This window comes from Triticum dicoccoides, chromosome 6B, assembly GCF_002162155.2.
Source record: "Triticum dicoccoides isolate Atlit2015 ecotype Zavitan chromosome 6B, WEW_v2.0, whole genome shotgun sequence".
Lineage (NCBI taxonomy): Eukaryota > Viridiplantae > Streptophyta > Magnoliopsida > Poales > Poaceae > Triticum > Triticum dicoccoides.
The window spans coordinates 130,719,687-130,791,638 of NC_041391.1; the positions used below are offsets into that span (position 1 = coordinate 130,719,687).

Below are 71,952 nucleotides of genomic sequence, written 5' to 3' on the forward strand. Positions count from 1 at the left end.
GAGGATGCAGGGGTCACTCCGGTTACTAGGAGCTGGCCCCTCAGGTGCAGAACTTGGTTCTATGCGCATGGGGGGCATTGGACCCGAAGACAGGCCTGGTTTCGAAGAAGGCAAGTCTAAAAGGAGCCGAACAAAAGATACTTGACGCAATAGAAGATGCTCGAAAGGGGGTGTTCATGCCGAACAGAGACAACGACGAACTTACATGCTCCCTGAGAAATCCTGAACACCCGGGAAGAACACAAGGCAAGGGCGTTATTCCCTGGTATGAGGGCTTTTCGGAATGGAATGACGACTATAGGACCCGTGCAAGAAAGAAGATGGAGGAGGAGAAGAAGAGGAAGCAGGACACAGAACGCCTTCAAGGCCTAGAAGCAAGGCACGCGGACTTGGCACTCAAATTCCAGCAGCAGCAGCAGATCGACTCACTTAGCCAGGAAAGGGGATCTCAGCAGCGGCAGCAGCAAGCGGATGATCATCCAGCATTGGATAGCACCGTCCCATCCATGCCGAGAAGCAGCGTTGGTTCTGCCCCGGGCGACACACTGTTGGATACATACCCTGTGGATGACATCATAGAGAACACTAACTGTGAGCTACACTCCAAAATGAGAGGGTGGCGGACGTCGTTGCTTTTATAATTACCCCTGAAGCAACCTTCCATTGCACCCCGATTCCAGAGGGCTATGCTCGTGTCTTGGTTGATGAAGTGGTGGACCCATATTCGAGGCTAGCGCTTGACATTCCTGGAGGTGAAGACGAGCGCACATTGGGAGAGGCCATCTTTCAAAGGATTGCATCATCTTTCGAAGTCCAACGACACCGCGTCTGCCGACTCCTCCTCGAAGTCCGCCACCGAGTCAGCAGACTCCCGCTCCTCCAAGTCCACGAACGCATGAGCCGACTCCTCCTTGAAGTCCGCCACCTCAGGCCACTCCTCCTGTTTCAAGTACGACACCGTGTCAGGCCACACCTCCTGCTTCAAGTCCGGCACAGCGTCAGGCCACTCCTCCTGCTCCAACTCAGCCACGTCAGCCGTCTCTGCCGTCTCAGCAATCGCAGAAGAGACATGCCGCACCTATGGTGCGTAGAGGTACAAGTCGAGGTAGTATGGGAAGTACAGGCGGAGACAAGCGATATAAATATGGTCCAAGCCTCGCTCCTCTTCCTTAGAGGCCTTACGACATGACCGAGGAGCAAAACGCAACCATAGTGCGGGCCCAAGTGGACGCCCATTTTGGACCGAAACTGGCACCGCTGCCAAGGGAGAATTGCATGAGAAAGTTATTGACCACTTTATTCATATGGCAAGAAAACCAGCTCCCAAACCTGTTGACTCAGACTATGAGCGCCAAATCAGGAAGCTACATCGAGCACGGCTACAGAAGGAATCGAGCTCGAGCTCGAGCCAACAAGTAGCTATCAAAAAATGTGGGAAAACCGTTAACTAGCTGGGAGAACAGGCGGCGCAATCGATCCCCCCGCTTGTTGTGCCAACAACACATGAGAGTACGTGCGCCCAATATTATTGTGGGCAAACCATTAACGTTCCCCAGCTGGGCGATGTGGTACTAACCGAGGAGCATATAATGCAGGCTGAAATGCTCAAGATCATTGTTGGACAACTCCTTGAAATTGAGCCCATGTCTCCGCTTAGAGAGGAGGAAATAAAACGGAAATATGTCTGGGGCCAACCTTTGGTCGATCCAGGCAAGGTCAAGAACCTCCCAACAAGAATGTATGAATTGCATCAATGGTACATGAACATTACCAAAATTTCCAATCGAGTGTCCCTCATGGTGAATGTCAAGGAGGAGCATTACTTCCATGAGAAAGCTCTGTCCGTTGAGTATTCAGAACTATTTCAGTTATACAATCAAGACGCACTTGACAAATCTATCATCAGTTGCTATTGTCTGTAAGTGATTTCTTTCTGTAATTTAAGTCTCAAGCTTGTTGTAGTGATCATTTTCATCAATCATTACATGTAATTATCCTCACTATATTCTTTTATGTGGTATTATATGCAGGATGAAGATGTATGAAATGAAAAAATCTGGATGCTGTGGCATTGGGTTCATTGACCCAAATACCATTAATGAGTACACATGGAATCTTCCAACTTGTCTAGCAAGTTTAGCGGAAAGCATGATAGATTTCTTCAAGCGCCTCAATACCAATGAAGATATACTACTTCCTTACAACTTCCTGTGAGTCACACTGTCTTGTACTACAAATTCTATTTTTGCTTACTAGCTAGCTAGATGTTACTAATTAAGTGTATAGGGTTTACGGTAGTTGATTAGTGTTATGCACATACCCGCTTAATTAAGACATGCAAACGTGTGCGCATGCAGTTTCCACTGGATCTTGTTAGACATTAAAGTTGAGGAAGGAAAAGTTGAAGTACAGGACTCACTACTTAAAGAAGAAAGTGACTACACCATCTTGAAGGGGATAGTCAACAGGTAATTTCAATCATTATTAACTATATCTCGGCCTATTTAGTTCGTCATTTCCTGATATGAACTATTTAATAACCCCTTTATTAATTTTCTTTGCCGGCGGGCAGGGCTCGGGCAAAGTTCATCAAGGTGACTCCAGGCAAATGGGCAAAAAAGTTGTTTTAGTATCGACCAAAGGTAAGTAATTAAGTAGTACTAGCTACCTAGCTAGCTACCATCTCTTTAATTCTTGTTTCAATACCATTAATTAATTATCATGCTTGATTAATCATTATCTGATTCAATTACATTCTCGTAAAGGCCCTGAAGCAGGCGCCGGGAAATGATCTGTGTGCATACTACGTTTGCGAGAACATTCGCATGATGGCGTCCAAAAGGAGCAGATCTCAAAGACAGGACTGGGTATGTTTGTCAGAACACTATTCACACCATTATCGATATCTAGTCACACAACTAATACACATGCATATTGATCTCCTTCTTAACAGTTCAGAGAGGTGCGGGAGCAGCTCCTACCAATGGACCGCATACTAGCACTTCAAGAGGAAATAGCGGGATTTTTGCTCGACCAGGCCATAGATCCCAAAGGAGAATACTATTACCCGCTGCCGCCCCCATGAACCACTTGTCATCGTGCTCCGAAGGCACCAAGGCAACATGTAGGAGAAATTGTATATATATACATGTGTATGTGTGAAAAATTAATGGTGTTGGTTGGAAGACATTCGATGATATATATTTATATATATATATATATGCGGTTCTACGAGAAAATCTATTTATATATATGCACAACGTGTACAATATGTAGTATCGTAAAATACCAGCAAACAAAAAAGAATTAAATGGAAAACACAAAATTAATGGAAAATAAGAAATAAAACCAAACCACCCCCCCAAACATTTAGTACCAGTTGGTGTTACCAACCGGTACTAATGGTCTACCAGCACCCGGGCTTGGCTCATGCCACGTGGTGGCACTTTAGCGCCGGTTCATGCCGAACCGGTAGTAAAGGGGGGGGGCTTTAGTCTCCACTCTTTAGTGCCGGTTTTGGAACCGGCACTAAAGGCCCTTACGAACTGGCGCTAAAGCCCAGTTCTGCACTAGTGAGTTACCGGTGCAGGGCTTCGCCTAAGCACTACGACGATATGACCGAGGTGTGTAACTGTGGAGGGGGGCACCGTACACGGCTAAACAATGTCAACTTGTGTCTTCTAGGGTGCCTGATGTCTACTATGCAACCTTCTTCTTGTAGATGTTGTTGGCACTCCAAGTGCAGAGGTTTGTAGTACAGTAGAAAATTTCCCTCAAGTGGATGACCTAAGATTTATCAATCTGTGGGAGGCGTAGGATAAAGATGGTCTCTCTCAAACAACCCTGCAACCAAATAACAAAGAGTCTCTTGTGTCCCCGACACACCCAATACAATGGTAAATTGTATAGGTGCACTAGTTCGGCGAAGAGATGGTGATACAAGTGCAATATGGATGGTAGATATAGGTTTTTGTAATCTGAAATTATAAACACAGCAAGGTAACTAATGATAAAAGTGAGCACAAACGGTATTGCAATGCTAGGAAACAATGCCTAAGGTTCATACTTTCACTAGTGCAAGTTCTCTCAACAATAATAACATAACTGGATCATATAACTATCCCTCAACATGCAACAAAGAGTCACTCCAAAGCCACTAATAGCGGAGAACAAACGAAGAGATTATGGTAGGGTACGAAACCACCTCAAAGTTATCCTTTCTGATCTATCTATTCAAGAGTCTATAGTAAAATAACACGAAGCTATTCTTTCCGTTCGATCTATCATAGAGTTCGTACTAGAATAACACCTTAAGACGCAAATCAACCAAAACCCTAATGTCACCTAGATACTCCAATGTCACCTCAAGTATCCGTGGGCATGATTATACGATATGCATCACACAATCTCAGATTCATCTATTCAACCAACACAAAGTACTTCAAAGAGTGCCCCAAAGTTTCTACCGGAGAGTCAAGATGAAAACGTGTGCCAACCCCTATGCATAAGTTCATAGAACCCGCAAGTTGATCACCAAAACATACATCAAGTAGATCACGTGAATATCCCATTGTCACCACAGATAAGCACGGCAAGACATACATCAAGTATTCTCAAATCCTTAAAGACTCAGTGCGATAAGATAACTTCAAAGGGAAAACTCAATCCATTACAAGAGAGTAGAGGGGGAGAAACATCATAAGATCCAACTATAATAGAAAAGCTTGCGATACATCAAGATCGTGCCAAATCAAGAACACGAGAGAGAGAGAGAGAGAGATCAAACACATAGCTACTGGTACATACCCTCAGCCCCGAGGGTGAACTACTCCCTCCTTGTCATGGAGAGCGCCAGGATGATGAAGATGGCCACCGGTGAGGGATCCCCCCTCCGGTAGGGTGCCGGAACAGGGTCCCGATTGGTTTTTGGTGGCTACAGAGGCTTGCGACGGCGGAACTCCTGATCTATTGTGCCCCTTGATGTTTCGGGGTATATGAGTATATGTAGGTGAAAGAAGTCAGTCAGGGGAGCCACGAGGGGCCCACGAGGGTGGGGGGCACGCCCTGGACCCTCGTGGCCACCTCATTGCTTCCCTGACGTCCACTCCAAGTCTCCTGGATTGCGTTTGTTCCAAAAACGATTCTCCTGAAGGTTTCATTCCGTTTGGACTCTGTTTGATATTCCTTTTCTGCGAAACACTGAAATAGGCAAAAAAAACAACTTGGACTGGGCCTCCGGTTAATAGGTTAGTCCCAAAAATAATATAAAAGTGTATAATAAAGCCCATTAAACATCCAAAACGTATAATATAATAGCATGAATACTTCATAAATTATAGATACGTTGGAGACGTATCAGCATCCCCAAGCTTAATTCTTGCTCGTCCTCGAGTAGGTAAATGATAAAATAAAGAATTTATGAAGTGTGAATGTTAGGAGGTGCACAAGTTTGATCAATGATAATTTCAGACACCTTTTCTAGCATCATTATATGTCATAACAGTAGCTCATCTCATAAAACTTTTCATGATCAAGTAACAAACTATTCACATGTTAAAGTATAGATCATAAACTTTCTTGAAAACTAGCAAACTACATTCTCAGTCATCAAACAATTGCAATTCATCTTATTTTCAGGAAGGGTCTATGTCAGAGCTTTGATTTAGCAAACTCCACATACTCAACTATCATTTAATCTTTCACAATTGCTAACACTCACGTGATATTTATGGGTTCAAAGTTTTAATCGAACACAGAGAAAGGTAGGGGCTTATAGTTTCGCTTCCAACCTTTTACCTCAAGGGTAATGTCAACAATAATAATTTATGAACGCCTACATCCAAGTGGATATATATATATCCGGATCACCCCAACACAAAGTTCTTGTCAAAGGAAAAAGTGTAAAAAGGAAAGGTGATGATCACCATGACTCTTGTACAAGGGTAGAAGATAATAGTAAAAGATAGGCCCTTCGCAGAGGGAAGCAGAGGTTTTCATGCGCTTTTATGGTTGGATGCGTAAAATCTTAATGCAAAAGAACGTCACTTTATATTGCTGCTTGTGATAAAGACCTTTATTATGCAGTCTGTCACTTTTATTTCTTTCCTATCACAAGTTCGTATAAAGCTTATTTTCTTCGCACTAATAGATCATACATATTTAGGGAGCAATTTTTATTGCATTCACCGATGACAACTTACTTGAAGGATCTTACTCAATCCATAGGTAGGTATGCTGGACTCTCATGGCAAAACTGGTTTAAAGGATGTTTGGAAGCACAAGTAGTATTTCTACTCGGTGCAAAGAATTTGGCTAGCATGAGAGGGAAAGGCAAGCTCAACATGTTGGATAATCCAAGACAATATAACTTTTAAGATATAGGAAAACATAACCCATTATATCGTCTTCCTTGTCCAACGTCAACCTTTTAGCATGTAATATTTTAATGAGAGCTCACAATTACAAAAGATGTCCATTATAGTATATTTATATGTGAAATCTCTCTTCCTTCAATATTCTTTCATGAGTTGTTCAAGTGACAAATACAATGTTTGCTAACCTTCAATAAATTTACCACCTCTACTTCTTATATGTGAAGTCATTACTCCCCATGGCATAAGCATATGTAACATATATAATTTCAGATTTATGATATTCAACTCATTCAACCATTTACTCAGAGGATATAAGTGAAGCACACGAGTAAATGACAAACTACTTCCAAAAAGATATAAGTGAAGATCAATGAGTAGTTAAATAATTATGTAGCTATGTGAAGACTCTCCCTCATTTAAGAATTTCATATCTTGGGATATTATTCAAACAGCAATCAAAACAAAACAAAATGACATTTCAAGGATAGCACACATCATGTGAAGAAGCAAAACCTTAGGTTCAACCGATACTAACCGATAATTGTCGAAGAAGAAAGGCGGGATGTCTATCGGGGCATCCTCAAGCTTAGGTGCTTGAGACTTCTTAGAATATTATCTTGGGGTGCCTTGGGCATCCCCAAGCTTGAGCTTTTGTGTCTCCTTAATTCCTCTTATATCACGGTTTCCCTAAATCTCAAAAACTTCATTCACACCAAACTCAACAAGAACTCATGAGATAAGTTAGTATAAACCAATGCAAAAAACCTTATCATTTTCTACTGTAACAAATCACTAAAATTATTATTCAACATTGACTACTAAATGTCTCTGCATATTTAATACTCATATCCTCAAATAGAATCATTAAACAAGCAAACATATGCAAACAATGCAAACATAACAGCAATCTGCCAAAACAGTATAGTCTGTAAAGAATGCAAGATTCATCGTACTTCCCTAACTCCAAAAATTATAAGAAAAATACTACACTATAGAATATTTATCAGAGCTCAATATTCAAAAAGTTTCAATATTATATCATTCTCTGACTTTTCTAGGGATTTTTTGCAACAGCGGTAAACTTTCTGTTTTGAAACAGCAACATGTATACTTGCAAAATAAGCATGATAAAGGCTGTATTTGACATTTTTATTGAAAATATAGATACAAAACATTATTCTAAATAACAGCAAGCAAATTCTAACAAAAGAAAATGACGCTCCAAGCAAAACACATATCATGTGGTGAATAAAAATATAGCTCCAAGTAAAGTTACCGATGAACGAAGACGAAAAAGGGGATGCCTTCTGAGGCATCCCCAAGCTTAGGATCTTGGTTGTCCTTGGATATTATTACCTTGGGGTGCCTTGGGAATCCCAAGCTTAGGCTCTTTCCACTCCTTATTCCATAGTCCATCGAATCTTTACCCAAAACTTGAAAACTTCATAACACAAAACTCAACAGAAAATCTCATGAGCTCCGTTAGTACAAGAAAATAAACCACCACTTTAAGGTACTGTAATGAACTCATTATTTATTCATATCGGTGTAATATATACTGTATTCCAACTTCTCTATGGTTCATACCCTCCGATACTACTCATAGATTCATCAAAATAAGCAAACAACACATAGAAAACAGAATCTGTCAAAAACAGAATAGTCTGTAGTAATCTGTATCATTCGAATACTTATGTAACTCCACAAATTACGAAATAAATTGGTGGACGTGAGGAATTTGTCTATTAATCATCTTCAAAAAGAATCAACCTAAAATCACACTCCAGTAAAAAAATGTCAACTAATCTCGTGAGCGCTAAAGTTTCTGTTTTTTACAGCAAGATCACAAAGACTTCACCCAAGTCTTCCCAAAGGTTCTACTTGGCACAAACACTAATTAAAACATAAAACCACATCTAACCAGAGGCTAGATGAATTATTTATTACTAAACAGGAGCAAAAAGTAAAGAACAAAAATAAAGTTGGGTTGCCTCCCAACAAGCGCTATCATTTAACGCCCCTAGCTAGGCATGATGATTTCAATGATGCTCACATAAAAGATAAGAATTGAAACATAAAGAGAGCATCTTGAATAATATGACTAGCACATTTAAGTCTAACCCACTTCCTATGCATAGGGATTTTGTGAGCAAACAACTTATGGGAACAATAATCAACTAGCATAGGAAGGCAAAACAAGCATAACTTCAAAACTTTAAGCACATAGAGAGGAAACTTGATATTATTGCAATTCCTACAAGCATATGTTCCTCCCTCATAATAATTTTCAGTAGCACCATGAATGAATTCAACAATATAACCATCACATAAAGCATTATTTTCATGATCTACAAGCATAGAATTTTTATTACTCTCCTCATAAGCAAATTTCTTCTCATGAATAATTGAGGGGCAAACTCAACGAAATAACTATCATGTGAGGCATAATCCAATTGAACACTAAAATCATGATGACAAATTTCATGGTTATTTTTATTATTTATAACATACGTGTCATCACAATAATCATCATAAATAGGAGGCATGCTTTCAACATAATAAATTTGCTCATCAAAACTTGGGGGACAAAAAATATCATATTCATCAAACATATAGCATCCCCAAGCTTGTGGCGTTGCATATCATTAGCATCATGGGTATCCAAGGAATTCATACTAACAACATTGCAATCATGCTCTTCATTCAAAGATTTAGTGTCAAACATTTTATAGATTTCTTCTTCTAGCACTTGAGCACAATTTTCCATTCCATCATTTTCACGAAAGACATTAAAAAGATGAAGCGTATGAGACAAACTCAATTCCATTTTTTTGTAGTTTTATTTTATAAATTAAACTAGTGATAAAACAAGAAACAAAAATATTCAATTGCAAAATCTAAAGATATACCTTCAAGCACTCACCTCCCCGGCAACGGCGCCAGAAAAGAGCTTGATGTCTACTATGCAACCTTCTTCTTGTAGACGTTGTTGGGCCTCCAAGTGCAGAGGTTTGTAGGACAGTAGAAAATTTCCCTCAAGTGGATGACCTAAGGTTTATGAATCCGTGGGAGGCGTAGGATGAAGATGGTCTCTCTCAAACAACCCTGCAACCAAATAACAAAGAGTCTCTTGTGTCCCCAACACACCCAATACAATGGTAAATTGTATATGTGCACTAGTTTGGCGAAGAGATGGTGATACAAGTGCAATATGGATGGTAGATATAGGTTTTTGTAATCTGAAATTATAAAAACAGCAAGGTAACTAATGATAAAAGTGAGCACAAACGATATTGCAATGCTAGGAAACAAGGCCTAAGGTTCATACTTTCACTAGTGCAAGTTATCTCAACAATAATAACATAACTGGATGATATAACTATCCCTCAACATGCAACAAAGAGTCACTCCAAAGCCACTAATAGCGGAGAACAAACGAAGAGATTATGGTAGGGTAGAAACCACCTCAAAGTTATCCTTTCTGATCTATCTATTCAAGAGTCCGTAGTAAAATAACACGAAGCTATTCTTTCCGTTCGATCTATCATAGAGTTCGTACTAGAATAACACCTTAAGACACAAATCAACCAAAACACTAATGTCACCTAGATACTCCAATGTCACCTCAAGTATCCGTGGGCATGATTATATGATATGCATCACACAATCTCAAATTCATCTATTCAACCAACACAAAGTACTTCAAAGAATGCCCCAAAGTTTCTACCGGAGAGTCAAGACGAAAACATGTGCCAACCCCTATGCATAAGTTCATAGAACCCACAAGTTGATCACCAAAACATACATCAAGTAGATAACGTGAATATCCCATTGTCACCACAGATAAGCACGGCAAGACATACATCAAGTATTCTCAAATCCTTAAAGACTCAATCCGATAAGATAACTTCAAAGGGAAAACTCAATCCATTACAAGAGAGTAGAGGGGGAGAAACATCATAAGATCCAACTATAATAGCAAAGCTCGTGACACATCAAGATCGTGCCAAATCAAGAACACGAGAGAGAGAGAGAGATCAAACACATAGCTACTGGTACATACCCTAAGCCCCGAGGGTGAACTACTCCCTCCTCGTCATGGAGAGCGCCGGGATGATGAAGATGGCCACCGGTGAGGGATCCCCCCTCTGGCAGGGTGCCGATTGGTTGCCTGCATTGGCCCTAGTGGCACATGAACACGGCGTTTGGTTGCATACGGCGTACATGTTGTGCTTACCTTGTACCCTAGTTGGCGAGCTTACCCACAATGATCACACCTAGCACACCAATGCCACAACACAGCAATGGCGATGAACTGGGCGAAGATGATGAAGTTCTTCAGCTTCAGCCCAAACTGACGATCCACCTTAGCACCTTCCACTTTGACACCTCCAACCTTGTCACTGTCAACATTGCTGCCTCCATGCTTTCGCACCTAGGCGGAGTAAGCTTGTTCTGCTGCCTGCCTAGTCTTGAACCCTCTATAGTTGCTGTTGCTATACGATGTCACTTGTGCATTGGATTCTTCCTATGAACTATAAACCCCTGGAGCCTCACCGATGAACACGGCATACCACTTGCCCTAACAATGCACAAGATCAAGAGTTGAAGTAGCAAATCAACGGAGCACACAAGTAGCAAGCAAGTAGCACACAAACAACAATGGAGCAGAAGAGAAGTAAAGCATGCATGATCATACTGCATAGCAAGTTCAACCTAGCACTACCTTGGTGTTAACCTACCACCACATCCAAAAGAGGGTGTCGTCCTACCACCACAAGTTCACCATCATCGTGAGGGGTTAGTATATACCACCTCACCAAAATATACAGACCATCAAATTGTTTTTCAGCCCTAGCTACACAAAATGTACATCGTCATCGTCATCGTCGTCGTTGTCGCCACCACCATCGCCGTCGGGGATCATGCACGCTCACAAGCAGCACTAATCTAGTATTAGTGCTTGCCCAGCCAGCTCCTGTGCCACAGCACCCTGTGAGCATCTGCCATGGCAACGAACCCAACACTCCGGGGCCTTGTTGTCAAGCAGGTGGCTGAGAGCTGCCATGACAGCCTCGTCGCTGAAGCCACCCTGGGTCATGACAGCGCCATATAGGTCAGGGTGGACGTCGAGGGGCTTGCACTCCCTGATGGCTGTTGCAACCTCCTTCACCGCCTCAGTCATGTTGCAAAAGACATTGATCTCCTCCTCCATCAGGCCTCCTCTCTTTCTCTTTCTATCATGGATGGGGTCAAATGGCTTGTCGAAGAGCTTCGCAACTGGCTTGTCAAGGCCATCAAGGACCTCGATGTTCGGGGTCCCAGGGAAGTCTGGCACGGGAGAACCAAGAGGCTCCCCCGAGCCCATGGCATGCTTCCCAGTTGCCAGCCCAAAGGAGAAGATGTGCTGCATCTGGTTGTAGTTCTGTATGGGTGTGTTGAGGAACTCAGTGTCCCTTGTGTGGTCCTAAGAATGAAACACAAGTGTTGTTAGTTGCGATTAGGAGTAGGCAATGGTGGACAATATGAAAAGGAAGAAGGTTGTGACCTAACCGCGACATAGCCGGTGTAGTGCTCTGCCTCCAGAACTATGGAGCAAGTGTTCTCATCCCATGAGGCGCCGCTAAGGTCTCTCAGCTTGGACACTTGGATCCATCGATCTCTCCACTTCCTCAGGTTATTATACACCTGGGTGGCAGACACCTCCTACCCACAGAACTCGAACACCTTCTTCGCAACGGTGTTCACGTCCACCTCCTTGAAGCCCTTGTCAGTCCTAACTCCACTAAAGATGAGCTCACACATCTTGTTCAGCACGAACATGGACATGAACGGCTTCCACTTCATGTTGTTCGACCTACCATCCTTCTTTGCCTTTGGTGGTGCTACCTTGAGTGCAGCGGCAGCAACAACAGCAGGAGTTGGTTCAACGATCACTACTGGCACATAGAGGGAATCAGACGCGAACACCTCTAAATCACGTGGCATCTCGGACATAGGCTGCGAATCCTCGACAAACGATGGAGCAAACTGGCTGTCAGACATGACAAGGGCCTGACGAAGATCTTGCGTCCGCGTGGTCATGTCCTACAATCGTAGCATCCATTGACGGTAAGCATAGCACACAACATACCGGACAATCCATGAAATCAGCAGCATACATGTACATGGTTCATGACTATCATACTAAGCACATATAGTTCATTACTATCATAGTAAGCACCGGACAACCTATGAGCACGAACATACATCTACAACAAACAACATGCTACAAATGGACCACCAATAGGTACAAATCACAGATCTAAGACGAATCAACACAAGCACAAGGTTCAACTTCAAACTCTACTACTAATCTAGCCTACCACATGCTTGAACATCTAGCCCTACCACAAATTGCAATCGCAACATAGCAATCAACCATATCAGCTCACAGATCAGACAACTAATCAACCATGCATCTAGATCAAACCCTAGCCACAGCTCAGATCTAGCTAGAAGGAACGGAGAGAAAGGGGGATTGTGCTCACAGAGGCCATGGCTGCAGCTTGAGGACGAGGGGGACGGTCATGGAAGATCAACGCTGGCCGGTGAAGGAGAGCCGACGCCGTGGACCACCGGCCGATGAAGATGTGCCGCTTACCTACTCGGTGCCGATGCGCGTCGGCGGGAAAGCTCGAACGGAGGAAGAATGGTGGCGGGAGTTGGGCGGTGAGGGAGGGGCTAAATAGGGGTGGACTCAGCGGGAGGTGAGCCGAAATCCTCCCGTCGATTTTTCGGCGACGCGGGCGAGCTCGCGCCATCTCCCCTGCTCGCACGAGGGGAGAAGCGCGTCGCCCTCCCCTGCCTTGCCCGAGCCAGGCTCGCGAGCTACTGCCGATTCGGGCCTTTCCCCTGGGCCTGGTCTAGACATCCTTTAAGTTTCGCACGCTGCGGGCCGCACAGTAAACACAGAAAACCAAACGGGGCACTTTCTTCCCGCGCGGGCCAGGCTGGGCCTAATGCGGGCAACCAAACACGCCCCAAGGTATTGGAGGAAACTACATTGTGAAGGTGATTCTAGAAACTTCTAGTGTTTTTACATCTTGTAGTTTCTTATTTAAATCTCGAGCTTCTAATTTTGAAGCTCATGACATAGCTAGGTATGCTATTTCTCTTCCTCAAAGGAGGCATTTGTGATTGGGCAGTCCTCATGACCCAGGCATCATTCCTGTAAACACTGTGGTATCTTTACCTAATAATAAAGCAAATTGGATTTCTTTTGTCCGTCATGACATTTTTTCAGAAAAGTCCCTCTATTTCAGAGAATTTAACCCGCAGTCCTATTTTAAGTTAAAACGAAGCGTTATTTTCGTATTTTACACAAAAGTCCCTATCTTTTCTTGAAATCAACCCGCCGTCCGGATTTAAGTCACACCCGAACCGTTATTTTACATTTTTCGAACCCCCCCTGATGTTTTAGGTAATTCATCCGTGGATCATATGTAAGTCAAACAAATGCTTTTTAAAATCATCCATATCTTTTAAATCATAACTCCGATTTGAACATGTTATATATGAAATTTGATTAGAAAAATATGTAGATTATGAATATGAGATTATTTTTACCTGTTAAGTATTTTTAAATATTATTTTGAAATATATTTGAGTCAAACCAAATGATTTTCTAAATTATCTGTATCGTTTAGACCGTAAATTTGATTTTAACATATTATATATGAAATGTTATTAGAAAAATGTGTGGAATCTAAATATGATGTTAATTTTACCTGTTAAATATTTTTAAAATATTGTTATGAAAGCAAACTTATAATTTATAGCGCAAAATCCTTTTTTTCATACCGGCGGCGATCCGGATCGCAAATAAATACCCCACTATAACCATATACGGAAAAGAAAACATCGATAACTACACGTGCATATCTCTGAAAAATGTCGCAAGGGAAAACAACAGATTTCTCATCGCGAGAGTGAGAGAAAGCGAGAGAGAGAGGGAGAGAGAGAGAGGGGGGGAGATGGAGGAGAGAGGGAGAGAGAGAGAGGGGGAGATGGAGGAGAGAGGGAGAGAGAGACGCCTTAGAATTAACCATATTCAGCACACGTTTTTTGTTGTTTTGTGTGAACACCGAGGCCATCGCCGGCGAGGGTGAGAAGGAGGATAAGCGGCAACACAAATATGATGCCTCGAAAAATAAAGGAGATGGACCTATTGTGGTCTTGAGTGATGGTTGTTGAGTTAAGAGTGTGTGTTATATTTTCTCTCCCGTTGCAACGCACGGACTTTTTTGCTAGTATCAATAAAGAACCTATCTTTGTTGGTTAAAAAAAAGCAGTCATAGTTCTAAAAAAACTATAGCGGTGGTTTGGCTGTAGCAAACCATTCTTTTGTTTCTATTCTTTTAATTATTATTTTCTTCTGAATTTGGGTTTTTCTCTTTTGTCACCCACGGGCTCAACCTCGCTTTCGTGTGGGACGGCTGTGTGAGTCCGATGTGATAAACTTCCTTCAGATTTGCGAGAATTCGGCACAAAGATCAGTAGGTCATATAAAATGGAGCCGGACATAAGGAAAAAAGCGAGCCTATTAGAGGAGAAAATTACAGGTCATATAAAAAGAGAAAAGATGCGTCTGCCGGGAGTCGAACCCGGGTCTATTGCTTGGAAGGCAATTATCCTAACCGTTGGACTACAAACGCTGAGTGATTTCTCTGTTCCAAACTATCTATATAGATCAACAATTAGAGTGTACTCTATATGGTAACAAATGCACCATACCGTTTCCGTATGAACGCACACTTCTTTCGCGCGTCCGCGCCGCCGTGTCTCGCCATTTCCGCCGCCGCCGCCGCCGAGGTCGAGAGAGGAGGACGCCGCGAAGGCTCAACAGCAGCCAGCGCAGCAGTTGGCGCGTCCCCGCGCGGCCAGCTCCACGGCATGCCCACCACCTGTTCGACGCTCGCTCTTCCACCTCCGCCGCGCGCCCATGGCCGGTTCCTTCGCGCTCGCCCAGGAACCCCGTCGCCGCGAAGGGAGACCGAGCACCGCGCGCGCATGGGGGGCTCGGGCGATGTTCGCGACGGGATGGTTCTGTTCAGCAACCTGGTGCTGCTGAGTGCTGACCCAAGCCGCTTCTCGTTCGCCATGGCAATTTCCGGCCCGTGGGCTGCCAGAATGCCGCTGGGATCACACAGAGCGCTTTGTCCACCGCGCCGCACGCCGGACAGCCCGGGTGAAGAACAGCTAATGGCGGCGGTCAGCTGGTTAACGTGTTCCGGGCGCTGTTTGTCGCCCCCACGGCACGCCCACCACCTGCTCGACGCAAGTCCTCCTCCGCTGACTGCAGTGGAATGCCCATGTCCTCTCTCCTAATTCCTAACTCACTGAGGGTCTCCACCTTGTACGGGCACGGAGCGTCACGCGAGAAGGATAGATCCTGCAGTATGCACAAGTTGTTTCTTACAAAGGACGGGGTCACAGGGGACATATGGTGGGGCATTACAAAGAGGACAGGCTCAATGCAATTGGGATGTTCATCATGCGAAGATCTTCACCATCGCATCACATCAGGTTTGCCCATAAGTCCATAACTGTTTTCAATCTCCACAGCCTTAATTTTGCTCGTACCATCGGCTGGGTTAAACAACACAAGTACATCCTTCTTGTCCTTTTTTATTTATTCTGGGAATAGACCCTTCTTTCGACGAACCTGGAGTCATGCTTCCATAATTTCTTGTACCTGTTTTAGTCATTATGTTTGACTTATAGTTACCACAGCATGTACGATCCATTTACGGATTACATAATTCAAGTTTTCTACCATCTTTTAGCATGGCCTAATACTCTGGTTAGCATTGCATGTTCCTTCTAGTAATTCCTTTCAATTATTCTAAGCTCACACTGATCAGAACCAGAGCAAAACACAAAGTAACCTCACATAGTTGTAGCAGGGAAGACAAAGCATGTTGCGTGGTGATCATGAAAAGCAAACATATGTTAGTGAAAAAGGAAACAAGCAACCTGACTTTCTCATATTGCACTCAGTTATGCCTCAAACTCAAACAATTACCAAACCTTGATTTACACACTATCTATATTTACAAATCGTTCTTCAATCACACAACATTTCAATGCAATGGCCATAGCGAAACCTTGATGTTTACTAGTACCATCACGCTATACTACACCTCAAGTAAATAGCATACAAATGTACAAATAGCAACAAAAATATACAAACACTAAGGTGAATCCATTCTCAAACTTTTGGTGATTCAGATTTTGTGTGCCCAGGCTTGCCAATGATAGCTTTCTTCACTTTTGCTAGTTGGTGCTTTACCTTTGATCCGACACCAGATAAGATATTATGCTTTTTAGGTGATGCCTTCTGCCCTGCCTCTCGTTCTTCAATTTTCATTGGTGCGTCATCAGTGAAATTCTTAGCTTCCTCGTCACCATTTGTCTTCTTGTCATAACTCTTCTCTTCTGCCATGTTTGATACATCTTTCTTTGGACTTTCTTCTTCATCTGTGCTGAACTCTGGCTCTTTTATATCCACAACATTTTCTTCACTCCCAGGAGCTTCTGTTGGTGAAACCACATCGAGATCACGTTTCTGATTGTGTGACGCCTTCTGTACTACTCCTTGTTCTTCAACTTTGGTTTTCGCTTCATCAGTGAGACTCTTAGCTTCCTGTGCACCCTTTGTCTTCTCATCATAAGTTTTCTCTCCTGCCATATTTGATTCATCTTTCTTTGGACTTTGTTCTTCATCTCTGCTGAATTCTGGCTTTGACTCCACAATTTTTTCTTCAGCCTCAGGAGCCTCTTCTGGTGAAGCCACATCCAGATCACGCTCCTGAACCTGTGAATTAAATGTTTCTTGCTCTTCCTGTGATTGTGTGTCCACTGTTTGCACATGGCTATCAACAGTTTTGTTTTCATTCACTTCTTTGATCACAGGCTCTCTTATGGGCAATGAATTCTGATCACCTTCATCAGATTCTTCAGGAGATTCTTGTGCAACTTCCGTTTCCTGCACCTTCTGCAAATCAGATTCTCCTGGCTTGTCTAGCAGGTTGTTCTTCTCCATCACAATTTGGTCGCCCGCAGATTCATCTTGCTTATCTTGGTCTATATGCAAGCTGGAACCATCTAACTGGATTTCTGAAGCTTTCTCAGAGTTGTCTAGTTCACTGTTTGAGAACTTAGAGCTTTGCTTTTCGTCCTTGCATTCTGAGTCTGCAGAAATCCCCTTTTCATGAACCAAATTTATCTCATTGCCCATAACTGGTTCAGTAATTTCACCCTTCTGCTCATCTGATATTGCTTCTGTGCCTTTCTGCGAGATATCATGCTCATTTTCTATCTGTTCTTCTGTAGCTCCACCTGTCGTGGTTGTCTGCTGATTCTTTTCTTTCTTGTCTACTCCATTCTCCAGTTCTGCCTCTACAGTACTTTCGGCCTCAGTGATGGAAGATTCATTGGACTCTTCTCTTTTTGTGCTCAGAGGACTTTGAAGATCATCAGTGTCATTAGGCAAATTCTTTTCATCACCCATATTTGGTTCTGTCAACAAGAGTGTTTGCCCGGACTCTGCATCAGAACTTCTTTTTTCAGGTAAAGGCTCGTGCTGAAGGTCTGTTCTTCCTTCCTCTAATGTGTCCTCTTGAGAAACCTTTGGGCTTGTTATGTCATGAAGGTTGCTCTTCAAGCTTCCTTCTTCAATCTGTGTTGTCGCTTCCATATGTTCCTGACAAACAGAATTGGTTGCCTTTTCACCCAGCTTGATGTCTCTAGTTTCCATTTCTGTAGTCAGGCCAGATCCACCAGGTACCATTTCACTAGAAGTTTCACCCTGGACATTGTTTTGGCATACTGGTGCTTCCAAATCATGAGTGTTCCTATTGAGCTCTTCATCCTTTTCCAGCTTGATATCATGTGTTTCTTCAGAGCCTTCTAGATTATGTTTTCCTTGTTCAAAGATGTGTTCATTGTCCACCTTATTTTCTGTTGGAATTGGCACCAAGCTTTCTTCCTGTTGAGAGGTGATCAAAGAACTGCCATCTTTTGTGGTTTCTTCTTGCTTCTTTTCAGCCTTAAATTCCGAATTTCTATCTGGCTCATTGCTCTCTTTTCCCATTATCAGGTTCATCAGAAAATGGGAGACAGGCAAATCACTCTGTTCAGCTTCTTTTTCTTTCTCTGTGTCATCAGTTTCTTGCTCTTGTACGTTCTCTCCATCTTGTTCTGTGGTTATTTGACTCTCTTCTTGCTCTTCTGATTCCGTGGGGAGTGGCTTCTCTGGAAACAACTCTCTTTCTGTCACCTCTAAGCCAGATGCCTGTTCAGTTTCATTTCCATCCACGGCGGAGTGTGCAGGAAGAGCAGGCTTATGATGTTCATTGTCTTCCTTCATACTTTCTACTGATGCTGTAACGGCAGGTGAAGCCTCAAGATTCCTTCTGTTGTCCTCAATGGTCTCGAGATTTTCATCAGATAGTGCCACATCAGCTCCACCAGCCTAGATTGAAAAAATGAAATTAGCTTTAAAATAATAAACTTAAATCTTCATTAATAGCTAAGGAATTTGTCCACTGACCTTATCGTAGATAGCTTCACCGAGTTTGACTGATTCAGTGACTGCTGTATAGCCAGTCGCCATTTCCTCATTCGAGTCAGTTTCAACTTCTGCACCATTCTGCTCTGTTGCCAACTTATCATCTACAACCTGAATGACAGATTTCCCCCCACTTATTTCTCTTACTATAAAGTAACAGCCTTAATAATTTATCAAAAGAAGATTTGACCAGAAAATTTGGTCGCACAAACTTTTAAGGAGTATCAATACTGACCTTTGGATGAAAACTCAAGTCCTGCAGTCCAGACGCCTCTCCATCGACAAGTTTGGTCTCAATTTCTTCATGATTAACATTCGTGTCTTCATTTTGTATTTCTTCCTTTTCCACTTCATCAACGATCTCTTCTTCTGATGCTTGAATGGCCTGCATACCATCATTGGCCTTGTTTATGCATTCTTTCTCTTCTGAGTGCACTCTGGATTCAACGTTCTGAGGAACCACTGTAGGATCCTGCACATCAATTAATTTCTCATTTTGCTGATCATTATTTTATCATCAAATATTAGATGGAGAGTGACTGGTATCTTTGTTTCTTGAACGGCAGGTGAAGAAACAAGCTACTCTCTACCACTGAAATTACAGACGCAGATACTGTATAGACGAATTTTTTCTACTGGCTGCAAAGCTCAAGCTCATGTCTCTTCATTTTATTGACATTCTGTATTGCCTGTAAAATTTGTTTTGTTATTGCAATCTTACTTTTGATTTTCTTTAATTTTAATCTCATCTTCTGTTAAAAAAGGGGGATTATCTTTAAAGGAGTTCAGATGTTTCATCTTTGATATAGTTACTTGAAACTGGAAAAGGATTATTATTATTTTCAAAGTATATGAAATCATGAGCAGTAATCACGTCAATAATTCTTACATTCTCTAGCATTTCTTCATTTGAAGAAGCTAGGTCAGATGTTTTCTGAAGATCCTTCTCGACAGGTAATCCCAAATCATTTTCAACCTACATGATGAGTAAAAAACATAGTTTTTTTTAGCATTACTGTTGAGAAGTCCACCAGTTCGGACTTTTGGTTGTGTTGGCTAGTGCATGAAGCTTAACAGTTTCCACCAATCACGAGTACTGTGTTTTTTAGCTCTGTACTGTAAAATCTTAACATATGTTGGTGTATGCCATTGTGGACTCCGTATGAGTCATTCTGATATATTTACTTCAATTTTAATGATGCTTTTGCTAAATAGTGAGCCATTTAATTATGAAGTGTACTGGGATGGAGATGATAATATATCACAAGATGGAGGTGATAATTCTTGAAAAAAATGCTTGCTAATCAATGTTTTACATTACACTCAGGGTGATATCAGTTACGTGTATCAGGAAAATCTCGCCCTTTAAAATTTAACAGTTTTCTATATACTAACATGGAAAATTGGTGTTTCTTAGAACAGTACGGGAGAGACCTAAAAGTTTTAACTTTGAACATATGTGGTCCAGCATAGAAGTTTTTAATTAAACAAGATCAGGCCTAAATTTCTCATATTGTGTTAATCAAAATTTTGGACTGACCTCTTCATTTATAGTTTCATCAGTTGTTCCATCCTGTTTGTCAGTAGAAGTTTTTGCTACTGCTGCATCTATTTCTGTATTCTCCTTCTCATCTTCATTATATTTTTCAGCATCAGCATCAGTATATAAAGTGCCGGTGTTGTTGGGTGCATCTTCTTGTTCAGTTGTTTCTTCTATTTCCGTGGAGTTCTCAACCTTCGCATCCGTAACGCTTGGAATGGATTCTTGGGCTATATGTGGGGTTTGTTCATTCTTGAGCATTTCAGTAGTCACTGCCTCTGTTTGTTCAGCCTGGACAATCATTAAATAGGAGGTGCATGAGAAAAAATTGAAGATAAATTACAACATGCATCGAGTTTTAGAAATCTTCACCTCAAACACATCGGCATCGTCTTTCCTATTAGTTGTGTCAATTTCGTTGCTCTGGGGCTCCAATATTGTCTCTGTGGTGAAATCAGCCCTACTGTCATCATGTTTCTGCTCATCTGTCTGTATTTCTTCCGTTTGCTTTTCAATCGCCTCATCTTGTTTCTGCTGCTGATCCAAGCTAACCTTTTGTATGTGATCATCTGGCTGCTCAGTGGTTAAAACATCCACTGACCGTTCACACACTTGCATTTGAAGCTCCACATTGTGAAGTTGCTCGTCATCTTGATCATTGGTATGGCCACCACTTGTTATCGCATTATGTTCAATTACAGATTTTGGCAGTTCTTTGATTTGCTCAATATTGTTTGAAGTCCCTACTGCATCTTCACCAGAAATTTGTACAATATCTTCCTCAGTAGCGCTCTCGTCCTTCTGAGTTGTGAAAGCAGTTTTTTCACCCAAGTCAGATGATTCGTCCTGTATCAAATGCATCAGTGAACATGCTCAAATTCAGACGAGTAGTGGTAATATTTTGCTGCTGTTATATTGAAATGGAATGCTTTTAAAGTACAAATCTTCAATCTAGTTTGCACTTTACAACTTCAGGCAGAAATCAGTTTTACATCACTTGGCTAAATCTTTGTAATTTTTTGTATACACCATCATTGTCAGACAATGATAGTAGTGAGCCTAGAAGTCGATAATTACAGAGTTATGATGAGCTTCTATGTGTCTCTTGCTAGATACAATGTTGCAGCGGAATTAGATGTACCGAGGTTATTTATTCAGTTCAACCAGAACGACCTACTAAAAAAAATTAAAATCATCCAAATATCAGTTTCAATATATTTCGGAGTTCTGAACAAATTTAGCAGTACCTACATCTTTTAATATCTAACATATATGCAAGTGAAATAAGTGCTAAACGTCTCAAATAGATGAAAGAAACTATCGGTTAAGGGCACATACCTTTTGTTCTGTTGGCTCTTGTACTTCCTCTTTGATGTTTTCATCTGCCAAGATTGCATTGCTGATTTCATTTCCCAAGTTCTCTTCATCTAACTCAACAGGATTGTGTTCTGGCGCCGTTTCATTATCTGTTGGAGATGGATCCTCCAAAGTAGCAACATCTGTTTTTTGAGAGGAAATTTCTTCCCCGTTGATGGGTTCAGTGGCCGCCATTTCTTCTGCTTCATCCATGTCATTTACTTGCTGAATATCAGAAGTTGGCTCAACTGTTGTTGTATCACGTTCTGAAACTGGCTCCTCTAAACCAGGATCTTGGCTTAAATGGGAGGCCTCTTCACCTTCAGTAGCATCAATACATTTGTTTTGTTCCATTGATTCTACTCCATGCTCTTGTTTAGAATCAGCAAGCGGGCTGATTTCATTCGCAGCATTGTCTTCTGCAGTTGGTTCTTCAAGGGTGGCACCATTACTTTGGCCTGTTTCTTCTGCCTTTACAAATTGACCCTTGCTGTCTTCAGCCAATTCTGATTGATGTGCTGATTGGACAAGCAAATTTGGGTCACTTCCCGGTCCACTGCTGGCATCCTGTACATGTGTATCTTGAGTATGCTCTACTACTGCTGTTTCTTCTTCTGTTGGAGTAAGCTCAGCAGAAGTAGAAACAATGCTTTGTTGAGGTTCCCCTTGGTTTTCTGTGGTGTCAGTGCATGCCTTATCTTCGACTGCTTGTTGAATATCAGGAAGTTCTGCACTTGCTATCAAACTATCATCTGTATTCTCATGAGGGATTTCTCGAGTCTCCATGGCTTCAGTGTCATTTATCTCTTCTGCTGGGACATTATCCGCTGTTATACCATCTTCTGCTTCAACAGGTTCAATATTCTTCATCTCTTCTAGTGCTGGCTCCTTTGCTGGTGGTACATTGATTTGTACGTCAGCAGCTGCCTCCTCCGCAAGAGTAACATCTTCAGTGAGCTCACTGATGTTTGTATCAGCGTTCTTGTTGACTGCTTCAGTTTCCATGGTTTCAATGTCCTTCACCTCTTCAGCTGGCAGGTCAGTTGCTGATTTGTTTTCTTCCACCTCAACAGGTTCAGTATTCTCGAACTCTTTTAGTTCTGGCACTTGTGCTTGTGGTATATCATCTGTTGCCTCAGCTGCTATTACATGTTCTTCAGGAGCTGCCTCATCTGCATGAGCAATATTGCCTTTTACATCCTCAGTGAGCTCACTGATGTTTGCATCAGTGCTCTCATTGATTGCTTCAGTTTCCTTGGTTTCAGTCTCCTTCACCTCTTCTGTCGGCAGGTCACTCGCTGATATGAATTCTTCCACTTCAACTGGTTCAGTATTCTTCATTGCTTCTGGGTCTGGCTCTTGTGCTCGTGGAATATCAACTGTCGCCTTGGTTGCTATTACATGCTCTTCAGGAGCTGCCTCGTCTGCAGGAGCAACATTGCTTGTCACATCCTCAGTGAGCTTGCTGATGTTTGCATCAGGGCTCTCATTGATTGCTTCAGTTTCCTTCACCTCTTCTGCTTGCAGGTCACTTGCTGATCTATTCTCTTCCACCTCAACAGGTTCAGTATTTTTTATCTCTTCTAGTTCCGGCTCCTGTGCTTGTGGCATGTCAACTGTTCTCTCAGCTACTGTTACCTGCTCTGCATGAGGTTCCTCGTCTGCAAGTGCAACATTGCTTTTCACATCCTCATTGAGCTCGCGGATGTTTGCATCAGTCCTTTCGCTGATTGCTTCAGTTTCCTTGGGTTCAGTGTCCTTCACCTCTTCTGCCGGCATGTCACTAGCTGATGCATTTTCTTCCACCTCAACAGGTTCAACATTCTTGATCTCTTCTAGTTCTGGCTCTTGTGCTCGTGGAATATCAACTGTTGCCTCAGTTGCTGTTACATGCTCTTCAGGAGCTGCCTCGTCTGCAGGAGTAACATTGCTTGTCACATCCCCGGTGAGCTCGCTGATGTTTGCATCAGTGCTCTCGTTAATTGCTTCAGTTTCCTTGGCTTCAATTTCCTTCACCTCTTCCGCTGGCAGGTCACCTGCTGATCTGTTTTCTTCCACCTCGTCAGGTTCGACATTCTCGAGCTCTTGTAGTTTTGACACTTGTGCTTGTGGTATATCAACTGCTGCCTCAGCTGCTACTACATGCTCTTCTGGAGTAACATTACTTTTCACATCCTCAGTGAGTTCATTGATGTTTGCATCAGTGCTCTCGGTTATTGCTTCTGTTTCTTTGGCTTCAGCGTCCTTCACCTCTTCTGCCGGCAGGTCACTTGCTGATATGTTTTCTTCCACTTCAACAGGTTCAGTATTCTTGATTTCTTCTAGTTCTGGATCTTGTGCTTGTGGTATGTCAACTGTTGCCTCAGTTGCTATCACATGCTCTTCAGGATCTGCCTCGTCAACATTAGTTTTGACATCCTCAGTGAGCTCACTGATGTTCTCATCAGTGCTCTCATTGATTGCTTCAGAGTTCTTCACCTCTTCTGTCTGCATGTCACTTGCTGACATGTTTTCTTCCACCTCAACAGGTTCAGTATTCTTGATCTCTTCTAGTTCCAGCTCCTGTGCTTGTGGTATGTTAACTGTTGCCTCAGTTGCTATTACATGTTCTTCAGGAGCTGCCTCGTCTGCAAGCGCAACATTAGTTTTGACATCCTCACTGAGCTCACTGATGTTCGCATCAGTGCTCTCGTTGATTGCTTCAGTGTCCTTCACCTCTTCTGCCTGCATGTCACTTGCTGACATCTTTTCTTCCACTTCAACAGGTTCAGTATTCTTTATCTCTTCTACTTCTGGCTCTTGTACTTGTGGCATATCAACTGTATCATCAGCTACTGTTATATGTTCTTCAGGAGCTGCCTCATCTGCAAGAGCAACATTGTTTTTCACATCTTCAGTGAGCTCAGTGTTGTTTGCATCAGTGTTCTCATTGATTGCTTCAGTCTCTATGGCTTCAGTATCCTTCACCTCTTCTGCTGGCAGATAATTTGCTGATATGTTTTCTTCCACTTCAGCAGGCTCAGTACTCTTGGTCTCTTCTAGTTCTGGCCCTTGTGCTTCTGGTATGTCAACTGTTGCCTCAGTTGCTATTACATGCTCTTCAGGAGCTGCCTCGTCTGCAGGAACAACATTGCTTGTCACATCCTCAGGTAGCTCACTGGTGTTTGCAACAGTTCTCTCGTTGATTGCTTCAGTTTCCTTCACCTCTTCTGCTTGCAGGTCACTTGCTGATCTATTTTCTTCCACCTCAACAGGTTCAGTATTCTCGATCTCTTCTAGTTCCGGCTCCTGTGCTTGTGGTATGTCAACTGTTCTCTCAGTTACTGTTACCTGCTCTGCATGAGGTTCCTCGTCTGCAAGTGCAACATTGCTTTTCACATCCTCATTGAGCTCGCTGATGTTTGCATCAGTCCTTTCGCTGATTGCTTCAGTTTCCTTGGGTTCAATTTCCTTGACCTCTTCTGCTGACAGGTCACCTGCTTCAGTATTCTTGATCTTTTCTAGCTCCGGCTCTTGTGCTTGTGGTATATCGGCTGTTGTCTCGGCTACTGTTACATGTTCTTCATGAGCTGCCTCATCTATAAGAGCAACGTTGCTTTTCATATCTTCAGTAAGCTCACTGATGTTTGCATCACTGCTCTCGTTGATTGCATCAGTTTCCTTGGCTTCAGTGTCCTTCACCTCTTCTGCCAGCATGTCATTAGCTGATGCGTTTTCTTCCACCTCAACAGGTTCAACATTCTCAATCTCTTCTAGGTCTGGCTCTTGTGCTCGTGGAATATCAACTGTTGCCTCAGTTGCTGTTACATGCTCTTCAGGAGCTGCCTCGTCTGCAGGAGTAACATTGCTTGTCACATTCCCGGTGAGCTCGCTGATGTTTGCATCAGTGCTCTCGTTAATTGCTTCAGTTTCATTGGCTTCAATTTCCTTCACCTCTTCTGCTGGCAGGTCACCTGCTGATCTGTTTTCTTCCACCTCGTCAGGTTCAACATTCTCGAGCTCTTGTAGTTCTGACACTTGTGCTTGTGGTATATCAACTGCTGCCTCAGCTGCTGTTACATGCTCTTCTGGAGCTGCCTCATCTGCACGAGTAACAGTACTTTTCACATCCTCAGTGAGTTCACTGATGTTTGCATCATTGCTCTCAGTTATTGCTTCTGTTTCTTTGGCTTCAGCGTCCTTCACCTCTTCTGCCGGCAGGTCACTTGCTGATATGTTTTCTTCCACTTCAACAGTTTCAGTATTCTTGATTTCTTCTAGTTCTGGATCTTGTGCTTGCGGTATGTCAACTGTTGCCTCAGTTGCTATCACATGTTCTTCAGGAGCTGCCTCGTCTGCAAGAGCAACATCAGTTTTGACATCCTCAGTGAGCTCACTGATGTTCGCATCAGTGCTCTCATTGATTGCTTCAGTAGCTTTCACCTCTTCTGCCTGCATGTCACTTGCTGACATGTTTTCTTCCACCTCAACAGGTTCAGTATTCTTGATCTCTTCTAGTTCCAGCTCCTGTGGTTGTGGTATATCAACTGCTGTCTCAGCTACTGTTACATGCTCTTCATGAGGTTCCTCGTCTGCAAGAGCAACATTGCATTTCACCTCCTCTGTGAGCTCACTGATGTTTGCATCAGCACTCTCGTTGATTTCTTCAGTGTCCTTCACCTCTTCTGCTGGCAGGTCACTTGCTGATATGTTTTCTTCCACTTCAACAGGTTCAGTATTCTTCATCTCTTCTACTTCTGGCTCTTGTGCTTGTGGCATATCAAATGTATCATCAGCTACTGTTACATGTTCTTCAGGAGCGGCCACGTCTGCAAGGGCAACATTGTTTTTCACATCTTCAGGGAGCTCACTGTTGTTTGTATCAGTGCTCTCGTTGATTGCTTCAGTCTCCACGGCTTCAGTATTCTTCACCTCTTCTGCTGGCAGATCATTTGCTGATATGTTTTCTTCCACTTCAGCAGGTTCAGTACTCTTGGTCTCTTCTAGTTCTGGCTCTTGTGCTTCTGGTATATCAACTGTTGCCTCAGTTGCTATTACATGCTCTTCAGGAGCTGCTTCATCTGCAGGAACAACATTGCTTGTCACATCCTCAGATAGCTTGCTGGTGTTTGCAACAGTGCTCCCGTTTATTGCTTCAGTTTCCTTCACGTCTTCTGCTGGCAGGTCACTTGCTGATCTAGTTTCTTCCACCTCAACAGGTTCGATATTCTTGACCTCTTCTAGTTCTGGCTCTTGTGCTTGTGGTATATCAACTGTTGTCTCCGCTACCGCTACATGTTCGTCATGAGTTGCCTCATCTGTAAGAGCAACATTGCTTTGCAGATCTTCAGTGAACTCACTGTTGTTTGCATCAGTGCTCTCGTTGATTGCTTCAGTTTCCACGGCTTCAGTATCCTTCACTTTTTCTGCTGGCAGATCACTTGCTGATGTGTTTCGTTCCACTTCAGCTGGTTCACTATTCTTGATATCTTCTAGGTCTGGCTCTTGCGGTTGTGGTGTAGCATGAGTTGCCTCTGTTGCTTTTGAATATTCATCAGGGGCTGCCTCGTCTGCAAGAGCAACATTGCTTTTCACATCATTGATGAGCTCGCTAATTTTTGCACCAGTACTCTCATGAGGGATCATCTCAGTTTCCATGGCTTCAGTGTCCTTGATCTCTTCTGCTGGCAGGTCCCTTGCTATTATATTATCTTCCACTTCAACAGGTTCACTATTCTTGATCTCTTCTAATTCTGTCTCTTGTGGTTGAATACCAGTTGCCTCTGTTTTCACATCTTCACCAGGAGCTGCCTCATCTTCAAGAGCAACATTGCTTTTGGCATCTTCAGTGAGATCACCAATATTTGCAACAGGGCTCTCATAGTGGATTTCTGCAACCTCTATGGCTTCATTGTCCTTCAGCTCTTCTGTTGGCAGGTCATCTGTCGTTACATTGTCATGCACCTCAACGGGCTCAGTATTCTCCACTGGTGGTATATCAACATGTGCCCCAGATTCCTGTATGCGTTCTCTGGGAGTTTCCTCCTCAGCAATTGCATCAGTGCTTTTAACATCTTTACTTTCCTCCGTCAGTATTGCTGATTCTAAATTCTCTGCTTGAGTGGCAGGACTTGGGTCTGTCATCTCGTTATCTTCTGGTGTGGACTGCTCAGAACCAGAGGCAGTGTGAGATGGGGAGATCCCTTGAGGTTCAGTAGCTTCAGTGTCCCTGAATTCAACCGGTTCTTGCTCTTGAAGCTGCTGAATGTGAACATCTGTCAGGATTGCTGTGTTATCTTCTGTTGCTATTTGTGGCTCATTTTCTGTCAAATTTTCTTCAGCATGTGTTTGATGGGAACCTTCTTCAGTTTGAACATCCTCACTGTTACCAATTTTTTGTGATTCAAGCTCCTTTGCTTGTACATCACTAGTTGGGTCACTTGATAGTAACTTGTCTTGAGCTGTTTCTCCAACAATAGTCCCACTGCTCTGGTTGGATATTTCTTCAGCTCTCACATCATCAGGTTCCCCTACTATCTCTTCGGTTTGTACTTCTTTGATATCAGAAGCTGCTTCTTTTGCTGTTACATCTTCTTCTGGAACAGACATGCTTTCTTGCGGGATAGCTCGAGGTTCAGTGGCTTCACTGTCTCTCATTTCTTCAGCAGGTTCTGGTTCCAGGATCTGTGGTTCACTCACTGCCACATTTCCTTCTGTTTTGTGATCTTCCGACTGAGTAGCATCACTTTGAGGCATTTCTTGACCTTCAGTGGCTTCATTGCTGCTCACTTCTGCTGGTTCCATCACAAGCGACTCACTTGTGGTTAGGTTATCTTCATGAGTTGGGTTCTCAATGACGGCAGCATCCAATTGACCAGATGCTTCACTCACTTCAGTAAGTTCTGCATTCTTCTTTTCTGATTCTAGCTCCTGCACCGATTGCATATCAACAGCTGGCTCTCTTGCAATGTCACTGGTTCCTTGAGTTGTCTCCCTGGCAAAAACCTCAGTGCTTTGGTCAGAGATTTCTTTAGTTTTGGTATCTTTGTTGCTCTCGACACCTTTTGCTTGTTCCAATTTTTTTACTTCTTGATCATCACAAGTTACTTCACTTGCTGTTATATTTTCTTCTGAAGCAGGCTCCTCAGAAATGGTAACATTGCTTTCCTGGGGGAGTGCTTCAGTTTCCTTCACGTCTACTGTTGATTCAGTCTTTGGCCCATCACTTGGTATACTATCTTCTTGAGCTGGGTCATTCAAGAGAGAAGGATGCCTTTGATCAGAAACTTCTTCTTTCTCAACAGGTTCAGTGTTCTGTATTTCTTCTGTTTCAAGCCCACGCATTTGCTGTTCAGTCACATCCTCACTTGTTAGCACATTCTTTTCTTGATCTGCCTCTTCAGTAGTTGCCACACTAGAGGTTTCAATGATATTCTCAGCTGTGTTGTCCTTGATTTCTTCTACTGATGCTACATTTTCTACCTCTTGGGCATCAGAGGTTGGTCCTTCTGCTGTTACATCATCTTTTACAGAGTCCTCAGGAGCAGAAATAGTTCTTTCATGGCAGATTTCTGGAGTCTCAGAAACTTCTGCGTGCTTAACTTCAGCTGATGCTTTTTCCAGGGGTTGCTGGATTTCATCATTCAATGGTTCAATTGCCATAGAATTGTCTTCTGCTATTAGTTCCTCTGAAGCAGCAGCATGACTTTGTTGAGTGATTTCTTGAGTTTCAGTGGCTCCAGTGTCCTTCACCTCTTCTTTTAATTCTGTCACCTGGGGCTGACATGCTGGTACACTGTCTTCTTCAGCAAGGTTATTGGTGACATCAGCATGTGGTTGACTGGAAGCTTCATCCATTACGACAGTTCCAGTGTTCTTAGGTTCTTCCTCTTCCAACCCTTGAACTGGTTGCATATCTTTTGTTGCTTCCTTATCTTGGGTTGCATCTTCAGCAATTGTCACATTGCTTTGATCGGAGGATTCTTCAGCTTTGGCATCTTCAAGACCCTTTATTTCTTCTGACTCCACATTATTTAAATGTTGGATGTCAGAACTTGGTTCAATGATTGTTGCATTATCTTCTGGAGTTGCCTCCTCAAAAGCAATACCACTTTGTTGAACTTTTTGCTCAGTATCAACTTCTTTGGCATCTGCTATTTCTTCTGCTAATCCCTGGTTTTGCACTTCTTGAACATCAAGAGCTGGCTCCCTTGTCACTGCATCATGTTCTGGAGTTGTCTCCTCAGAGGTGGACACATTGCTCTCATGAGAAGTTTCTTCAGTTTTTTCAGGCAGAGGGTCACTGGTTTCTTCTGTTGATTCTTGATTCAGCACTTCTTGATCACCATTCATTGACTCGTCAGCTTGCCCAGTTTTAGGCATATCTTCAGGTACATCTGTTTTCTTGCTTTTAGGCACCTCTTCATGCACCACGTCTGCCTCCATATCGTCAGTTTTATCACTCGGTTGATCTTCTGGTTTGACGGTCTCAATATCTTCATCTTCTGGACAGTTCTCTTTATCCACTTTAGCTGGTTCAACTGTTTCTGTGTTTCCATCACTATTATCCGGAAGGGCGTCAGGCTCATCCACATTAGGCTCCAAAGAAGTTTGGACTCCAGCAGGTGCTTCAGCTACAACTTCTTCACCAGGAATACATGGCATGGTTGTGGGTTGTGTGTCCTCAGTTACTTCTGCTGGTTCCAGATTGTGGCCTTGTTGAGCGTCAATTGTTGGCTCAACATCATTGTCAGGCTGCAGTGTGTCTTTGTGCACCATTTTGCTCTCTATTGCAGCACCTTCTACATCTCGTTGACAATGTTCCTTTGGCTCTTCATTATCATGTTTTAGAAGGCTGGTACCTTCTGTAGTGTTCTCAACATGGTCTAAAGAATCAATTGCCTCTTCGCCATTACTTGTGCTGCTCCGATCGGTGCTTATTCCATCTGGCAAAGCTTCTACCTGCTCGTTACCTTTCTGACCATTTTCTTGTGGCTTCTCATTCGAGATCTTCCCTTCTTTCATATGACCATTCAGAGAAGCATGTGTACCATTTGGAGCATCTTCTTGAGGAATTTCGACTACAGAGGGTGCTCTTTCTAAAACTTGATCCTCTGAAACCTTCATTCCTTCAGTTGAATCCATGGCTCTTGCCTCGTCCTTCATCTCTGCATGAGATGAAAGCTTGCTATCTAGGTTCATTTGCAAATGTGTTGTCCCCAGATCCCCAGCTTCCACTTGAACTTCCTGGGAAACAAACAGGTAAATCGAACATTTAAATGAAAGTACACCGAATGCCACTCTGCGTTGGCATAATTACAAAAGACAGGGTGGCAAAAAGAATACAATGAACTCTGCATTCTTAGATTTAGTATAGTTTAAAATTATGTGCTTTCAATTATAATTCATCAAAAGGACATCCAACGACATTAGGCTACTGTAGCACTACAATACTACAAATATAATTTCCTGCATGACAGCAATAATTTCCGGCTGGCTCATTATGTCTCACTAGTATGTGACACTGAATGGCACATGCAGGTTCAGTGCATCTAAGAGTATTTCAGAGACTGGTCAACAAAATAGCAGGAATAACTTGTTAAACAATACAGCAGCACCACATGCCAACACACAGGTGGGCAACCAGCTGAAATCTTAGCTTAGCATATGGGCATCCTACCTGGACAACCTCGTGACTCAAAGAGCCTTGACTAATTTTTACATATATAATTTTATCTTTAGTGGAATAGTGCTGCAATTATATGCTTCTGCATGCTTTAAGTAACCTTTGTGCGCTTTATGCCTTTGTCTTACCACAGCACAATTGACAATTCACACTCGGTGTAACTTTTAGGCTGAACAGTTCTTATAAGTGTTGACCTTCTCACCATCTATACTGTATTCCTAGACAAACTGTTTCCTCTAGATAGCTAGAACCGTAGAAGAAAATATTTAGCGCTTTGTTGAGTTTTCGCTAACAGTATTTTATTAATATCGATTGAATCTGCATGCCAGTTAACGTCATATCAAGTTCAGGAATGAATTATCAAGTGGACAAACAGAGGGTACTGCTAGTGAATTCTTCGGTCAGTAATCAAGAGAACAGAGCAGAGTGTATGATAGACTTATACTTGTATATGTTGATTTGTTCCGCCCACCAAGTTCCCTGAAACATGATCCTTCTAAACAAATGATAGTACATGCTATTTTTTGTACAATTATATCTGGAAAATAATCTTTTTCTGGAAACTTAGACAGTTTGTCATAAATCAAACTGGAACCTGATCACTCATGTAGTTTCGTTCACTTGTTGCATGCTTTGACTCTGATTCTTTTGTTTAGGAACACAAAAATGTGATGATCAGTGTCATTTCAAACCTACAGAGCTGACTGCATGAAGAACCTTGTGTGGATGCAACATACAGAGGGAGTTCAACAAAACAAAGAGATCGTGGAACCAGAAGAGTACGACGCAATGATGGTTTCTCTTGCAAACTAGCCAAAGTCTACTGAACTGTTACAAATATGCTCCTCACTGTGCAGCTGATTCTGCAACACTGAAGGCTTTTTGTGTTGCTTTACATCTTCACAGAGTATGCATGCATGGAAGCAGAAGGAAGCAAGTGCTGCAAAAAAACCTCAAGAGACTAAAAGGAGCCATTGCTTACCTCCCCATCTGCCGCTTCTCGCGCTTCGTCTTCCGTCGCCATTGCTCCAGATCAGGATGGGAAGAAGGAAAGAAAGAGAAAAAAAAGAAAGAAAGGAAGAAACAAAGAAAGAATGGGAGGGAGAGAGGGGGAGACAGAGGCCTCTTAACATAAAAGTCTTGTGGGTGCTTGAAAAGCTGGTGGTCTTTATACCGACCTTTCCTCTGTCAGACGTGTTTTCTATTGCCGAGCAGCGGTTAGGAAAGCAGCGACACACTGACAGTGCTCTTGACAGTGAGTTGGTACTCGCTTAATCAGCCACAAGCCTTGATTAAGTGGGAGAGTTTATCCCTGAAATGGCAGATCAGTGAACATGGAGGCTCAGCATTAGGTGCCAAAATGCCAACTGGTGCTTGAGGCACATGGTACTGGTAGCTGGACCAGTGCGTTTACAGTCTTGCATCTCCGGGACCCACAGAACCTTTTCCCTGAGGAATTATTGGGTCCATAATTGATCGAAGATTATCTCGTTCTTGGATCCTATCTCTCGTTCTTTTTTTGCTCGTAGAGTGCGGCTCGAATAAGAGTATCGTTTTCGGTGTAAGAATACTATCATCTGCCTCTTTTCTGGTTGCTTGGTATCACATAAACATTAGTACTACATGATTGCCTTTGTGATGTCCCTTCAGGTGCAAATTATCTTCCTACCGGTTAGGCGGGCATTGGATCATTTGTCACATTCAGCTTTGGATGCAAATGGCTAAAGGCGGCCCCGAAAGGTTGTGTCCAGCTTACCTCACGATGCACTGGGAATTCAAGCCGACGCCGGATTTGCCCAATTTTTCCCGCAGGCCATCGAAAGCTCCGCTGAATCGGATCGTGCGGGGAGCGGGACAGGATGGAAGTAACTTCACCCAAGGAACAATTGCATGCCGTATTTCCAGGTAAACGCTTTCCAGAAAAAGTTATGTTAGCTCAGGTGTCGTTCTTCTTCGCGGTTGAATCTCAGACGAAATGAATTATTCCGATTTGACAAGAATACTAGTTATCAAAGTCTCTTTACTGTTGAGATCATTGCTCTATTATGATTCAGAGCCGTGGAAGTCTCGATGCCTGCTAAAGTTACGTATGTCTGAAGACTGCAGGAACCACGAGGGGGGCCAAGGGGCAAAGGAGGGAGGAACGGGAGGTGCATCCACAGCCCTGAATATTATTGAATCCGGTCAAGTGGCTGCTGATGACAGCGATCAACAGGCCACATTGAAAGAATTCCACATGATCGGCTGCTTTGGAGGAGGAGAAGGCCAAGTCGGCCAGTCCAACGGCGCCATGCTGGACCCCGTGCCACGCCATCCAAATTCCTCTTGCAGAAAAGAAACGCACCGACCTGGCCGCCCACATCCGACCCGTCATCCTCCACGGCGCCTCAAGAAATTATAACCAAGCTGTTCTTATAAAACCCGAGGCAGGTGATGTTCATGGAATTCACGGATTATCCTGACGAACCGCGGCGCCGAAAGAAAGAAAGAAAGAAAGGGGAGAAATCGATGGGTTTGGTTGGAGGCGAATGGTGATGACATGGATGTGTGAAGAGAAGCTTATCATCAGAGCCCCTAGCCGCCCCGGTGCCCCAGTGCCCGAGTGGCTCCATCAGATCCGAGTCAGCATCGTACGTAGATGCCTAAAACTCTGGAGATAAAAGAAGATGAGAGGTTGATGTTTTGTTTGCTGGCACTGTTGGCTTTTGCCCCCCTGGAATATAAGCGGCCGTCACTCGCATCGCATCACATGGTCCTCCATGCTATCCTGCTCCACTTGCTAATTAGCAGCCGCCAAAGTGTTACCCCTACAGTTTTAGTTAACACTGCTGGATTAACAAGTTAGCTAATCTCCGCATACGATGATTCTCCAGACATCATCACCTGGAATGAAAAATAACAGTACAAGTAATAACAATAACAACAACAATAATGGAAGGTCGAATCGGAGACGGGAGGAGGGACTCGTCTGGACGAAAGGAACAGGAGAAGCCAGAGTATTATTTTAGATTTCGCAAAAAAAAAGAGTATTATTTTAGCCTGTGATGATGGGAGAAGAGGGGTTGGCGATCTTGGCATGCACCGGCCGCGCAGAAAGGCGTCTTGGCATGTTGTGCCGCCAAAGCCCTGGCCACCTAAGGAAGTGATGGGGCATCGTCACGTCTTGTCATCCGCGAGTGTGAACCGTCAGTTCGTCCCGGCGATCTGAGCCTGGCAGGGAATATTTGATAACGATGCAAGGTATAGTATAGGGCGAGCAATTTTTTATTATTTTGTGAAGAACTAGGGCGGGCAAAACATTACCAAAGGCGGTGTAGATTGGTGTGGAGTGAGAAGCTAGGCTGGTGCAGCTCTGTGTTTGTTTGTAGACTAGAGGTCGATTGGCCGGTGCTCGTGCCGTATACGCGATGAATTCGTAGGCTGGATGAGAATGTCATGGCAACATTTTGCAGGGACTAGAACCACAAGAGGAGCTTGAAACGGGTGTATGGATACTGCATATTCCCTCTGTCTTTTTTCCTTTTTGTGAAAAAGATCCAAATCTATAATCAAAGTTCATCAAAAGTACAAAGCATCTCAAATATAATAAGGACTACATCGAGTTTCCAAGCCCACCAAACAACCACTACTGTCGCCGGAACGAGCCATCGATGTGTTGCTGTTGCCGCTCCTCTACCGGAGCTGACTTGACCTTGTCGACGACTGGAAAGTCTTCGTGCGCGTGCCCTTAAGGACCAGCGCCCTGGAGCTGCAGCCGTCACCGCTGTACCCTTACATAGATCTGAAGCACATGGCACCAAATCTCGCCACATCACTAGTAGAAAAGAGGGCTTTGGTCCACCCCGGGTTAGCCCATTAGCCCCGGTTCAGTCTAGAACCGGGACTAATGGAGGCATTAGTCCCGGTTCGTGCGTCCAGGGGCCACGTGGGCCATTTGTCCCGGTTCATCTGGATCTTTTAGTCCCGGTTGGTGCCACAAACCGAGACTAATGGGCGCGATGTCCATTAGTACCGGTTCGTGGCACCAACCGGGACTAAAGGTTAGACCTTTAGTCCCGGTTCGAGCCATCAACCGGTACTAATGGGGTTTGAGGCATTAGTACCGGTTCATGGCACGAACCGGTACTAAAGGCCACATTTTCAAACTCCAAACCCCCCCCTGGATCGCCTTTTCAGTTTTTAAAAAAATAGAAGAAAATGTCAAAAAAATAAAAAAAAATAAGTTTCCCATGTGATATGTGGTCTAGTTGTTGGGAAAATTTGCAAAAGTGAATTTCGACTTTATTTGCAAAATCTCTCTAGAATTTAGTAAAATGGGCATAACTTTTGCATACTGACTCGGATGAAAAAGTTTTTTAATATGAAAAATCATCTACTCGAAAAGTTACATCCAAATTTAACAAGGGGGAACCACGTTAAACATTTTCAAAATCCTCAAAAACCTAACAGAAAAAAGTTACGGGGCTTTTAAGATCTAGAGTGGAAAAAATCGAATTTTTTTCAAACAGTGGTCAAACAATGGTCAAACTAATTATTCTAGAATATTAGTGTTACTAAATAATTATTTCAGTTATTTTGAATTTTGGTCAAATCTGGTCAAACAATGGTCAAACTAATTATTCAAGAAATATTAGTGTTACTAAATAATATTGTTTTTCAAAACAATAGTTTCAAACTCAAACAGTGAAATGTGTCACTTCATGCTCACGCAAAATTCCTGAGGGTTAATAGGATTGACATCTTACTATTTTCAGGAAAAACAACAAGTGCAGACTTGGAAACGAGGGAGAATAGAACCCGGAAGTTAAGCGTGCTTAGGCTGGGGGAGTGGGAGGATGGGTGACCGTTCGGGAAGTTGGATGATTAGAAATGATGAGGGGTGATTAGAGATTAGAGGATAAATTGAGCAGTGATGAGGGGTGGTGATTAGAGATTAGAGGTTAAAATAATTCAGAAATTTGAAAATAATAAAAAAAATAAAAAAAATCATAAAATTTCCTTTAGTCCCGGTTGGTGTTACCAACCGGGACTAAAGGTGGAGCTCCACGTGGTCGCGACCTTTAGTCCCGGTTCCAGTTTGAACCAGGACTAAAGGGGGGAGGCATTAGTAATGACCCTTTAGTCCCGGTTCAAAAACCGGGACAAGGGCCTTACCAACCGAGACTGATGCCCCCTTTTCTACTAGTGCATGACGAGAAACCTCTAACCTCACCGCCCCAAAAAGATGATAGGAATCTATGCCGGAGCTCCTTCGACTATGTCTATATAGACGAACTCGAGGAGGATCGGAGCCTGGAAGCAAACTCAAATAAGTAGCGCCGCCGTCCGCCCAAGCGCCACACCTGCGATCCCTACTGGCTGCCCTATTTTAGGCACAAAATGGAGGAGTAAAAAAAATTTCGGCACGAGAAGTCGCCGTCTCCAACAACAACCCTAAAATAGGGGAGCAACACCGCAGCCGAACCACAATTTGCATATGCATTTCAACCACAATTTGCATATGCATTTCAACTATAATATGTATGAAACATACGAAATTTTGCATCACAACCATACAAAATGACTAACATATAAAATTCAACTTCAAATCCGACTATGAAGTTCAAATGAAAGTTATAAACATAGTGCCAACATCAACAAAAGTGCAAGATCAACATAGATTAAAGAAATATGGTTTCTCAACCATCCTTGCCACTTGTTGTTTCTTTGTCCTCATCATTGGCTTCATCTTCTTTTCCTTCATTGCGTGATTTGTGGCATTCATGTCGCCACCCATATCACCACTGGCATTCATGTCGCCACTCAAACCTCCCATGTCATTCATCGTACCTCCAAAGCCGCCGCTCACCATGTTGATCAAACCAGCATAGCCACCCATTCCTCCCATGCCACTCATGCCTCCTCCTATGACTCCCATGCCGCCACTCATCATGCCACCTCCCCCGCCACCAGGGGTTTAATTCATCATATTCATGGACTTTTTAATGCCAAAATTTGATCTTTGCACATCTCAACATATGCCTTTTGCTTCGCGTTCATTCCACTTGTATCCATGAACATAATATTTGCTTCTTTTTCTTCGGCCAACCTCTCCTCGGCCATGGCATTCTTTCTCTCCTCAAGCTCCACCCTACGGTACTCGACCTCTGCCTTCTTCTCCTCGGCCAATTCCAACCTCTAGTCGGTCGCCACTCTTTTCTCCTTCGCCACCGCCTTCTTTTCTTCAGCAATTGTCTTCCACAGCTCAGCCGCCACCCTCTCCCCCACCTCTTTTATCTTCAAAGCCTTCTTATCTTCGGCATATGTCTTCCTTGCATTCACAATTTCTTCAAGTGATTCTTTGATGTCGTTATCGTCGGCCTTTGTACCCTTGTCTGTTTTCCTTCCATTCGGCCTTTTGGACTTGCACCACATTTTCCATGACTATTGCCGGCGACGCTCTGTGGGAGAGCCTTTCCATGGAGGTGAAGCATGAGGTGGCCGCCCTTGAGGCCACTTGGTAGAGCCGTGGTGCCAGGCGGATCGAGGCCGGCCACCTCACCCGAGGTCTCTGGCGACGTGGACAACCCCACGATGGAGACGGGCTTCGACAACATCGTACCGGAGCCTGCGTCTGTGCATCCCGCGGCTTCACCATGGAGTAGCTGCACTTCAACGCCACCATGATGGAGGAGCAGCCTGCGTCGGTGCCTATGTTGGCGTTCCAGCAGGCGCAGGAGGAACAACGGTACAACATGTTCCTTCTAGAGCAGTACCGGCTAGCGAAGGGCCAAGTCGACGCCTCGACGACATGCGCACGAGCGAGAAGGCTATGGCGGCCATGGCCACGACGAACCCCAACTTTGTCATGGAGCAGCATGCGGTCTACAAGGCCGCCCGCGCTCAAGCCGGCGCTCGCTGGGAAGCGGCCGTCGTTGAGGCACAGCTGCAAGCGACCGCAGATGAGAATAACACCAGTTGCGCCTCCTACACGCCGCCACCGAACTATCGGGCGGCCCGGTTGGACGATGACAGCGCCGGTGCCACCATTTCCATCATGGACCTCACGTCCACCGGTGACGGACAGGGTGCAGACTCCTTCGAGGATGAGTAGGGCATGGTAGGCGGCAGGGCCTTGTGTCCCAGGTGGGCCAGTCCATCTCCCAGTGTTCTACTCTTCCTCGCTAGAGACCGCAACTTCACTTAATCGGTCTTATCGCCGGTTCTCATGGAGACGTTGGAAGTAGGAGGTGGTTGCGGGAAGGAAACAACAAGGGCTTGCACGCAGGCAGCCGCAATAGGTTTTTTTTTGTTTTAAATGTTCAGAATGTAATGAAAATCTGCCATGTTTGCATGAATGTCATCCGGTTTATATGAAAGTGCAACTATCCCTAGGTGGTTTTGGTAATTCCTAACAACATATAGCTCATTGAGCTAACATCATTCCAAGATGAACATTTCAGGAAAAGCTCAATGAATGGCATGGCATGGATGTGGAAAGTGGATCCCTCAAAATACTAAGGATAAAAGGATTGGCTCAAGCTCAAAAGCTCAAGACTCTACATTTTACATTTTAGTGATCCAAGATCACATTGAGTCTATAGGAAAAGCCAATACTATCAAGGAGGGATGAGGTGTTGTTTAATGAGTTTCTTGCTCTACAGTGCTTAGTGATATGCTCCAAAAACCCTCAACTACTTTCTCATATCCACATATGACCCAAACCAAAAGTCAAACTCGGCCCCACCGATTCTTTCTATCCGGCGCCACCGAGTTCAGATGCCATAGCCACCGCCACAAATCCTAGGCAAATCGGTCTCACCGATAGGGATCTCGGTCTCACCAAGATGGGATTGTAATCTCTCTATTTCCCTTCGTAACGTTTTGGTACCACCGAGATGAGCGATCGGTCCCACCGAGATTGCAATGTAAACTCTCTGTTTCCTTTTCGTAACATTTCGGTCCCACCGAAATGAGCGAACCGGTCCCACCGAGTTTACCTGACCAACTCTCTGGTTAGCTTATTACCAAAATCGGTCTCACCGAGTTTGTGTAATCAGTCTCACCAAGATTACGTTATGCCCTAACCCTAACCATATCGGTCCTACCGAGTTGCATGTCGGTCCCACCGAAAATCCTAATGGTCACTAGGTTTACTAAATCGGTCTGACTGAGTTTGTTGATTCGGTCCCACCGAGATTGCTAAATTGTGTGTAACAGTTAGATTTTGTGTGGAGGCTATATATACCCCTCCACCTCCTCTTCATTCATGGAGAGAGCCATCAGAACAAACCTACACTTCCAACTTACCATTTCTGAGAGAGAACCACCTACTCATGTGTTGAGGCCAAGATATTCCACTCCTACCATATGAATCTTGATCTCTAGCCTTCCCCAAGTTGCTTTCAAATCAAATCCTCTTTCCACCAAATCCAAATCCTGTGAGAGAGAGTTGAGTGTTGGGGAGACTATCATTTAAAGCACAAGAGCAAGGAGTTCATCATCAACACACCATTTGTTACTTCTTGGAGAGTGGTGTCTCCTAGATTGGCTAGGTGTCACTTGGGAGCCTCCGACAAGATTGTGGAGTTGAACCAAGGAGTTTGTAAGGGCAAGGAGATTGCCTACTTCGTGAAGATCTACCGCTAGTGAGGCAAGTTCTTCGTGGGGGCGGCCATGGTGGGATAGACAAGGTTGCTTCTTCATGGACCCTTCGTGGGTGGAGCCCTCCGTGAACTCGCGCAACCGTTACCCTTCGTGGGTTGAAGTCTCCATCAACATGGATGTACAATAGCACCACCTATCGGAACCACGACAAAAACATCCGTGTCTCCAATTGTGTTTGAATTCTCCAAACCCTTCCTCTTTACATTCTTGCAAGTTGCATGCTTTACTTTTCACTGCTCATATACTCTTTGCATGCTTGCTTGAATTGTGTGAAGATTTCTTGACTTGTGCTAAGATAGCTAAAATCTGCCAAAGACTAAAATTGGGAAAAGGATAAGATTTTAATTGGTCAAGTAGTCTAATCACCCCCTCTAGACATACTTCCGATCCTACAAGTGGTATTAGAGCTTTGTTCTCCATTTGCTTTGATTTCCATAGCTTTTGGTGGTCATAGCCTTGGTTTCACAACCTAGGAGAGTATGGCATCTTGCGAGGGAAATTATCACCGTAGAGGTCCTTACTTTGATGGTACGAATTTTGCTAGTTGAAAGCATAAGATGAAAATGCATATTCTCGAACATAACCACGCCGTTTGGGCTATTGTGTGTATTGGCTTGCAAGGTGAATTCTTTGATGGGAGAGAACCAAATCGTGAAGATCCTGCAATACAACACTCAAACTTGTGATATCCTCTTCAACGGATTGTGCCCCCAAGAATTCAACAAAATCAGCCGTCTTGAGAATGCAAAGGAAATTTGGGATACTTTGATTGATATGTATGAAGGTACCGACTCCGTCAAGGAATCCAAGTTGGATGTGCTCCAAAGTCAACTTGACAAGTTCAAAATGAAGGATGGTGAAGGTGTCGCTAAAATGTACTCTAGGATTGCTCTTATCACAATGAGATTGCGGGCTTAGGAAGTGAAGAGATGACCGACAAATTCATCATGAAGAAGATCCTAAGAGCATTGGATGGAAAATATGATACCGTGTGCACTTTGATCCAAATGATGCCAAATTGCAAGATTCTCAAGCCAACGGAGGTCATTGGAAGAGTTGTTGCTCATGAGATGTCACTCAAGGATAAGGAGGAACTTCACAACAAGTCAAGTGGTGCTTACAAAGCCTCATGTGAAGCTCCTACATCATCAAGTGAGAAACAAACCTTCAATGAAGAATTGAGCTTAATGGTGAAGAACTTCAACAAATTCTACAAGAGTAGAAGCAAAGAGAGAAGCTCCAAGTCAAGGTCCTACTATGACAAAAGATCTTCTAGTCGAGAGCGCAATTGCTACAATTGTGGGAAACCCGGACACTATTCCAATGAGTGTACGGCACCCCACAAAAGAAGAGAAGAATCACCCAAGAGGAGAAGTAGAAGAGAAGAATCACCACCAAGAGAGAGGAGGAGTAGAGATGATCGTTATGAACGAAGAACATCCCGGAGAAGTAAGGATTCGGAAAGGAAGGACAAGTCATCAAGGAGCTACACAAAATGAAGACATCAAGCTCATATTGGTGAATGGGTATCCGGCTCCGACTCCGACAATCACTCCGACTCCGAACATACTCAAGATGAAGGTGTTGCCGGTCTAGCACTTGTGTCAACCAACTCCTATGACATATTTGATTCACCAAATGAAGGACTTGGAAGATGCTTCATGGCTAAAGGCCCTAAGGTAACACACCCCGAGTATGTTGATTTCAATAGTGATGAAGATGACTTGTTAGGTGATGATGATTTACTTGTTGACAACTCTAGTGATGAATACTATGATGAAACGTCAATTAATCATGCTAATCAAGATAAAATGAATGACAATGATAAGGAGAAGATTGAACTTCTTACCAAAGAACTAAACACTCTTAAGTTAGCTCATGAAACTATCTTAGAAGATCATCGAGAACTTTTAAGGACTCATGAGAAATTACGCTTTGAAAAGCTCAACCTTGAGTAAGAGCATGAGTTCTTAAAGGCAATCAATAATGATCTCCGTAAGAAAAGTTCTTCTTACATTGCCAAGTGTTTACTCTTATCTACTTACATGCCTCAAGTCAAGTCCATTAACAAAAACAAGAAGGATTCTTCCTCTAGTAGTAACAATAATCATGCTAAATCCAATATTGTTGCTTCTAGTAGTTCTATTGATTCCACTAATGATTCTCTTAGCCAAGTTACTCTTGAGCAAGAAAATAGCTTATTGAAGGGAATTATAGAGAAAGGTGTTTACAAGAGCCTTGCCGGGAGTAAGCAATTTGAGGAAATTGTACGCAAGCAAGAAATGCACCAGAAGAACCAAGGTGTTGGTTTTGAATGAAAGTTCAATGCCAATGGAGTTGAGTGGGAAGAAGATCAATATCCCAAGACGAAGTTTGTTCCTCAACAAGAGAAGTATGACCCTACTTCCTTCAAGAGGACACAAGCTCAAGATGATCTTCCACCACAAGACCACAAGCAAAAAGGCAAGGACAAGCTTCAAGAGGAGATTGATGCATTTGAAGAAGCTCCTAAGGCCTTGGTCAAGTGGGTTCCCAAGACTACGCCAAGTTCTACTTCATCAAGTATGACTACAACTCCAAGGATTCCCATCAAGATGATGTGGATCCCGAAGAAGAAGAACTAGAGAGTTCTTGAGGGTGACTCCGCCAACATACTTCACTCATATCTTTTTGGCAACAACAAGTGCAATCAACTTCCACATCTTGCACTAGTTCAAGGAGTCACAAACTCTCTTGTTGGTAAGACAAGGGACAAGGTAACCTAATGTTTTCATGGACATCATCTTGTGTGTGCATCACTCTATGTCTATGGATATACTTGTTTGTTCCTTGTGGGACTAACCCGTGTAGGTATTGAAAGTGCAACTCACTCCAAAGGATTGCTCCAAATGATCTTCATCAACATTGAGCATCCACATCTTCAACACCTACATGAAGTCATCATCAACAAAACCCAAGGTTAATTCATCCCTCTAAGGGGGATCTTATATCTAGGGGAGCTTAACTCTAAGAATTGAGTCAAAGCAACTCTAATGGTGTGAACACATCAATGCATTATGTAAAAGTGGTAACCCCACTTGAGCTTAAAGGATGAGCATGACCTATGATCAAATGTTCTCATTTGAATTCTAAGTCAATATACTCATATATAGATGACCTAGTCATCGCCAATTGTTTGATAGGTGCTAGAATTGGTTGTGCATTCTTTGCCACATATTTCATTTGCCATTTTATTATGTGAGCATGTTGGTTGCATATTTAACTCATTCGAGGACATCCACTTGTTGCTTTGATTGATTGGCTTCTTTTTCTTTTGCCAAGTGGATGAACAAGAATGCCTAAGAACCTTCTTTAGCTATCTATGCTTTTCTTGTCTCAACTCTATTCATGCTACATCGCAAAATTTGATCAAGTCAGATTCGAACCACTTTGTGTGAGGAGCACTCGAAGTCCCCGATTCGTCATACACTTAAACTTCCAAAACTTCTTTGTGCATTTCGGTCTGACCGATTCTTCCATTTCGGTCATACCGAGCTCACTAAGTCGATCTAGGTTTTTAATCTCGGTGCAACCGATTTGAACATTTCGGTCACACCAAGTTGCTGTAACTGTCAACAGTTATGCATCTCAGTGCCACCGAGTTGTTCCACTCAGTCACACCGACAAGGTCGGGCTATATATACTCACGGGCAAAAATTTGGAAACTTTCTCCAAACCCCTTCGCCCGCGCATAGCTCGTTCTGCCTCCAGGGTCTCCAGATCGTCCTCTTCATCGCCAGCCGCCTCCAGTCGCTGGTCTTCACCGCCGTCAACGGAATTCAACCCCGCCATTGCCGCCGTAGCGAGTTCATCGCCAAGCTAGGGTATGGACTCGATCACAGTGCTATCCCCGTCCGATTCCTAGCACATTGTGTTCATCATGATTCTTGCCACGATTGAAATGATTCTATCCAGTCAAAACAATCCATAGATTAAAAGTGAATTGGAAATTTAGGGTTACGTTTCCGCCGAAACCATCTCGGACCCACCGAGTTGTAGAACTCGGTTCCACCAATTCGGCTAAGGCCATTGCACAAGTGATTCTCGGTCTGACCGAGAATTGCAAATCGGTGTGACCGAGTTCAGGACTTTGTGAAACCCTAGCAGTCTCGGTGCCACCGAACTATGACTCGGTCTGACCGAGTTCACTAGTTTAGGTTCCAAAAGCTGCTTCGGTATCACCGAGTTTGCAAACCGGTTGATCCGAAATGCTTTCTGTGGGAAACTAAAACTAAGTTTTTGAATCATTCTTTTGCAAAAACCTCTGTATTTTGTGATGCTCATCCACTCTATCTCATCTATATCTACTCATAGGGTCTGCAGTCAGTGTTTGCAATATGTCTGATCAAAATGACAGCCAGAACCAGTCAGAGGAGCAGATTCACATGAGTGAGGGCACTAGTCCCTCTAGCACCTTAGATGATGGCAGCAGGAGCACCCCAAGCAACTTGCCCAAAGCTGCCACCAGGGCCAGAAAGAAGAAAACCTCAGAATCTGAGGATGAAGACTATGTGGCAGTTAAGGATGAGGCCACTTCCAAGAAGAAAGTGCTCAAGAAAGAATATGGCACAACTGCAGCCACCAAGCCAGGTCTAAACAGGAAAGTCCCTGCCAAGAGGACACCTATGCTGAAAGTCAGAGCATCAACTCAAGTACCTGAGAAATCTGATCCCAAAGAGGCTGCTGCAGAAGGGAAGAAGAGGAAGGAAAGGGTCAATAATACCATGGCCAGAGTTGTTGGACAGCCTTCCATGATGGAAGAGGAAGAGGAAGAGGCTGCTGCTCCAGCACCCAAGGCTCAAAAGCTTATGGGTGATGCTATTAGGTTAGGGGCTGCATCATCAAAGCCCAAAGAAGCACCCAAAGCTGCCTCCAAGCCCAAGACTGCACCCAAGAGAAATACCAGAAACATACCAGCTGCTGAGAAGAACAAGGCCCCAGTGCCTGAAGTTGCTGCTGAAGAAGAAGATGATGAAGAGCATGTCTTGAGAAAGTTGAAGCCAAAGATTCCAGACCACAATGATGCTCATCCTGTGGCTGAGAACATGAAGCTGAGGAAGGATGCATGACTCAGACAGTGGAGGTTGTCTGATCCTTATGCTATCAGGAGAAGGACTGTTGTTGACTACAGGTTCCACACTAAAGAACAACAGGATTTCTATGAGATAGTGTTGCTGGACAAGAAACCTATAGTTTGTGAGATGAGGTGGGTAGACTGGACCTACATGAAGGAGAATGAGGAACACTATCCTGGTGTGTATGACAGTTTTAGTGGTTGTGGAGTTGCAGACTTTGTTGGGCAGAAGCTCACAAAGTGGAATGATGAGCTCATAATGCAATTCTACTCCACATCACACTTCTATCCAGATGGCAGGATAGTATGGATGTCTGAAGGTACTAGATACCAATCAACTATTGAAGAATGGGCAAATCTGATCAATGCACCTAAAGAGAAAGAAGATGACTTGGATGTCTATGCCAAGAAGAAGATGGATCACAACACTATGGCACATATGTACAAGGAGATCCCAGATGCTGCAATTGAGACACATAAGTTTGGATCTGTACATTATCTTCTATCAGGACTGCCAACCATCAACTGGATCCTCAAGCATACTCTCTTGCCCAAGTCAGGTGACCACAACATGATCAGAGGCCATGCAATAAACTTGCTACACTTATTTGATGTGCCACAGAAGTTCAAGGTCATGAGCCTCATAGTTGAGACTATCAAGAGGATAGCAACTGACCAGAAGAGAAGCTGTGGGTATGCCCCATAGATCCAGGAGCTGATTAACTCCAAGATGGGCACAGGCACATACTTGTTGTACAAGGATCACATTGCTATCTATCTAGATTTTGAGGACAACCAAGTGGTTATGGATGAAGATGAACCATCTTCTGTGCATGCTCAAGCAAAGAAGGAGAAGGCAAGGACAGAGAAGGCTACCAAGATGCCAACAATGGAAGAGGCATCTCAGTACTTTTTGAAGAGCAAACAAGATCAACTAGGCTACTTGATTGCATCCGCTCTAAGGATTGAGAAGGGGCTGACCACCTTGACTCAAAACCAGGAGATCCTGGAGAGGATCATGGAGCAAAAGTTCTATGACTTGGATGTGAAGGTAACTAAGATCCAGTCTGTTGTTGAGCAGCTTCAGGATGATATGCAGGAGAGGAAGGGCAAGACAACCACTGATGCATTTGCCAGAGTGCCTAGAGCTCAGAGATCAGTTGCAGTGCTAGTGACAGACACCAGAGCCACTTCATCTGCACCAGCTACAGCTCCTACAGCTCCAGTGCAACCAGCACCAGCACGTACACCTCCAGCTCCATCCACATCAATTGAAGTCTTCATCCAAGGATCCATCTCTACACCATCACCTGAAGATCAAGCCTGAGAGTCGATTTAGTACTATGCATTTTCTATGAACTTTTTTGGTAACTTGCTGCCAAAGGGGGAGAAAAATGTATAGATCATAGGCTTCGAGAGAGAGTGTTCCTTTTTGTTCTCTCTTGCTTTGGTGGTTGAACTTTATTTGCTTGTTTGAGTTACTTTTCGTCTGTGTGATACCTGGATGATCATGTGTTTGATCATATGCTACATTTATGCTTGTTGGATGACATTATCCCATCTATCTCTATATGATCATTCACTTTGCTTGGTGATGAGTGCATGTATTCAATCTTTATTATTTTTGAGCACTCCACCAAGATGTATGTGACATGGAAGAGTAACCCATGAGCCAAACTCCTTGTGCATTTGCAGTCCAAAGCAAATCTTAAACTATGCACAAATTTAGGGGGTGCTCTTGCTTATCACATACTTCTCAAAGCGACAATGTTTTTCACTCTTATTATTATTTTTCGAAGCTTTGATCTATATGTTATCATCAATTACCAAAAAGAGGGAGATTGAAAGTGCAACTATCCCTAAGTGGTTTTGGTAATTCCTAACAACATATAGCTCATTGAGCTAATATCATTTCAAGATGAACATTTCAGGAAAAGCTCAATGAATGTCATGGCATGGATGTGGAAAGTGGATCCCTCAAAATACTAAGGATAAAAGGATTGGCTCAAATTCAAAAGCTCAAGACTCTACATTTTACATTTTAGTGATCCAAGAACACATTGAGTCTATAGGAAAAGCCAATACTATCAAGGAGGGATGAGGTGTTGTTTAATGAGTTTCTTGCTCTACAGTGCTTAGTGATATGCTACAAAAACCCTCAACTACTTTCTCATATCCACATATGACCCAAACCAAAAGTCAAACTCGGCCCCACCGATTCTTTCTATCCGGCGCCACCGAGTTCAGATGTCATAGCCACTGCCACAAACCTAGGCAAATTGGTCTCATCGATAGGGATCTCGGTCTCACCGAGATGGGATTGTAATCTCTCTATTTCCCTTCGTAACGTTTCGGTACTACCGAGATGAGCGATCGGTCCCACCAAGATTGCAATGTAAACTCCCTGTTTCCTTTTCGTAACATTTCGGTCCCACCGAAATGAGCAAACCGGTCCCACCGAGTTTACCTGACCAACTCTCTGGTTAGCTTATTACAAAAATCGGTCTCACCGAGTTTGTGTAATCGGTCTCACCGAGATTACGTTATGCCTTAACCCTAACCATATCGGTCCTACCGAGTTGCATGTCGGTCCCACCGAAAATCCTAACGGTCACTAGGTTTACTAAATCGTTCTGACCGAGATTGTTGATTCGGTCCCACCGAGATTGGTAAATTGTTTGTAACGGTTAGATTTTGTGTGGAGGCTATATATACCCCTCCACCTCCTCTTCATTCGTGGAGAGAGCCATCAGAACAAGCCTACACTTCCAACTTACCATTTCTGAGAGAGAACCACCTACTCATGTGTTGAGGCCAAGATATTCCACTCCTACCATATGAATCTTGATCTCTAGCCTTCCCCAAGTTGCTTTCCACTCAAATCCTCTTTCCACCAAATCCAAATCCTGTGAGAGAGAGTTGAGTGTTGGGGAGACTATCATTTGAAGCACAAGAGCAAGGAGTTCATCATCAACACACCCTTTGTTACTTCTTGGAGAGTGGTGTCTCCTAGATTGGCTAGGTATCACTTGGGAGCCTCCGACAAGATTGTGGAGTTGAACCAAGGAGTTTGTAAGGGCAAGGAGATCGCCTACTTCGTGAAGATCTACCGCTAGTGAGGCAAGTTCTTCGTGGGCGACGACCATGGTGGGATACACAAGGTTGCTTCTTCATGGACCCTTTGTGGGTGGAGCCCTCCATGGACTCACGCAACCGTTACCCTTCGTGGGTTGAAGTCTCCATCAACGTGGATGTACGATAGCACCACCTATCGGAACCACGACAAAAACATCCGTGTCTCCAATTGAGTTTGAATTCTCCAAACCCTTCCCCTTTACATTCTTGCAAGTTGCATGCTTTACTTTCCGCTCCTCATATACTCTTTGCATGCTTGCTTAAATTGTGTGAAGATTGCTTGACTTGTTCTAAGATAGCTAAAATCTGCCAAAGACTAAAATTGGGAAAAGGATAAGTTTTTAATTGGTCAAGTAGTCTAATCACCCCCCCTCTAGACATACTTCTGATCCTACATTATATAAAATCTGTCGTTTTTGCATGAATTTCGTCAGGTTAATTCAAAATGTTACTGAAATATATGCGGGCAGCATTGGATGTCGGCCTTCGGCATTAGTGTGTGTGGACTGGTCCCCCTGTCCGCGGACGGATACAGAAGGAAATTTGCGGGTCGGCATTGGAGATGCCCTTATTTATTATATAAAAGCTATATTTATGATCCGACGACTAAACCGGATGAACCGACGGTTGGGCCGTTGAACCGGTGAACAAGGGACATTATTGGTTCAGTCATCGGCCTTGTTTTCAAAACAATGATATCTTCTTGTTTTGCTAGGTAGCTAGTGTCTCTTTGGTAAATGTCCCACATGTTATGTTGAATGCTAGTATTAGCTAGATTCTTAATACTTTAATTTTCCAAGGGTAATTTCAATGTCTAATTCCATGCGTATCATTAAAATGTGTCTTGTTAGACTGGAGAATTTATATAGACTACATGATTCCAACTACTTCACGGCGAACATATCAAATAACCAAACTGCACAATATTTTGACGTCCCTTGATGATTATCATAAGCGATGATATTTCAGTACCATGTGCAAAGCAAACACATTTTGCAAACAAATTATTGAACCCACTGTAACGTGTAAGAAATATTTGACCCGGAAAAGGGTAAAGCAACATTTCTGGGGTTTCCTAATAAACTTCTCGTAAACACCTTACATATTGTAGAATTTTCTTTTCGCTTACATTGAACCGTTAACTTGAAACTACTATAAAGGTATTTCTTAGACCAAACGTTTTAGAAATATCTACCAAGATATTTAATGATAAACACACACAGAGAGATAAAAACTATATTTATGCAATTGTGACAAATTATTATCATGTCCTATTTATATTTTCTCACATCCAAATGGATTTAGTTCAAAGGGCCTACAAAAGAATGTCCCTTTTATTACAATAAAACTTAGATACCAGAATGTCTGTATTTTTGCCAACGATAAATGTTAAAAATATATAATAATATCACTATTGTTAATGTTAAGCAACATTTCCATTTGAGTAATTATGATAAATTAAGCTATAGAAAATATATTTTCCAAGTTTGTGGTGTGATAAAATGACCTATAGATACATATAAAAGTTTAGTAGAAATATTTCATCTATTGTGACTTGTCTTGGCACACGGAAGTTGCTCGGACGAGCCCTACATAAAATTCAAATTGCAATCAATGTCTAGTTCAATGTGCAATGTCCCATTCTGTGTAAAATGAAATCGTCCATGGTTTGTGATAATGAATGTTTCATTTCTTAAAAAAATAGGACAAAATGAAAGTTTTCTTGGTTTCGTTGAACCTGAGAAGCAAAGATAAATTTGTGGCTGAAGGAACTTTAGTGAGTAGAGATAAAACATATGTGGTTGGAGGAAACATGCTTGGAGAGCAATATGTAGCGGTTTCTATTTGTGCTGTTTCAAGACTTGGAGATCAGACATTGGTTAGACCATATATATGGACAATTGCAAAGAGTAAGGGATGCTATTGGTTATGTTATTGCATGGCCTCTATCACATATAAGTACACTTCCATGCAATCATCATATGCTCTAATGTGCGTGCTTAAGGCTTTTTATTTCCGAAGGATCTTTGTGATTTTTAGGTAAAAAAAAACCAAAATTAACCACTCATGCACAACCTCAAAACAAGCCGCCAAACGCTGGTATGGTACATCATCTAAGTACATTTCTTCTCACACTAGTCTTTAAGCTATGTTCTAAAAATTTCTATGTTATCTTTCTTTTTCAGGGTAGCTCAAGATTTAGAAAAGGAGTGCATTGTAGGAGCCAGGAGCAACTATAGAAGAATTAGTCTTTAGATGGACAAATATTATGTATTATATAAAGATTTTAGCTTTATAGGAAAACTTAGTTCTAGTTTGTATGATCTCTTCTTAATTATTTGCATATTTTATATGAAGATCTGATTTGATTCAGTTGTGAACCAAAGGTGTTTGTTCCTACTGAATGACATTGTGCGAATGGGGTTGTTGTGGATACAATTGGTGATATGGGTGGATCCCTTCATATAATGAAATTTGTTGCTTATGAATGTGATTGGTGATATGGCGGATGCTTTTATATAACAATATTTGTTGATCATTCCGCACAAGCATATGGCATGATAAAGTTACTGGATTTGAAATGGCGAAGTACAAATTTGAAATGAATCAAATATTATTTAAAATAAAATATTACGTGTTTAAAAAAATCTTTTGTATATTTAGAGACGAATATAACGTCTGTACATAGCGTGTATTGGAATGGGCCTAGGGCCTATGACGATTGAAATAGTAGAGACGTACGAGCGCACGTAGCACAACGACTCTACATGTCTAAAGACGCTTTTGAACGCCCAAATATAGTGTGTCGAGAGGAAAGAGAGGTTTTTTGACTCCTTGGGCTCTCGCGACCGCGTCGCCCCCGCGAGCGACCGGCCGCGCCCCGGTTCCTCCTCCGTCAGCTCTCCCTCACTCCCCCTCCCCGTCGCCGTCGCCGATGTTCGCCGCTGGGCCTGGCCCGGGCGACGCTGGTGGCGGCGGCCCCCAGCCATTCCCCTCTCGGTTGCTCTCCGGCGCGGGGCGGAGGGCGTCGGGGGTGCTCCCTAGGCGGCGGCGGTCCGGCGTGGCGGCGGGGCTTCCTGGCGCGGCGCGGGAGATCGGCTGGACAGTGGTGTCGCCGTTGGCGGCGGGGTGGCGCGGCGGCGCAGCCTGGCGGCGCCCGCCCGACCCAAATCTAGGCCCTTCGGGCCCCATCTGGGTCTGGGCAGTCCGACGGCGGGGCGGGTTGGCGGCGTGGCTTCTAGGAGGCGGGGGAGCGGCGATGGACGTTGGGGGCTGGCGGTGCTGGTGCCGCCCTGCTGTAGCGTGGCTGGCAGGGCTTAGCGGGCCCGATTCGGGCCTGGCCGGGCCAGGGGTGGCCTGGTATGCCCTGTTGCTGCGTCCGAATGACGACCGCGACGGTGCCAGAGGCACGAGCCTCCTGCACGACGGCGGAGAACGTGGTTCCCTCCCGCGCGGCTATGGCGCTGCTGCTCCCGTCAACCAACGCCTCCTCTCCTCGTTCTTTTGGCCTCGTGGTGGTGATCTCAGTGAGGCGGCGTGACTGGCGTTGCGACCGCGGTGGCGCATGCTGGTTAGTTCCGATCTGATTGGGCGGCGGGGTTTGGAGTTGGGAGAAATCCTTGCCGGGTCTTCCGACTACGATACAGTGACGCCTGCGGGTGCCACCATTCCTCCCTGGAGGGTGTCGGTGGTCTTCATTCCCCTCTAGCCTCCGTGTCCCGGGGGAAACCCTAGGACACGCCCGGGCAGCAGCGTCATCGGCGTCGCGTTCCTTCCTGGAGGTGCTGCTTGGTACGCGGAGGATCGGAGCCTAGGATTGTGGTGGGTAAATTTCGGAGGGCGCAGCGGTAGTGGGTCATCCGCGCTTTGTCGAGCTGCCGGTGTTGCATTGTTTCTTCTTCTTTTTATTTGGCTTGTTGTGCTGCTCGCCCCAGCGTATGCTACGTAATCGGTGTTGGTGCTTTGGAATACAAAGCGGGGAAACCCTTTTTCGGTAATATAGTGTGTCATATCTAGAGACACCATAGGATGTCCCAGTATAGCATATCATGCCATGTACGGACGCTTAGCCGGCGTGTCTATATGTTTTGAGATGGTCCGTGGGAAGACGCTCCAAAGACGCTTTACTAAGTCGACTCTATGGTTGCCTAGAGATGAAATAACGCGTCTCTAACTTTCAAATATGATGTCTCTAAATGCAGTTTTTGTTGTAGTGGGTTTATTGTTTAATTACACCAAGTAAGACACCGGCCATGACCAATTTAAATGAATCTTTGAGTATAACTCACTGAACTAGTGCAAAACATTGTTGACTCGTTGGGCCAGAGTCATGCCCTTGTTAGAGAAGGATTCCACAAAATATAGATTTATGATTTTGAGATCATTGATAAGAAGGCGCGGGTGGTGATCAAGGTCCCTATTTGTGAGGCCATCGGTGCGGCAGCCCCCACCTGAAGGATTTGCCAAAATAAATGCTGATGCAGCAGTAGGAAGAGAGGGAGCGCATGGAGCAGTAGCGGTAGTTTGCAGACATCAAGGTGGCAAATTTTTGCGAGGTTCCGCGATCAATTTCAGATTTATCTCAGATCTGACCACGCTGGAAGCTCTAGCTGTTCGTGAAGGACAAGCAATTGCAGAAGGTCTCTATGTCAATTAAACTCAAATTGCTCGGATTGCAAGACGGTGATGAACTACATCAAGCAGAATTCAGCGGCTGAGCATGGTGCCATAGTACACGAAACAATAGATCACTCATGGTGTTTTTCGGTTTGTAATATCGTTCATGAGTCTAGGAGCTCAAACTTCGAGATTCACAATCTCGCTAAGCATGTTTTAACTCTCGAGTTTGGTAGGCATGCATAGTTAGGCCAACAAGGGGAGCTACTATTTTTACTTGTAATTTTTTTTGGAGATTTGAATAAAGCTTGGCGAGAGTGCCTAAAAAAAATCTAAGTGTTATGCATCATGTTTTTAAGGAAAAGACCAGCAGAAGAAGCTAGAAAGCGGTGTTCAAAAAAGTGTATATCATCAAGTTTAGAAAGATCAATGTGTAGAATCCAACATATTGCTATAGCGTAATGATGTACTTCCTCAAGTTTAATATTTTAAAATGATGGAGAACTCCATCTATACTAAAATCAATGAGCATTATCTTTCTAATTTTGATTGGCTGCAATTTATTTTGAGGGAGTTAAGATTAAGAGCAAACTCAATTTTCCTATTTCCATACCATAACCAAAAGCGATACGTGCATTTTGCATCACAAATTTCAAAAGATATATAATCCACTTTCATGCATATTTGATCACCTTTACAACATTTTACCTTGAGCTTATCTTCGGTTGCAAAGAATAACTAGAGAGAGTACCGAAAAGGATGCCAGAGGAAATAAAAGTTATGTGTAAAAAATTCACTTTTTGTGAGCGAGGAAAAATACACCAAAATAGATGAGGTCTTTATGGGTCAAAATAGACCCTCGGTCAGAAGTAGGAACCTGCGGGTGCCTGGTGCACCCAAGCACCCCATCCTGGCAGAAGGTGCATGTGGTCAAGGTTCCCTAGGTAACCTCTCAGGGTTATATGCTTCTCTCCTGGCGCAAAAACTCCATTAGACTTTTTTTTTAGGAATTTTCTACTACCCCGGCCGAACAGAACCCTACTCCTCTTACCGAGCACTAATTTAAGATCTTGGATTGGAAGCCATTTCACCCTTTCTCCACTCAAGTTAAGTTTGTCCGTGCATGTTGCATTCTTTATAACTGGATCTTAGAATGGGGTTTTGATGAGTATGTGTCGGAGGAGGAGGATGTGACGACTGATGATGATGATGTGTTTGTTCATGGTGTGAAGACACATGGCAATGAAGCTTGGAAGAACAAAATGTAGGAGTGGACTGGCCCAATGTGGGCTAACATAGGCTGACACGGATCTAACAAAGAAGAATTAGATATAGGATGAAGAAGGAAAAGACGAGGATGGTGAACTTTTAATTTGCAGTGTCATTTCTTAGTTGATAGGACGAACTGCCATTAGTTTAGCAAGTAGGACTGAAACATGTTAATTTGGTATTGCCTATATAGTTTCAGTGTGGTAAACTCACCAATACTGAGAATGAGTGACCACAACATTAGGCCAGAGCAACCAAATGCCATGTTATTACATCTCCACAGTCATAACCCTTAAGTGATGCGAACCAAACAATATGTATCAAATGACCTTATGATACAATGCATGCAATCAAACGAATTGCAACACATGATTTAGAGTTTGTATTACCTCAACCAGGTCATAAATGCAAGGGGGGCAAAATGGTTGCAGGCAACCAAATTCATTCATATTCTTTTAGAGAACGAGCAACAAATCTTGAGAATGAAAATGCATCACAGACGCCGCATAGTCTACATGAACATCATCTCCTATTGAACAAGGAATGTTAGAAACTCTGAAATAAACGCAAGAAAATATGACCATTTATGTCAAGTCTAAGACACATGGAACCTACCCATCTGAATTATTGCCACGCAACCGCCGAAAAGGCCCCTGATAGTCGGTGACATGGACGCCGAGTCCGAATAGGCACAGGTTTGTTTGGCTTTGCTCGTACAACATTGGCATTCAATTTCGAACTCGGGAAACTCCAGGAGGCCACACGCCTGCACGGTACCATGGCCATATATGGGCGAGGGTGCGCCGCTCCAATCTCGATCCATAGCCGCATAGCTAGCTGGAGACATCGATCGATCAATTGCAATCAGGTTGATCGGTCGCCACTTTTTTTGTCGTCGAAGTCGATCTCCGGCCAGCCCGCCAGCATGTTCTGCCTGCTAGTGTCTCCCGGCCCGCTCCGCTGCGCGCTGCTCCTGTCCGACTCCGAGCCGCCGAGCACAGCAAGCTACAGGGCGGCCGCCGTTGGCCCATCTACCCCGCCGCCGGTTTCTCGCCACGTCGCGGTGGATATCCCCGAAGGCGGCGACGACTGCGACGACGATTCGGACGTCTACGAATTAGAGACGACGACGCAGCACATAAGCCCCGTTCGTAGGGTGCTCGTGAAGGCTGCGTTGGTTGCGTACACGGCGTTCGCCGCACCCGCCTTTCTTGGGACAGCGGCCAGGCGGAGCAGCAACTGGTTCCAGATGCTGCTGGTTGTGGTGCTGGTGGTGCTCACCTTCCTGTCGCTTTTCATGGCCACGTTGTGCGCCATGGAAGACGAGGACAGGGAGAGGGAGGAGCAAGGGGATGATGGGCTCGACGTCGGCGCGGATTCGTATGATGATTAAAGGGTTCCAATAAGAGTGGAATATGTGAAGACGTAATTAGGCATACAGGAAGGTGCTTTGAGTTGTCGCTGGAAGGTTTATGAATCTTTTTGTATTTTTTGTTATTTTTAATTGATTGTGAATATATAGATTGGAAGCTAAGATATGAAATGCTGTAACAATATATACATGTTGGCAATGTAAATTTCTGCGGAAAAACACGTATTATTCAGGTGTTCCAAGTGGATGAATGCTCTGCTCCTAGCCTGTCGAACACCTTAATTTGATCCGGCTTCCCTTAATTAACCGCCTTGGTTGTTAACCGCCCTAATGATAGCACTTCTAGCACAAGCTCCAGCATGCATAAATGCGACTTGCCTGCGATTTGCCCTCCTTGGCCCTCACGATGCCAACCCTAAACCGGAGGCTGCTCACGTGGAGCGACTCCGACAGGGAGGACGACGACGGCGGTGGTGGCGGAACGGCGGACATCCTCGTCGAGGAAGCACGGTATGGCGACCTGTGCGCCAGCCTCGTGGATGACGTGCTCGTCCAGGGGTCGGACGGTCAATGCCGTCGCGGCGGAGTGAGTGCAACGCCGGCGTCCAGCACGCGCAAGGTACGCACGCTGGGCATGCATTCTTCAGGTCGCGCGGAGAGTTTGCATGTCTTGGATCGCGGCCGTGACAGCTCATGGGGCTTGAACTCTTGATGAATGTACGCAGGCTTGTTACGCGGCGGCAGGGTTCCTCGCCGTCGGTTGCCTCTGCGCTTACCTGTCCTGGAGGTGCCACGGGAGCAAACACTAGTTTCTGTTTTAATTATTAACCTTTTTCACATCAGGAAGTAGGGACAAGTGAGACATTGTACACCTTCCATATTATAGATAGATCCATTAGCCTCTCCACCCAAAGTGATTCTACGCTGGTAAAGCAACCTTACAAATTGTAGAGTCGTAATTTTTTATTTGTGAGGATTCATTTGACAGGGTTGGCATAATGATACATTAGTAGAAAACAAGGCATGTCCCGGTTTCAGAGGGCCTTTAGTCCCTATTTTGCAACCGGGACAAAACGATCGGAACTAATGCCCATTGCTTTTAATCCCTGTTGGCTTACGAACCGGGACAAAATGAGCTCCACGTAGCCGTTGTGGGGCGCTCAGGCAGGCAGGAGGGCCTTTAGTCCCGGTTGGTAACACCGACCGGGACTAAAAGACAGCCATGCGTCAGCAGCTGCCATGCGCTGGGTTTTTTTTTTGAAAGGAGGGGTTTCGGAGGGTTTAAGGGTTTTCATATTATGTTTCCCCTTTTATTTTTATGTTTACCCTTCAATTCTTTTACATTTAGGGTTTTATCTTTATTTAACATTTTTCATTCAACTCGACGCTAACTACTACATATAGCAATGAAGGAACCATTACACAACAAGATCGTCATGAACATATATAAAGAGAGTGACCTCTCTTTCTCCGTGCTTGGTCGAACAACAAGTTTTCGCATATCTATCCGAAGCTACTACATATATACAATATAACATCTCTTACGGTCCCTGACATCATCTACCGAAAATCCATTTGAATTTCCATATGATATTCTCCCTTTTCATGTATGACATGGTCAAGAAGGAATTCCGCCAATTCCTCTTGAATTTCTCGTATGCGATCATGTGATAGGAGTTCTTCCCATATCTGCCGCATCTAATTTAAAGAAGGGGGTCAATACATATATATGAATGAAACTCAACACAATTGATGGTAATAAAATAAAATTATGAATATTGTTTACGTACTTCAAATCAGAGCAGCCCTGCTCAGAGGTCGAGTGGCGCATGAACTCGCAAATGTAGTATCCACATAAATTATTCCCGCCTGCCTGCAACAAGCATTTTACGAGAATAGATTTCAATCAAACTGATAATCAAGCATGATAATGATATTGATGAAACTATAATCAATTACTTTGGGGTGTGTAAATTGCAGATCCTTCTTCAGACCCGGAACCATTGCAGTGAACTTTTTCCAAATCATGCCAGGCAAAGAAAATGATTACTTGATATCAGGAAATGAACGAAAGTTGCCAATATGGTGCGATAATGACTGAACTTACTTCTGGAGCATTGCACTCATGTCGGCATAATCCTTAGGATCTTTACACCTTGAGCCTAAGACAGTTACTACTGCCCCGTCAAGCTTAATGGATAGTAGAATAAAGTGGAAGCTGCGCACGCATAACTCATCAATAACAGTATTTAACCTCGAGTAAGAAAAACTGAACACAAGACAGTAACACTCACTTGAAGTTGTAAGGAAAGAGTATTTCCCTTTTGTTTTGATGTTGAAGGAATGATTCTAGCAAGTTTTCCTCGATATGTTCAACTATGTATTGTACCGTCCATTCATTTACGGTATTTGGGCCAATGAACCCAATGTCATAGATTTATAATCTTTTGCATTCGATGATCTTCAATCTGCATAATATAGTGTGTGGATAATTATATATACATGCAATAAATAATACTTACAGATAATAGCATGTCATGAGTTGTTTGTCCAGGGTGTCTTGATTGAATAACTGAAATAATTCCACAAATTTAACAGGCATAAGGTCGACTCCAATGAAGTCGTGCTCATCTTTAATTCCCAGCAAAATACTGTCGGTCCCATCCTTGCTGCAGGTTTCCAAGAACCAGTCATGCAATCTTTGCATCATCGTAGATGCGGGAGCTGATCAGGTTTGACGAGAGGCTTCCCATGCTCGTATGTAAAGGGCGCTACTACCTCAGCAATTTCAAACTATACATCATCGCCCACGTAATCACCAAGAGTGGTACCGGGCACTAGCGCCGGAGATTAGCGATATCGCTGGGGGGGGGCACAATTGCTTCTCTTGTTCGTCAAGCTGGGGAATTGTTTTCCTACTTCGTCTCGCAGCACTGGTAGTACTTCCCGACCGCCGCGCTTCATCATATGTCTTTTCAATACATCAGTCATAGTTGGATTGTGGCGGGGGCGGTGGTGGTCGCTTAAGGGCATCCAGAGTGCACTTCATTTTTACCGGATCTATTTTTTCCTTCGAAGGTGGACGTTTCCGTTCAAAATGGGCCTGCACTTCGGCAACACTGGTGTCCTTGTTTTCCTCGTCAGTTCTGTCATATCGTAACTTTGGAGGAGCCCTAAGGCTTGGACCAGCTCTGAATTTCTTTGTTGTTTCTGTGGCGGCGGAGCCCGCTAAAGCGGCGGAGACGGCTGACGCGCCGGAGATAGCAGAGCCGGAGGAGGATTCTGCTGAGGGGCCTCCTCCGTTAGAGTCCGCTGAGGCGGTCACGATCTTACGGAATTCCTTACGAGGATTCTATTTGAAAAGGGTTACCGCTTTACAACAACTGCAGAGCGTGAAATTGCAAGGAACATGAAAGAGAAGTTTGGATATATGGCCCTTGATTTCGAGCGGGAGGTGAACTCCTCGTCAGTTGAAGAGAGCTACCATCTACCTGGCCAGCGGGCAATCAGGATTGGTGATGAGAGGTTCAGGTGCTCCGAGGTCCTCTTCGACCCATCCGTGATTGGTATGGAAGCTCGTGGAATCCATGAGGCAAGCTATGATGCGATCAACAAGTGCGACGAGAATGTCTGGCAGGACTTGTATGCCAACATTGTCCTCACCGGGGGTTCAACAATGTTCCCCGGCATGGCTGACCGTCTGAGCAAGGAGGTCACCGCCCTTGCTCCCGAGGACATGAAGATCTAGATAATTGCTCCACCTGATCGGAACCGCAATGCCTGGATTGGAGGCTCCATTCTTGCATCCGTAAGCACTTTCCAACAGGTACAACTCATTTTGCTTAACTTACATATTTCCAACTTTAGTTTGTGGGCTTCAAATTAAGTCATCGTCTGAATTCCTTGTTATCTACTCTAATATATGTGGAATCGTCGATCGAGTACTCCGAGTATGGCCATTCAATTGTCCACATGAAGTGCTTGCAGTGACATCCGTTGGTGACTCGTGTTTTCTTACGAAAAAAGTAATGGTGCCACTTCCATATATGTGTTTATTATTCTCAAAACATATGTGTGTGTTTATTTTTCTCAACCAAAAAAATAGTTTTGTTGTCGCCTGTCGTGATAAGCGTGCATGAGTCGTATCATGGGATGGCATGACTGTCTGGATCAGGAGGCAAGAGTTGTTGGAGTTTCGTTCACGCACCCATTGTTAAATAGCGCATGTATTGTATCTGTAACTCTTGTACACTCCCTAGAATATAGGATCTGTAACCACAGCCCAGGCCTGCGTGCCGACTCTCTCGGGCACGCCCCTCTTTCTCTCGTGTATAAGTTGTACTCTGTGAAGGTGATCAACACAGCAAATCAGAGTTAATCTGTTCAACTTGGTATTAGACACCAGGTGCCCCATGGCCACCGAACCCTCCTCCTCCGCCGCCACTTCGTCGGGCTCCCTCTCCTCCTCCTCGGCGCCGAACGCGCCCACTGCTCCGGCCACCACGGCGACGACCTCCCCGCCGTTCGTCTTCGGCACCAACCCCGCCCTCTTCAGCGGCTCTTCTTCCTCCTCAGGCTCCCAATTTGCCCCCATCTTCTCCTCCGGCACACCTCTCCCACCAACCCCCCTGCTCCTGCTCCCACCGATCCCATCTACCGCGACCACATTACAAACCACATCAAATTTCTCCTCAACCCCGCCGATCACAACTACCACAAGTGGAAGACCTTCTTCCTCATGGTTCTCGTCCGCTACGGCATCACCTACCTCATCGAGCATCCACCACCACCCAACACCACCTCCCAATATCTCGAGCTTGACGCCCACATCGCCCTCTGGATTTATGCCACTCTCTCGGACGTCATGTGTGACCATGTCGTCGGCGCCACCACCACATATGCCCTCTGGCACAAGATTCATGCCTTCTTTCTTGCCAATCGCGATGCGCGGTTCATGATCCTCAATCGCCAATATCGCAACTTAAAACAGGGCGATCTCTCCGTATCCGACTACGCCCGCCGCATGAAGCTCCTCACCGATGCTCTCGCCCACATCAACCATGCGGTCACTGAGGTGGATCTCACCACCCAATTCCTCCATGGCTTGGACAAGCGCCTCGACACCATCCGGGTCGTCCTCGGCGATCAAGGGCTTCCCTTTGACACCGTCCTCTCCCGCGTCGTCCTGGCCGAGGAGTCCCAGGCGCAGCGCGCGTCTGAGGAGAGCGCCTCCGCCTTCGCTCTGCCTGGCGGTGGCCACTCGAGCGGTCCCTCCGACGGTGGCAGCCGTCAAACCACCGATCGCTCCAACGACCGTGCTCCGGGCGCCTCATCTTCGTCGACTCCCGCTCCTGGCCGCGGCCGCGGTGACCGCTATGGAGACGGTGGTGACCGTGGCCGTGGACGCGGACGCGGCCGTGGCCGCGGGCGCCACGACAACGGGGGCCGTGGCCAGCCTCAGCCGGCCCCGCTCACCCCGTACACTGGCTACTTTGCGCCGTACGAGATGGCGATCCCGTCTCTGCGCTCTGGCTGGGTGCCTCCCAACGCCGCCGGTGTGCTCGGGCCCCGCCCGGGCTCTCATGCCCAGGCCTACCCAGCATACGCGTCGTCGCCCGCTCCACCGGCCCCGTACTACTCGGCCGCACCTCCATCGTGGGATCACCTTGCGCTGCTCAACGCCGCCTACAGCAACAACAACTACCCCGCTCCTCCCGCACCCGAGTGGTATCTCGACAGCGGGGCTTCCTCTCACATAACAGGCAATTCAGGTACCCTAACCTCGTCACGTTCTTCTTTAAAGCAGAATCTTCCATCTAGTATTCTTGTTGGCAATGGACAACACCTTCCCATCACCGGCTCCGGCTCCACCACCCTTCCCCCTCACGATTTCCGCCTTACTGATATTCTCGTTTCTCCTCATGTCGTCACTAGTTTAATTTCCGTTCGGCGTTTTACAAAAGACAATGCATGCTCAATTGAATTCTTTCCCTGTGATTTTCTTGTGAAGGATCTTCGCACTCGGAAGTGCTCATGATCTCCGTTAGCAATGGCGACCTCTACCCCTTTGTTGGCACCACCGCGGCTCGGGCGCATGCACTCTTCACCGTCACTTCACCGGATCTGTGGCACCGTCGCCTCGGCCACCCTAGCGCGCACTCTCTTTCTACCATAGCTAAAGACTTTCTTAGTGATTGTAATAAGGTTGCTCATACTCCATGTAATGCATGCCAACTTGGCCGCCAGCCTCGTCTCCCCTTTTCCTCTTCATTTAGCCAGACTTATTCACTATTTGATTTAATTCACTGCGATTTATGGACATCTCCTATTATTAGCTTTTCGGGCTTCCAATATTACTTGGTTATTCTCGATGACTTTACACATTATTCCTGGACGTTTCCTATGCGCAACAAATCCGACACCTCTTCCATCCTCCAACGCTTTTTTACGTTTGTCCACACTCAATATAACATCGTCATCAAAGCCATGCAGTGTGATAATGGTGGTGAGTTCATCAACACATCCCTACGCACCTTCTTCTCCTCAAACGACATTTCTTATCGTTTCTCCTGCCCTCACACATCTCCTCAGAACGGCAAGGCAGAACGCCTCCTTCGAACAACCAATGACATCGTGCGCACACTCTTACTCCAAGCCAACCTTCCCCCTCCTTTTTGGGTCGAGGCACTTCACACGGCCACTTACCTTCTCAACAGGCGACCATCTCGTGCCATTCACAACACCATGCCCCATTTTCTCCTCCACGGTACCCACCCCTCCTATGACCATCTTCGCGTTTTCGGTTGTTTGTGCTTCCCGAACACCTACGCCACCATGCCACACAAGCTCTCCCCTCGCTCCATTCGTTGTGTTTTTCTCGGGTACCCTCTCGAGCATAAGGGCTACCGGCATTTTGATCTAGAATCACGACGCGTCATCGTCTCCCGCCACGTTACTTTCGACGAGACCCAATTCCCATACACACCGTACACGCCTCCCCCTTCCTGCGGCACGTCCACACCGGATCCCCGCCATGCATGTGGCACGTCCACACCGGATCCCCCACCCCCGCCCCCACCGAATTCCTCGGATTCAGCTCCCTCACCTGTGCCCTCGGGATCCCAGCCCAACCAATCCCCTCGCCGCACCCCACCCAGCGCCGGGCCCCGCACACCCACTACCCCGACCGCGTCCACCAGCTCAACTCCCACCGGCTCATGCGGATCCCCACGCGGATCCTCCTCGCCTGTCGCGCCCGCCCCGTCTGGATCCAACCAATCCCACCGCTCGCCGCATCCTGCGCCTGCCCCCTCTGCACCGCAATCCTCCTCGCAGTCTGCGCCTGTTCCACCGCGTTCGCCTGCCGCCCGGCCCACCGAATCTACCTCCACATCCGAGCTGACCACTCCTAGCCCGCCACGTCTACCCCACCATGCAATTCCGATAGAGCCACCCCAAAGCTACCACCGTATGTCCACACGTGCCAAGTCTGGCTACTGCATGCCCCGCCGACTGTTCCTCACCACAACCACATCTTCCCTCTCTCCCATTCCTGCCACATATAGATCAGCCCTCAAAGACCCAAATTGGCAATAAGCTATGCAAGATGAATACTCTGCTTTAATGAAAAACTTCACTTGGTGCCTAAGTCTGCAGGTGTGAACATCGTCACGGGGAAGTGGATTTTTCGCCACAAATTCAATGCGGATGGCTCTCTCGCTCGGTACAAAGCTCGATGGGTAGTTCGTGGATTCACTCAACAAGAAGGAGTGGATTATGAGGAGACTTTCAGTCCCGTGGTGAAGCCTTCTACCATTCGTGTCGTCCTCAGCCTTGCCACCTCACAGTCATGGCCTATTCATCAGTTGGATGTCAAGAACGCTTTCCTCCATGGCGAGCTCAATGAGACTGTCTATTGCTCTCAGCCAGCTGGGTTTGTGGACTCCTCACGGCCGGATCATGTTTGCTTACTTCACAAGTCACTGTATGGGTTGAAGCAAGCGCCACGGCAATGGTTTCTTCGGTTCCAACGGTTCCTCCTCTCTCTTGGTTTCACTGCCGCACGGAGTGACACCTCCTTGTTCATTCTTCATCAGGGAACAAGCATTGCCTATCTTCTGGTGTACGTTGATGACATTATTCTCACTGCCAACTCCACCCACACACTCCACCGCATCATCTCCGCCCTCAAGTCCGAGTTCTCCATGTCTGATCTCGGTGAGCTCCACCACTTCTTGGGCATCAACGTCACCCCCAATGCCTCGGGTTTGTTTCTCTGTCAACAACAGTATGCACTCGAGATTCTTGATCGTGCCAAAATGCTCAACTGCAAGCCTGTCTCCACGCCCATCGATACCAGCTCTAAACTGTCCGCTACTGCCGGTAACCTCCTCTCCAATCCCACGCAGTACCGCAGCCTCGCCGGTGCTCTCCAATACCTTACCCTTACCCGGCCGGACATCTCCTACGCAGTTCAGCAAGTGTGCCTCTTCATGCATGCGCCACGGGACAGTCACATGCAGTTGATCAAGCGTATTTTGCGCTACCTTCAGGGTACATCTCACTATGGGCTCCAATTCTACCGGTCCTCCTCCCATGACCTGGTAGCATACACCGATGCAGATTGGGCAGGGTGCCCCGACACTCGCAAGTCAACATCTGGATTCTGCGTGTTCCTCGGATGAAACACCAAATAGGCGTAGGATTACTCCTGCGCATCAAAGGTATTATTTGGTGTTTCTCCTTTGTGTAAAGCTTCTCTAGGATGTGAGGACTTACATTGGTTTTTGGTGAGATCCATCATGTAGTTGAACTTGAGGTAGATGCTCATGGAGTGGAAATTGGAGCAATCCTTTCATTTGTATTTCATCTTCCTACATGGGTTAGTTTTGCAAGTAACAACATGTATATCCATTTTGACAAGAGTAAAGTATAGAGTCATATAGTGTCAAAGGATATGTTGAGTTTCTTGTTCTATTAGCACACCAAAGGTGTAGATACCTGGTTTAAATTCTTTTTCTCAAGATGTAAAAGTTGAGAGCAAGCTTGTGAAGGAATGTTCATCCAAGTACCTACAAGGTGAAGGAAATATGCCCTAGAGGAAATAATAAAGTTGTTATTTTATATTTTCTTATTTCATGATAAATTTTTATTATTCATGCTAGAATTGTATTAACCGGAAACTTGATATATGTGTGGATACATAGACAAAATACCGTGTCCCTAGTAAGCCTCTACTAGACTAGCTCGTTGATCAAAGATGGTTAAGTTTCCTAACCATAGACATGTGTTGTCATTTGATAAACGGGATCACATCATTAGGAGAATGATGTGATGGACAAGATCCAATCGTTAGCTTAGCATTATGATCATTCAGTTTTATTGCTATTGCTTTCTTCATGTCAAATACATATTCCTCTGACTATGAGATTATGCAACTTCCGGATACCGGAGGAATGCCTTGTTTGATATCAAACATCACAACATAATTGGATGACTATAAAGATGCTTTACAGGTATCTCTGAAGGTGTTTGTTGGGTTGGCATAGATTAAGATTAGGATTTTTCACTCTGAGTATTAGAGAGGTATCTCTGGGTCCTCTCGGTAATACACATCATAAGAAGCCTTGCAAGAAAAGTGACTAATGAGTTAGTTGCAAGATGATGTATTACGGAACAAGTAAAGAGACGTTCCCATAACGAGATTGAACTAGGTATGAAGATACCGACGATCGAATCTCGGGCAAGTAACATACCGATGGACAAAGGGAATAACGTATGTTGTCGTAACGGTTCGACCAATAAAGATCTTCACAGAATATGTGGGAGCCAATATGAGCATCTAGGTTCCTCTATTGGTTATTGACCGGAGAGGTGTCTCAATCATATCTACATAGTTCTCAAACCCATATGGTCTGCATGCTTAATGTTTGATGACGATATTGCATATTATATGAGTTATGTGATTCGGTGACTGAATGTTGTTCGGATTCCCAGATGAGATCACGGACAAGACGAGGAGTCTCAAAATGGTCGAGAGGTAAAGATTGATATATAGGACGATAGTATTCGGACACCGAAAGTGTCTGAGAGGGTACCGGGTACATATCGGGTCACCAGAAAGGAGTTTCGGGAAACCCCGACAAAGACATGGGCTTAGTGGGCCGAGGGAGGGACAGACCAGCCCACAAGGGGCTGGTGCGCCCCTTTCCCTGGCCGCAGGCCCTAGAGAAAGGAAAGGAGGGGGCGCCACCTCCTCCTGCCTTTCCCCCTTGGTGGAAGAAAGAAGGGGGGGGGGCACCACCTCCTCCTTCCTTCCCCTCATCGCTAAAAAGAAGGAAAGGGGGCGCCGGCCTAGGGCAGGAGCCCAAGTAGGATCCCTCCTACTTGGGGCGCCCCTAGGGATGCTTCTCTCTCCCTCCCACCTATATATACATGGGGGGGGATGGCACACATAGTCTAGACATTATGTTAGCCGTGTGTGGCGCCCCCCTCTATAGTTTATGCCTCCGGTCATATCTTCGTACTGCTTAGGCGAAGCCCTGCATGGATCACTTCACCATCACCGTTACCACGCTGTCGTGCTGACATAACTCATCTACTACCTCGACATCTTGCTGGATCAAGAAGGCGAGGGACGTCACCGAGCTGAACGTGTGCAGAACTCGGAGGTGTCGTACGTTCGGTACTTGATCGGTCGGAGCTAGAAGAAGTTTGACTACATCAACCGTGTTATCTAACGCTTCCACTTTCGGTCTACGAGGGTACGTAGACACACTCTCCCCTTCTCGTTGCAATACATCTCCTAGATATATCTTGCGTGAGTGTAGGAATTTTTTGAAATTGCATGCTACATTCCCCAACAGTAGCATCAGAGCCAGGTCTATGCGTAGATGATATGCACGAGTAGAACACAAAGAGTTGTGGGCGGTGATCGTCATACTGCTTATCACCAATGTCTTATTTTGATTCGGTGGTATTGTAGGATGAAGCGGCCCGGCCCAACCTTACATGACCATGCTCATGAGATCGATTCCACCGATCGACATGCAACTAGTTTTGCATAAAGGTGGCTAGCGGGTGTCTGTTTCTCCTACTTTAGTTGAATCAAATTTGACTGTGGCCGGTCCTTGTTGATTGATGTTTTTAGGCACATAGAACTTATTGATGTGGCCATGCTTGGTGTTCGTTTTTTTTTTGAAACGAGGCAAAAGATTTGCCATTTTCATTGATTAAGAGAGAAGTTTACAGTTTAAGGCCGAAGGCCAGAATATAAAACATCACTCTCGCGGCATAATGTTACTCAAATATTTTGCTCCTACAAATCTCCAAAGCGAACACTCCTCTTTGATCTTAGCGACCAACACTCCCACCGGGACTGCAGTGTTGCAGAAAACTCGAGCATTTCGTTCCTTCCAAATTTCCCAAGAGATGAGCATCATCAGCGAGATAAGCGGCCTTCTCGATGGAGTTTGCTTTGTGGCATTCCGAGTCCACCAATCCTTAACCGAGTCCAGACCAATCCACTCATCGGGTCAAACATCATGAAGCGCCAGCCAACCTTTGATCATGCCCCAGACTCGAATGGTATACCGACATTGGAAAAGGAGGTGGGCCGCCGATTCTGGAACTTGTTGGCATAGCGGGCAGAGATTGCAATTCGGGCACCCACGGCAGAGGAGTTTGCTAGCCATCCAAATTCTATCGTTGATAACAAGCCAAGCGAAAAACTTACACTTTGGGGGCGCCCAGTTCTTCCACACATTTTGATTCATATCTGTGTCCACCAATCCAAGAAACTGAGCCCTGTATGCCGAGGCTGCGGAATAGTGGCCATTGGTAGTGAGTTTCCAAGTGATGGAATCTGGCATGTCTGGGTTTAACTGAATGTGGGTGAGTCTGCCCCAAAGCGCAACAAACTGGACAATGTGCTCAGAGGTGATGCCCGAGGCAACATTCACCTGGGAGACCCAGAAGCCATTGAGCAAAGCCTTATGAATGGAAGAGTTCTTCTTTTTGGAGATGTCATAAATTTTGGGAGCAATATCTTTGGGTCTGATGCCATCTAACCAAGTTGACTCCCAGAAGGAGGCACGAAGACCGTCACCCACCTGAACCTTGGAGGCCGATCCAAAGATGTTTTGATAATTCTTGTCACAAGGGATGCCCAAGCCTGACCAAGGCCTGGTCGGGTCTTGCCAGTCAAACCACAACCAACGGAGACGAAGAGCAGCCGCAAACTTCTGAAGATTTAGGATCCCAAGACCCCCATGCAACTTTGACTTGCAAACTTGATCCCAGTTGACCTTAGATTTCCCACCCGTGACCTTGTCACAACCGGCCCAGAGATAAGCACGCCGAAGGGCATCGATCTTTTTCACAACTTCAAGTGGAAGATTTAGAGCCGTCATGTAGAAAATGGCGATGGCTGTGATGACCGACTTAACAAGAACCATCCTTCCAGGGGCTGCAACATGCTTTCCCATCCAAGGAGTGAGATGGGCTGCGATCTTGTCCTCTAGAGGCTGAAAGTGAATTCTCTTTAAGCGCTTCACAGTCAATGGTAATCCAAGATACTTCACCCGGAAGGTGGATCGTTGAGCCGGAAAAGATTGGAGAATATCCGGAAGGTCCACATTGTCGCATCTAATTGGGGCGACCAAGCTTTTGGAGCAATTTGTCATCAAGCCCGAAATATCTCCAAAGCTCTCAAGGGTAGCAGCAAAGAAATTGACGTCCTCCTTGAGTGGGGCAATGAAAACAGCATCATCATCTGCGTAAAGAGAAGCCCGGATCAGCATATGTCCGCCAATTGGATGAAGGTGACCTTGCGAAGTGGCCTTCTCCAGGATGTGATGTAATGGATCAATGGCCAACACAAAGAGAAGGGGGGATAGAGGGTCCCCTTGTCTGAGCCCACGTCCAAGTCTGAAGGGGTCGCCCGGCACACCATTTAGCAGAACGCGCGACGAGGTTGTAGACAAGAGGGCAGACACCCAGCCACGGAACCGGGGTGGGAAACCAAGATGGTTCAGCAAGTCCAGGAGATAGTCCCACCACATCGAATCAAACGCTTTCTTGATGTCGAGCTTGAACAAAAGAGTCGGGGTCTTGTTGCGGTGCAAGCGTCTGGCAAGGTTGCGCACGTACATGAAATTTTCATGGATACATCTCTTCTTGATGAAAGCACTTTGAGCTTGAGAGACCAGATCATTCATATGAGGTGCCAGCCTTTTGGACATCATCTTAGCAATGATCTTTGCAATGGCATGAATTAGGATTATAGGGCGGAAGTCGGAAATATCCTCAGCACCATCCTTCTTAGGAATGAGAGCAACATCAGCCGAGTTCAACCAGTGAAGGTGAGAAGTCTGAAGATTGGAGAAATGATTGACTGCCAACATGATGTCTGGCTTGATTGTGTTCCAGCACGCTTTGAAGAAAGTGGTTGTGAAGCCATCCGGTCCGGGTGCCTTGTCTCCCGGCAATTGAAACACCGCAGCTTTGACCACCTCTTCAGTGAATGCCTCGTCCAGGCCCTGTAGATTGCAATTAGGAGTTGGCAGCAATCCCCAATTGACGCCAATGTTACGAGCAGGGCCTTTTTTGGCTATGTTCTTGAAGTGGCTATGGACAATCTTCTCTTTGTCTTCGTGTGAGGTGACCCAACCTTGGTTGTGTTTGAGGCGATGAATGAAGTTTTTCCTCCTTCGATGATTGACACGGAGGTGGAAATAACAGGTGTTGGCGTCTCCTTCTTTGAGGTTTGTGATCCTCGAGTTTTGTCTTTTCCTGGATTTTTCGAGCACCGCCAAACTAATGATCCTTCTTTTTAATCTTTTCTGAAAGTCCCTTTCCTCTAGACTTAGCTCTCTTTGTTCTTGCGCGAGGTCAAGGCGAAGAATAACCTCAAGAGCCATGTGGAGCTGAACCTTGGAGTTCGAGAAAAGGGTCTTGCTCCAGGAGCGCAGTTTTTGGCATCTTCTCTTTAGCTTGTGAAATAGCCACTGATATGGTTCGACGTGACAAGAAATTTCAGTCCATGCCTTGGAGACGACACGTTGGAACCCTGGCATCTTTGTCCTGTAATTTTCAAAACGGAAGGATTTAGTCTTCTTTGGTCCGACATCATTAGCAAGTAGAAGTGGGCTTGGTGTTCGTGACATAAACAACTTGGTGATTATCACTTCTCAATATCTTGATGCATGTAAATGATTGGGTTTGGCTTTGTGTGGCACAGTATTCGCATGTGCGAACATGAAGTTAGAGAGATAACTTGTGAATTCGCGAGAATCCACTTCTAAGCCTAGAAGAACAAAATATAGAAGTGGGCTGGACTAGTGTGGGCTAACAAAGATAACATAAGGATCTGAAGAAGAAGAAAAAGACGACAATGCCGGGAGGGACTATCACGGCAGACACCACCCCCGATCCCGCAGGTCCGAGGACGGTGAGGGCTCGGATGACTCGGCCTCCAGGTCGCAGTCCCGATCGCCTTCACCCACGGCCGACGGGGGGCATGGGCGCCAGGTCGCGACGACCCCCTCCCTCGAGCCCCCACTCAACCCGGTGGCCATGTCTCCTACCGCCAGTGACGCTTCCAGTGTGGGCCTGGTCGCTGCCCCGCTTCCTCGCCGCGCTCCCCGGTCTCCGCCGACCCTGCCGGGCCGGTCCTGGGCATGGGCATCGCCCCTTCTGGGTCGGTGTCTCTGGACCCGCCCTCCCCGCTCGGTAGTGGCGGGGAGGCTGTCTCTGACCCCCCCCACCGACGCCAGCCCCACTGTCGCCTAGCCGGCTGCCTCGCCATCTCCGGCCGCGGCGCCCCGGTCGTCCCCGACCCCTCCTGGGGCCTGGACGGATCTCGTCATCGAGTCGGCCTCACCTCCGTCTTCCCTGACACTGATGCCATCGCCGCCTTCTTCTCCGACCCCGGCTCTTCAGACTCTCCCCACTGCGGGCTCTGGCTTGGATCAGGAGTCCCAGGTGTTCACCCCCTGGCTACTCCCCCTCTGCCTCCTCGCGCCGTGGCCTTCTCTCGGCGCCTCCGTTCGGCCTCCTCTCCAGCGACTGCCTCTCGTCGGAGTGCTCGGCTGGACGCGGCGCGCCCGGAGGGCTACCAGGTGCTGCCCATCCGCGAGCGGGCTGAGCTTCGTGCCGCTGCACGGAACCTGGAGCCAGGTACCCCTTCAGTCCCTCCCTCGGCAGCTACTTGTTCCTTCTCTGCTCTCGACTCGATCCCTCTTGGGAACCTTGTGAAGAGCGCGACTGACTCCGCGATCATATTTAGGAGGGAGGTCGGCTCCCCCTTAGCCCAAATCAAGGCCATTAGGGCCCGCGAGATCCTCGACTGTAGGTTGGCTGCTGCTAGAGCAACCCTGCTCTTGCCTCCTGACTCGTCGTCCGAGTCAGTGGACCCGAGACCGCCTCCTCCTCGTCAGATTGGTGGAATCCCCCCTGTCCGTTACCGAGCTTCGGGGTCGTACCCGATCTCGGACGGCTGCTCTTCGCGCGCAAAGCGCATCTCGTGTTGTGGGGTCAAGCAACCCCTCAATGGCTGGGTGATGCGTGCGCTCTTCTGGAATATCCACGGCTTCGGCCATGATGGCCGCCGCCGCCAACTCATCGAGTACATTCGTGACGAGCACATTGACATTGTGGCCATCCAAGAGACCATGCGTACGGAGTTCTCCCTTCCAGAGCTTGACCGCCTGAGCTCCCACCTTTTCGCCTGGCATTGGCTCCCGTCTAGTGGGACCGCGGGCCATTCTGGTGGCATCCTGTTAGGTGTGAAGGATGCCACATTCGAGGTGGGTAGTATGGACTGGGGCCAGTTCTTCGTTAGCATGGAGCTTTTTGAGCGCTCCCTGAACTTCAAATGGGAGGTCATTATTATCTACGGTCCTGCCGATCACAGCCGATCCGCTTCCTTCCTCGAGGAGCTTCACCGGAAGGTGTCGACGGCATCGCTGCCTGTTGTTGTAGGGGGTGATTTTAACCTCCTTAGGTGCGCGGAGGACAAGAGCAATGCCAACGTCAACTTCGGCCTTATGCAAATGTTCAACGACTGCATTGCTGATCTTGGCTTCCGTGAGATCGACCGGGTTGGTGCCAGGTTCACTTGGACCAACCGTCAGGCTGCCCCGACCCAGTCCGTTCTGGACCGGGTCCTAGTTTCCCCGGAATGGGACCTCCGCTGCTCCCTCGCCTCCCTCCGGGCCATCACCCGGATTGGATCTAACCACGCCCCCTCCTTC

The 71,952-nt window shown here is 45.2% G+C and overlaps 2 protein-coding genes and 1 non-coding gene across 4 annotated transcripts; 1 reads left to right on the forward strand and 2 right to left on the reverse strand.

The window, feature by feature from the left end:
- Nucleotides 1–14,998: 14,998 nt before the first annotated feature.
- Nucleotides 14,999–15,070, reverse strand: TRNAG-UCC. Its single transcript has one exon. It is a non-coding gene; the product is annotated as a tRNA-Gly (tRNA).
- Nucleotides 15,071–16,380: 1,310 nt separating this feature from the next.
- Nucleotides 16,381–32,696, reverse strand: LOC119320724 (titin-like). Of its 2 annotated transcripts, XM_037594686.1 has the most exons (8): nucleotides 32,530–32,696; nucleotides 21,866–31,108; nucleotides 20,900–21,373; nucleotides 20,528–20,818; nucleotides 19,877–19,963; nucleotides 19,223–19,459; nucleotides 18,970–19,098; nucleotides 16,381–18,891 (listed from the first exon to the last, which is right to left on the reverse strand). In XM_037594686.1, the coding sequence occupies exons 1-8, from the start codon at nucleotides 32,569–32,571 to the stop codon at nucleotides 16,627–16,629; spliced, it is 12,768 nt and encodes a 4,255-aa protein (XP_037450583.1). In that variant the 5' UTR covers nucleotides 32,572–32,696; the 3' UTR covers nucleotides 16,381–16,626. The 2 variants fall into 2 exon arrangements, with proteins under 2 accessions (XP_037450583.1, XP_037450584.1); XM_037594687.1 differs by lacking the exon at nucleotides 19,877–19,963.
- A 23,409-nt stretch (nucleotides 32,697–56,105) lies between these two features.
- LOC119320883 (actin-52-like) lies at nucleotides 56,106–59,946 on the forward strand. Its single transcript, XM_037594797.1, has 4 exons — nucleotides 56,106–56,318; nucleotides 56,425–56,486; nucleotides 58,298–58,374; nucleotides 59,017–59,946. Exons 1-4 carry the CDS (start codon nucleotides 56,106–56,108, stop codon nucleotides 59,445–59,447), a joined length of 783 nt encoding a protein of 260 aa, XP_037450694.1. The 3' UTR covers nucleotides 59,448–59,946.
- The last annotated feature ends 12,006 nt before the right edge of the window (nucleotides 59,947–71,952 follow it).

Excerpts from the sequence above, each read along its gene's own strand:
- LOC119320724 (XM_037594686.1), bottom strand. The coding sequence starts at position 32,571 with ATGGCGACGGAAGACGAAGCGCGAGAAGCGGCAGATGGGGAG. Across the intron at positions 20,819-20,899 it reads ACGATGCCGATGTGTTTGAG|GCTGAACAAACAGAGGCAGT; the intron begins GTGAAGATTTCT and ends ATGATTGTCCAG. Across the intron at positions 19,099-19,222 it reads ACTTGAGTTTTCATCCAAAG|GTTGTAGATGATAAGTTGGC; the intron begins GTCAGTATTGAT and ends TCTGTCATTCAG.
- LOC119320883 (XM_037594797.1), top strand. The coding sequence starts at position 56,106 with ATGCCAACCCTAAACCGGAGGCTGCTCACGTGGAGCGACTCCGACAGG. Across the intron at positions 56,487-58,297 it reads TGCGCTTACCTGTCCTGGAG|GCATAAGGTCGACTCCAATG; the intron begins GTGCCACGGGAG and ends CAAATTTAACAG. Across the intron at positions 58,375-59,016 it reads CGGTCCCATCCTTGCTGCAG|GCGGTCACGATCTTACGGAA; the intron begins GTTTCCAAGAAC and ends GAGTCCGCTGAG.